Genomic DNA, 71,893 nt, shown 5'->3' with positions numbered 1-71,893 from the left:
TTTTATGCTTAAATATCCAGATGGTACAAATTGCTAAAAACTTTCCATACCATCGCTAAGATGAAGTTCACAAAACTTGAAAAGGGAATTTAAATTTTCCAAGCTCTAGGAAGAATCACGATCTGTAACAACATGAAAGTCACCAGGCAGAGGCTTGCACTACTTCTGTGGAGACAAGTAATCCTGGAGATGCACTTGATTATAAACGCTGCGCTGTCTTCTATACCACAACTGCAGTTCTCTTGAAGTTAAAGAAATTATTCCAGGAAGAAAGACTATGGTAACGCTTATGGGCTTGCTGCTTATCCTTCAAAAATGGAAGGAAGTGATTATGACTATTTTCAACATAAATGTAATCCGATTCCTAAATTTTCTAGGAACAAAACATTCAGAACTGCTCACAGTGTGCACCCTTACGAGCATCACTTTGGTTGTAGTACTCCCTTCATTCTGGAAGTCTCTTGCCATGGCTATGTGGATCCCATTTGGGAATTTCCTGGTTCACATACAAGGGGGGAGCCTTCTGAGGCTGAACATATTTCTTGTCAGCACAGGGTCTCATACAGCTAATTGTGCCACAGTTGATGTGGTTGTCCACAAAAAAAAAAAGGGGGCTGACTGATGCAGTCTAGTTTGATTTCATCTGTCAAACCGTTCGGTTGGTGGTTAACTAAGTCATGGCAACCAGAAGCAAACAATTGTGCAACAGACTGCTGGTCCATGATTTTTGTGCTCTTACAACAGGACACTCCCAGGGAAATGTGACTGGAGAAGGAGAAAGATACTTTGGCAAATTTAAAAAATAAATAAGTAAATAAAAGTGGGGACAGGTTTCTGATGATGAGAAAACAAAGGATGTAGTCTTGTTGCTAAAGATGCAGCGGTGGAATAGTAAACCTTCCTCAGCCATCGATCTGAAAGCGAAAAGACTGCAACTCAGGAGCAAAAAGAGGCTGGAAATGATTGTTTGATGCCAGACACTTTCAACGCAGTTTAAAAAAAAAAAAAAGGTTCATGTCTTAAACACCAACCCCCATCTGACTCTAACCTTTGCTATTTCTTGTGATGCTGCATAGTTCTCTTAAATCTGTGCTCAGAAAATGCTCTTGATGTGTGTAGAAGCTTGCCACAAGGGGCATCAGGGTTTGCTCCATTTTATGTGTGTTTTTATAAACGCTCCACTTGGTTTGTGATTGCTGGATATAATGGATGATCTAGAACTGCATAACCTGAGTTTCAAAAACCAAATAAACAAAAAAAACCAGAGGTGAACAGAGGGGGATAGTGAGGGGGGGGTCCTTGCACATCTCTTCAAGGAGAGACATTTACAAAGGAATTAGAGGCAGCCTTCTGTCCCCTATAATGTGGGAATCACCTGCCTCATATGCAGTCATACATGAAGAAGGCATGCTTACCTTCTGAAGTTCACCATTTAATGACTTTTTTTCCTCAGTATTTAAGTAAAGTTGCCATTTTGGAGCCGGGGGAATAGGAGGAAGTGAGTGAGGAAATAGAAAAGACGAGGTTCTTCACTATTTTTTCCCTTCCACATAAAGTTTTGGCCCTTCTCCTCCATAGATTTGATGCTGCATCACCTACAAATGAAGCTTTTATATCACTGGCTAGAACAACAGGTGGTCCCTGGGTGTGCTCATGAGCTCCTTAAAAAAGGAGTAAGTGGGTTTATGATTGAAATTGCAGTGACCTTCTGTTGTAGTAAATGAGTAGGAAGAAAAAATAAACACTTCTGGCTTAAATCTGGCAACATCTGTACCAAACTTCTTAGCTGTGTTCACGTCGCTGTTTGGACTGTCTTTATGATAGTCTTGACTAGCTGGCTCTGGCAGAAAAGATGTTCAACATTTTGGCTCAATGGATATTTAGAAGTGAGGTGGGTTTTAGTCTGTCTGGGAAGACTAATGGTTGGTGCCCTGCCAATTGGCACAATCTCAGAAGGTTTTAGGAGTGAGGCGGGTGCAGACTGGATCCACTCTGTTAAGACCCTGGCACATCTGAGCTCGTGCACGAAAACTGACTGCCAAGGGAGTTTCTGTGGGGAAGATGCATGTGGGCCTTGTTTCACTTCAGATGTGTACAGTTCAGATGTCTTGAAGCTGCCTTTATGGATCATGGAGCGAAAGAAGCACTTCTAGGAGATAACTCCTTTTCAATGACTGTAGATCCCTACTTTAGAAGATGCCTTGTGCTCTGAAAGTGGAGTAGAAGCCCCTTTATCTATCCTTTCTCTTCAGTCCTTGACTTTTCTAGGCCAAGCACAATGTTTATCAGCTCTGTGCTTTCACTCTGTCAGGATGATAGATACAATGTACATTGGAAGGGCTTCCTTTCATGACAATGAAGTGTTACATATTTCTATCACATTTTCCTGCCTCTTATCATGCCATGAGGTTAAAGCAATAAAAGCCATATAGCAGATTCTGGCTCTCCTCTAACGATATTTAATTTCTCAAAATGTTTTGGCAGTTCTTAGCCTATGTTAACTGCTAACCTATACTTATGGGGCAGCAGCCATGAGCAAGTTATAATTGATAGATGAGGCAAAAGCTAAAAAGGGAAATTTTTCTGACATCACAAGGGATTAAAAAAAATCATGCGCATCTGTGCTGGGAACTTGGCTTCCACGTTGGCCCTACGTGGCCTGTTGCTGCAGTATGAAGACCTGTCGTAACAATAAACAGAAGATTCAGACAAACAGGTTTCAGTTCTGTCCCTGCTGTCCCATTTTCTACAATAAAACACACCTGAAAAATGGAAAGAAGCACAGTCCAGCTAGATGTGTTTGTCTTTCTGTGAAGAGCAAAGTCATTCCAGCAGGTTTAGCAGTTTCTCATTTGTACATCCACAGCTTAAGGCTGCTTCTCCGTCACAGCATCTGCCTCCGGTCTGCATACCCTCCTTGCAGGACAGCCCAGCTCTGTCAAAGAACAATGCTAGTTGATGGTGCTGATACCTGAAGAAGCATGTCAAAAATACAGCCTCTTCTGCAGTTCCAGTGGCAGATAGGACAGGGCTGGACAGATGGGTCATAGACTTCCATATGTTATTGGGCCAGTTCCGGATAAACGGCCTTTGTCCAGAGACATTCACCATCATGCTTCACATGCATGTAAATGGAAGATGCCATTCTGGGTATTGTAGTGCCAGCTCAAAGCATTGACAAATCATAACTTAGCAAGCAAAGAAATGTATGAAATTGGCTTAAAAACTGGGGGGGAGGGGGGGCAGTAATGAAGTACATTTCAGGTTTGTCTGCTAGCAATTTTTTCTTGATACAAACATCAGGGTGAGAAAAACATCTTCCTGCTAACTGGTGCTCTGTAAAAATGTAGCATGCAGGCATTTCAAGGCCTGCAGAAGCCTATGGCTGCTTACAACTTGCTAGTTATGCTAACATTTTGCCTTGTCTGACCTATCTCCTCAGGGCAGCAATAAAAATAACCAGTTTTAGTCCACTACTTGGCTGCTAATTGTCCTCTTGCAGAGCTTGGTCCCAGCTGGGCCTGCTTCTGCCCAAAGGCAGTTGTGTTCAGTAAGTGGCTGTTCGCATTTGCAAACAGCTTCACAATAGAAGCAGGTGGCTGCCATTTTTCATGCAAGGTAGAAGGAAAGGGGGCAAATGGAAAAAAAAAACAATGCAAAGCATCTATGAGGAGAGCCTCTGTGCTGCTCAGGGTAAAATGGATAGAGACCAAAAACCTGCATAAATTAAAAGATAAGAGAGGAGCTTTCTCAAGAAGCTAGAAGAAGAAATGCTGTCATTTCTCTGCTAACCACAATTTTCAGGACTGTCCACTCTGTTTTCAAAAGTATGCAACACTGAAGTATTTTCCAGGGGAGATGCAGACGCCTGTACTTTAAGCCTCCTGATTAGGATTTACATCTGTGTGTTATCTTGTCTTGACGGTTTACAAGTAGTATGCATTTTCCCTGGGGTGCTGCAGACCATTGGTAGAAACTTGTAGCTAAGCCAAAGAAAGAAAATGGCAAATCACTTCACTGTTGCAAGCTTCAGAACTCTTTCTTCTTGAGTAGTGGAAAAAGGAAACTTCTAAACTGCCTGTCACATCCTCTCACTGGTAACAGCCATCATCTAGAAAGGGGTCAGCACAGAGACTGTCTCTGGAAAGAAATAATAGAGGAAAAGAGCCACAGAATGTGCTTGTTCAACACCACTGCTTAGCAGAAGCCAGATTTCTTGTATCAAAAGAAGTTCTGCTATTTTTAAATTGTTTTTCATTCAGAAATGTTGAAAATGAAACCTTTGAAATATCTTGTCTTGGGACAACTTGTGTGGCGGGGAAACCTCAGCCTCTCCAAGGACTTAATTTTGCTCTATCAGAACACTGTATTCCAATATTTATTCAGCTCTACTATCCAGTAGCTACTCCAGTATTTATCTCATCTATATACTTATGGTATGTATACACATGAGTAGAATGGAGAGGATGTTTAGGAACTGACTGCTCACTCTTTTCCACTACAAGAATTGAGAGGCATCAAATAAAACTGATCAGAGCCATTTGGAAACACAGAGGAGGCAGGTGACCTGCCAGTCTCCCTGCACAGGGACATTGCGGATGGTAGAAATTCACACGGGTTCCAGGGGAAGCTGGTCAGTTAATGAAAGACACTTCCACTGAGGGCTATTAAAGACACAAATTGCATCTCCCTCACACAGTCACCTGAGCAGAAAACTTCTGGAGGCTGAGGCAGTATTAGAGAGGAGGTAACTTGCAGTGCTGCTCTGTCCTTACATTCTTTCCTTTCGCTTGTGGCTGCTGTTAGAAGTAAGCTACTAGCACTCATGGATGGTGGTCTGACTCAGTATGATGCCCTCTTAAACTTTAACATTTTATAGCTTCTTATAAATTGTATGACATATAGTTTTCTTTGACTGTAAACTATATATATATATATATATATATATACACACACATATATATATACACATACGGAAAGTAAAAGATGAATTCTTGCAATATGCTTAAACTGACATGTTTCAGCATCACCAACGACTTCTTTATTCAACCCTTTGGAATAAAATGTTCTCAGTTTTGTATGCCAATGTTCCATACTGTGGCAAGACGTTTTACTTTTGGGCATGCATCATTTCTGAAACACAGTCAATATTAGGTCAGGATTTTCCTAACAAAATGTTTAACCTCAACACCTTAACAACAAAACATGGCTCAGGTGTCAGCTTACCTGAAGAACTGTCCTAGATTAACATAAGGTATGAATGAGTTGTATTTGCTAGTTCTCTGTGTGTGGATGGTCTTGTTCTAAAACAACTCCAAGAAGTGTGCTTTTCAGGGTGGCCTAGGCTTCAGGACTCTGTGTGCTCAGGCTTTTGCAGAGTTTTTTTTTAGTTACAACTACCTTATGAGTCTGGTACCCTGAAGGTGTGGAGACTTCCCCCCCTTTAAAGAGTGGAAACCAAATCTGCTAGTCTTGGATAGTGCCACAGTGGGTTTGATAACTGGACAGATTACCTCAGCTTGTTCATCACTTTTGGGCAGAATGTGTTTAATGCCCCTGTCTCCAGTGCTCACACAACATGCAGCTGCACTCTGTTGCTTGTTTTTTATCAGGCATTGGCTGTGGTAACACTGAAGGCTATCATTTACAGACTTTGATGCATGCTGAGCAAACAACGATCTCTTTACGGAAAATCTCCAATAATTCTGTTTCTATGAGAACGTTCAAAAACTATGAATGTGTAACACACCTTATGAGGAGTCTGACGCTTTATGGAGAAGTCAGAAAGTAGCTGGAGAACAGTCAAAGCAGCGGGAAAAAAGACTGAAAATTTCTGGGATCTGATCACTTTCTAAGTCACAGATGACAACTTCATAATTACTTGTGGAGACGTATCTGTGGATAACCAAATAGTGATTTCTTCTTTACCATTCTGATTGGGATATAGTTTTTTTTTTCTCTTTGCTTGAACTTGATGAAGAGCACAGAGATTAGAGAGCAGCTAGGCTATTGGTTTAGGCCAGAACCTAATGAGTAGCCTCTTTTCTTCTAAGCAGCAATCTCCTGCCTGGGCTGGACTGAGCTGTGGCTGGGGGGCGTGCAGTTGGGGTTATGAAGCTCTGAGCTGTGGCTGGGGGGATGCAGTTGGGGTTATGAAGCCCTGAGCTGTGGCTGGGGGGATGCAGTTGGGGGTTATGAAGCCCTGAGCTGTGGCTGGGGGGATGCAGTTGGGGTTATAAAGCTCTAAGCTGTGGCTGGGAGTTGCAGTTGGGGGTTATGAAGTGCTGAGCTGTATCTGGGAGGATGCAGTTGGGGTTACAGCTGGGCCTGTTCAGCCTGGAGAAGAGAAGACTGAGAGGGGATCTCATCAACGTGTACAAGTATCTGAAGGGGGAGTGTCAAGAGGATGAGGCCAATCTCTTCTCCGTGGTGCCCAGCGACAGGACAAGAGGCAATGGGCAGAAACTGAACCACAGGAAGTTCCATCTGAACCTGAGGAAAAACTTCTTGACTGTGAGGGTGACTGAGATTGGAACAGGTTGCCCAGAGAGGTGGTGGAGTCTCCTTCGCTGGAGATATTCAAAAGCCGTCTGGATGTGATCCTGGGAAATATGCTCTAGGTGACCCTGCTTGAACAGGGAGGTTGGACTAGATGATCTCCAGAGGTCCCATCCAACCTAAATGATTCTGTGATTCTGTGATTCTGTGATTATGAAGCTCTGAGCTGTGGCTGGGGGGATGCAGTTGAGGTTTTGAAACTGAGCTGTGGCTATGGGGATGCACTTGGTGTATGAAGCTCTGCAGCAACACAGTTTTACTGTGCACGCACCCAGAGCATGAGGAAGCAATGAAAAAAGGAACTACGGTCCCTTCAGACCTTCTCAGTAAATCTAGATCTGCTTGAGATATGAAAAATTCAAATGGCACAGTGAGCAGTCAAGAACAAATCCCGTATTTTGAGAGCCACGACTGAAGTGTTTCTGGAAAAGCCTGATGAAAGCAATGCTGGACTTCACCCCTGCCAGTCTGGCCATGCCCAGTTGCTGTTTGCTTACCCAGAGAGGAAAGAAATGGTTTCTTGACTCATTAGGTTTTTCTCTCTCTCTCTCTCTCTTCTTTTTTTTCCCCCAACCCAGATCTCTTGAAGGCAATGACAAGTCTCCCTCCTTCGACACATTCACTATAACTTGAAAACTAGGAGACTCAGGGATCAACACTAATTGTATTATTATTTGCTCAGCAGATTAGCTCTGAAGAGCTGGTAATTGATGGGCTCTTTGTTCACTGTAGTTTAGCTCCCATGAATTCCTTCTCTGGAAGTGGCTTGCTGCAGTACTTCTGTCTTTTGAGGTCAAGCTGATGAGCTGTGTGGGTGTTTTTAGACATGAATCACATGCAAGAGGACTGTTTCTTTTTCTTTCTTCCTGACTTACTATACAGCTTCTGAAAAACAACCTTCGAAATTCCCAGACTTCATTCTTCAGTTGAAAAACAACACAGTTTCATAATCATTAATTGTTCTCTCTCATCTATGGCAGACTTATCTGGGCTTTTACTCACAATGATAATCACAGTTTATGCAGACATGTCCCAGGGTTAAGGCAGCATGACTACAGTAATGCAGGGTCTACCAGGTAGATACTTCAACAACCGCATTTTGAAATCCATGCTGCTGCAATTACTTGAAATCAACCGAGTTTAGGAATAGCCAAAAAAACTGAAGTCAGACCACTGCTCTATACTTCAGTGGTAACCTGTATGCGAACTTTTTCCTGGAGATCAGTTTTGTGACATTGGCAGTGTTGCTCAGTTTCCCTGTATTTTTGCTTGGGCACGCATGAGCTGCTCTCAAGGTCCGTCGTGTGTCTGTCCCAGACTGATGAAGGCATGGTACTCTCTCATCCTAGCAAGAATGGTCTCATTACTCTGGCTCTAAACACGCCTTTTTTGGAGATACATGAGGCACAGAATCTCTCCAAATTTGTAGCTCCTGGCAACTCCACCCTGCTTGTCGTTCACAAAATTCTTATATGTCACCTGTGCCTTGACCACCTTGCAGGCGGGGGTGCCCTACAGAGGGACAGGTCAATGCTTTAAATGTGTGTGTTTTCCTGGAGAAGGGCCCTGTTAGGACAGGGATGGCCTGTGGGGGTAGAGAGCTCCTTTCCTTGGGTAGCCTGCCCACAGCTACCCACCTCACAGCTGCCTGCCCCATGGCCAGCAGTGCTGACCTGGGTCTGCTGCTGACTCCTCAGTTGCTGCAAGTCATGACGCAGCCTCTGTTTTATAGTAGCATCACTCAAGTGGAAATCTGTGTGTTTCTTCATTAGCTACACTGGGTTTGCGCTGTGTGGTCTCAGAGACATGCAATTCTTCAGGAAAGGGAAGGTCTTTGGGTTACCTCACCCCTGCCAGCCCTGGTGACTTAGGCAGAGAAGTGGGCCAGCCTCGCAGAGTCTCTGTTGACTTGCCCTCCTTGGTAGATTGCATCAGCACAGTCTGCTGTGTTGACACTGTAATGAGTTCGTTTCAGAGCCAACCTGGAAATTTTTTCACTTTTTATGTACTATTTGCATTTTGATTATTTAAAGTTTGGTTCCTCTGACTTAAATTTAGACCTGTTTCCAGAAGTAAAGTGCCCCCCCCCCCGCCATGAAAGCTAGTCCTGAAAGCTACCTGCATCTGGGGGAGAAAGAAATGTAGTGCTTGTTGAAGTGAAACTAGTGCTAGCTGAACATAAACCCGTCCTACCTTTTACTGCTGTTCTGCCTTGGGCACAAACTGCCTCTTGCTCTTAGTTGTGAATTTCTTCATATCTTCATTGTTGGTCTAGCAAGACTTTCCTGTGTGCAAATGAATGTGTGTTAGCAGCTGGGAGGAGAATAACTCCTTGTGACATAAGGAATGAGTCTCCAGAGGAAGGAGGTGAGGGCTGTGATGTTATGTGAATCTCATTTCTGCTAATTTGCAACCCACTTTTTAAAATAGTTAACAGGTGCCTTGTCCACTTTCAGAGTACTGAAGTGTCTATGCACTGCGACTACGCATTATTAAAAAAAATAATAATAATCCCAGTTAGGAACTATCTGATCTGGACCTACCTGACCCTGACTTGAACCTACCTGAGTGATTAATCGGACTCAGGGCCAATAACTAAGGAATGAGCTGCTGAGCACAGTGGAGAGACAGTTGCCAGCCAGCCACAGTCCCACTGCTGCAGATAAACACTCATGCATCTCGGAATGATCAGGTCAGTGCTCATCAGGTGAGACACTCATTTACTGTGCATATGTTCAAGGTGTCAAGTAAACTGCCTTTGCTTCAACCCCTCCAGCCTGGTGCGCTTTGTTTTGCAGTGGCAGCAACCTTCGAGCACGTGGTCAGCTCTTATGTCTCTGCTGACAAGCGATCAGTCACTCAGTCACTTCATAGCGTGTGAAGATGTGAATCTGTCCTCCTAGAATAGTGTTTCAGGGTAAAAGGAATAGCTACTGGAAACGAGGCAAGAGTTCCCACGAAAAAACAAAACTGCAGTCTTCTGATATCTGCACTTCTCTTTCAGCTTCCTGCGCTACTGCGCAGCTCTCCACAGGGAGCCACAGGAAAGGAAAGAAGAAGAAAACCATGGAGGAGGAGGACAGCAACAAAGAACTCATGGAAAAGAAAGTTTGTCAGGGTTTCAAACATACTTGATTTGTACTTTGGGCGCTGAGCTGAATAAGTCCAGACCACAACTGACTTTGCTTTTTCATTCTGCTTGTATTTGCACCCTTTCACAGGGAAGGAGCTGCTGGCAACGCTCTGAAAAAGCCCTTGCTTTTTGGGTGCTCTCTGCCCGCCTTGTCTGGGTGATGTACAATGAGTACTGTGCACGTGCGTTTGGAGCACAGGTCCTTGTTCGCCTAGCAGGCACTTGGGAGTCTCTGGAGGGGTTGGTAAGGACCACTTCCTTTTCCCAGGACTCAAATTGCTCAGCTGAGTGGCTGTTAAGAAAGCAGCTGAGGGACTTCCTTTCATATCTGACATATTTGACTTCAGTGCAGATACCCATCTGTTATGCGAGGCTTTGGGAACAGGACATGTTCAGTCGTGCAAAGGGAGCTATGTATTCTGGAAAGAGTAGATTTGTTTTTCTATTTCTAGCATCCTCTTTAACGATATGTTGTTTGATCTGAAGCATTTCAATGCCTGGTGTCCCTTTCCTATTGACAAGCTGCCGATCAGACTCTTGGAGCAGTGCTTGGATAAACTTCTAGGTCATATCAGCCTTTTTTATAGCTGCTAACCTTAGGGGCACATCCAAAATTCACTTCATAAAGCATAATCCATTCAGCAGAAGGCATCAAATGTGCTGTTGCAGGGCAAGGGGTGCTCTTCACTGTAACAATAGAGGCAACTGTTAAGAAGCAAAGCAGTCACTGACATCAGCTGGGCCAGGTGGAAGGTGGAGAAAGTTCGATAGTGCACATATCTGCATAGTTTCCCGTTAGAGACAGTGGGCATTTGTGGAAAGAAGGGCCATACAGCAGAGAGGAACGCACATGTTGCAGGATGCACGTCATCTTGAATGATGACACTGAGGGGATTGTCACCTTCTGCCCTCCTACATGGACATGGACCCAGCCCACTCCAGTTTGCTTTAGCTGAGCCTGTGACACTAATCCCTCTGGCTTTGAGCAGCTGAATTGCAACCTGCTTTGTGGCGTGTTGTGGGTTTGTCACTGGGAAACCTGGACTGAATCCGTGGCTGTGCTCTGTGTCTTTGAGCAAGTCACAGGAGGAGATTATATGTGTGTCTGACTTTGAGAGGAATTACTGAATGCTGCTGGCTCCACAAGGATCCTGGCGGCCCACTGCCTCTGGGTCTCTGCTATCTGAACTTAAGCATGAACGTTCAGAGGCTTTCAGTTTAATACAAGTTAATATAGCCTTCGGGAATTTACAGTGAGTAAAATGACAATTGTAGCAATGAAAAACATTGATACTTGAAAAAGATAAATCATCAGGTATCAAACTCTCATCTGAAAGGTATAAATCTCTAAGCAAATAATGTTTTTTTTTAAAGGAACATCATCAAGTGTCATCCTAATGCTACGTTTTGCTATATTTTTAGCCTTTAAATTAACAGTTCTGAGATCTTCATTTGCTGAGTAGTCTAGCATCTTGTCTGTAGCACAGTGGTAATAAGTGCTCCGCCTGTGAAGAGCTTGAGGATCAGTTGGACTGATGTCTGTGTAATGCTGGGGAGAGACTGGAGTTGCAGTGCCCTTGGAGTTAAAGGTTTAGCTGCTTTTAAGCTAAGTCATAGTGCGCAACCTCTTTTCTGTCCTTCACTTTCTGGAGTGGAGAAGTTATGAAGAAGCTTTTAGTGCTTGTACATGTAAAAACTTAAATGTTTAAGCATAGAGACTTACGGTTCTTTGTGCAATTAGTGTTTCTTCTCCTCTGATTCAGGAGAGAGAGGCTATTAGAACTGGTATGCTCATTCTACTAAGAAACGTCCAAGAGGTGAGATGAGGGGAATAGGTATGTGTCAGACAGACATCAGCTTTTATGCCTTGCAACTGTGGCTTTTATGCCTTGCAATTGTGGCTGTTGGCCAGGGTAATATGTTTGTTCGGATGCAGCTCTACCTTGCTTACTCCTTTCAGGCCTGTGTATATAGCCACTGTGCAGTGAGTGGTGGCAGAGGGGTATTAATAAGGTGAAAGCCTCTTGGAACAAGGGTATCACTAGCCAGTTGTGAATCATTGTTCAAGTGTTGAGATGTGCTGCCCCATCTCCTGAATGTAAATCTCAGCAGGGCAACTTCTTGAGAAAAAGAATTAAAATAGGCACTTCTTTCTGAACCTGTTGGGGGGGGAGGGGGGGATGTAAAAAACTCCCTGTGGGTCCAGGGCACATCCTAGGCTCACAGCTCTATCCCACAGGGAATGAGAGCTGCACCATCAGGCTGCACATGGTGTATCACTGGATGAATTAAAGGGGGCCTGGGATACGTCAGAGCCGTTTCAGCTGGAGCATAGTCACTATTTTCTCCTTCTGACAGACAAGGTATCAGTGTGGAGAAAACTGAAGAGGAAACTTTTGGACACCTTCCAACACATGGATGAAGAATTTCTAAAGCTAGCATCCAGCCAGTAAGTATAAATGCTTCCCAGACGCTTGTATCTTTTAGCCTACCTCTTGCAGGCTTCACTTCTGAGTGGGGCACAGGAAATGTGAGTTTCTCTGTGGGGAGCACATACCAGTCCTACTGTTTAGCACTGCTCTGTCTTCACACACAGGGAGAAGATGGACTGCTCTGTTAGTTCCTGCAGGACTACCTCCCTGGAAGCCTGTTCAGCGAATACTGTTCAGTTTTGGATAGAAGATGGGCACTCTCAGCCCAGCCTCTCATCTCTTTTCACTTTCATGCACAAGCAGGACTACTTGGACTGGGAGACAGCCAGGCCTGTCTTTTATAGCATGCAAAATTGCCTTCTGAGTAGAGAAGATCTCGGATTATAGGAAAGGTGTGGGGAGCTGCATGTGTGGGGCAGGACTGAGTGAGTTAGAGCAGCTTAACAAACAAAAAGTGCTTCCTGGGAAGATTTGTAACTAACATTTTACAGGGCTTGTTGCTCTAATTAGCACGACTGAAAAAGTCACAGGGTCAGGAGACAAACTGACTTAGATTTCTCAGTAGCTGACCTAGTCTTAAGTCAATTAGTATTGGTGTTGTGACAGGTAAAACACAGAACAAAATCCTACCTCATTCCTGGTGTTGCTTGTTGTCACTCTGTGCTTCTTGACATGCACTTTACTTAATGGCCTGCTTAAAAAAAAAAAAAAAATCCCATATATTTGCTTAGTCTAGCTTCCGCATCCAGGAGTTCAGCTCTTGTCCATGTAAATCTTGCACTCCTGACTAACCTGTTACAGTAATTAAGTTTGGGCAAGGCAATGGAAAACAGCCTTCGGGTCTCCTAAAGTTACTTCTTCCCCCCATTCCTCATCTCTGCATTTCTTTGTGTGCAGTATTGGGTAATTCATGATGAAAGTAATAGATATACAGCAGCAAAACAATGCTTTTGGGGAGCTTTGTCAAGATTTGCACAGGGCATCTGAAATCAGTATAGGGGAGAGCCCCTGTCTGGCAGTAAAGGGAGGAGGTGTGCACACAGTGGAAGGAGTGCTCCTTATCCTTTGTGTAGGAATGGAAGAGTCCTAGGAGAGCTGGGGAGTGTCTGTGCCATCAAGGATGGCAGATACCAACAGTGCGGCATCACTACCGTGCCAGATATCAGAGAACGCCAGCTTCCATACAATGCCAGGTAAAGCAAGCTCAAGCAAGAAGTAGGTGCTGTGTCCTAGCTGTTTTCACCAGTTGACCCAATACTTCTTCCTGGGGTTACCTGACAGTTTCTGCCCCTCTCTGTTGCCTCAGTTCAAAAAGCCGCTGCTACTTAGCTGCCGTGAGCAACTGGAGTCTTTTCTCCCAAAGGAGGCAATGGCTGCGGCATAACTTTCCTTGCTGGACCACTGTTAACTAGCATGCTCAGGCCAAGATGTGGAATCCCTTTGCTCCAAAATGCCAAATGCTTCTGCTTACTTCCTCTGTTGGGAACAATTGACACAGCCTTTTCTCGTCCCACTAGGACAAGAACATCCACTTGAGAGAAGGAAAATGAAGCAGACACCAGACGCAGAGCTGCCTGTAACAGGCTAGCCAACAAAGCAGCGCAGCATGAGTCAGTGGACAACTACACACTCACGGTGGGCCAGATCAAATGCTGAGGAATCAAGTGCAGCAGCAGATCCCAAGCCCCTTGTGTTGGAGTTCAGGGAGGGAGAGTTCAGGGAATGTATGCACATACATGGGAAGGGGAGTCTTCTCAGTGTCCTTCACTGTAAAGAAAAGCTTTTTCTCATAGCACTTGTTCACTTGGCCATCAGTGTTTTACCAATGGTAAGGGGTGATGCTTTGGGTCAAGCCATCTGGAAATCTCTTCTTCTGCCTCCCTCTGAAGGCTATCAGATTGGTCAAGCATGATTTCCCTTTGGTGAATCCATGCTGACTACTCCTGATCACCTTCTTGTCCTCCATACGCTTAGTGATGACCTCCAGGATGAGCTGTTCCATCACCTTTCCAGGGATGGAGGTGAGGCTGACAGGCCTGTACTTTCCTGGCTCCTCCTTCTTGCCCTTTTGGAAGACTGGAGTGACATTGGCTTTCTTCCAGCCCTCAGGCACCTCTCCTGTTCTCCATGTCCTTTCAAAGATGATGGGGAGTGGCCTAGCAATAACATCCACCAGCTCCCTCAGCACTCGTGGTGCATCCCATCAGGGCCCACGGATTTGTGGATGTCAAGTTTGCACAAAAGATCTCTAACCTGATCCTCCTCAACCAAGGGAGAGTCTTCCTTTCTCCAGCCTTCCTCTCTTGTCTCCAAGGCCTGGAATTCCTGAGGACTGGCCTTAGCAGTGAAGACGGAAGCAAAGAAGGCATTCAGCAACTCTGCCTTCTCTGTATCCTTCGTTACCAGGGCACCCACCCCATTCAACAGCAGGCCCACATTTTCCCTAGTCTTCCTTTTGCTATTGACGTATTTGAAGAACCCCTTCTTGTTGTTCTTGACATCCTTTGCCAGATTTAATTCCAAATGGGCCTTAGCCTTCCTTGTCGCATCCCTGCATACTCTGACAATGTCCCTATGTTCCTCTCAAGTGGCCTGTCCCCTTTTCCACATTCTGTACACTTCCTTCTTCTGTTTGAGTTTTGTCAGGAGTTCCTTGCTCATCCATGCAGGTCTCCTGCCTGCTTTGCTGGACTTCTTACTCAGAGTGCCCACTTTGCTGGACTTCTTACTCAGAGGGATGCACTGCTCTTGAGCCTGGAGGAAGTGATGCTTGAATATTAACCAGCTCTCCTGGACCCCCCCTTCCTTCTAGGGCCCTACCCCATGAGATTCCCCTAAGTAGGTCCCTGAAGACGCCAAAGTTAGCTCTCCTGAAGTCCAGGGTTGTGATCCTACTTATTGCCCTGCTTCCTCCTCGTAGGATCCTGAACTCTTCCATCTCATGGTCACTGCAGCCAAGGCTGCCCCCAACCTTCACCTCTCCAACTAGACCTTCTTTGTTCGTTAGTACAAGGTCTAGCATTGCATCTCTCCTCGTTGGCGTCTCCACCACCTGAGTCAAGAAATTATCATCAATGCTTTGCAGGAACCTCTTTGACTGTTTGTGCCTAGCTGTGCTCTCTTCCCAGCAGATGTCAGGGTGGTTGAAGTCCTCCATGAGAACCAGGGCCTGTGATCGTGAGGCTACTTCCAGCTGTCTGTAGAAAGCCTCATCGACTTCCTCTTCTTGATCAGGTGGCCTGTAGTAAACCCCCACAACAGTGTCACCCATGTTAGCCTGCCCTTTAATCTCTAACCACAGGCTCTCAACTTGCTCTTGATCCACCCTTAGGCAGAGCTCCACACATTCTAGTTGCTCCTTCACATAAAGAGCAACTCCACCACCTCGCCTTCCTGGCCTGCCTTTCCTAAAAAGCACATAGCCATCCATGACAGCATTCCAGTCATGTGAGCTATCCCACCATGTCTCTGTAACTGCAATGAGATCATGGCCCTGCCACCGCACACAGATCTCTAACTCTTCCTGCTTATTCCCCATGCTGCGTGCATTGGTGTACAGGCATTTCAGAGAGTCAATCAAACATATAAGCTTCTCAGGAGAGGTTCAAGAGGATCCTCCATAGCAATGTCCTATGCTGTCTCCCCTGGCTGCATGCACCCGCTGGAGGCATCCTGACTTGAGTGGTGTTGTACTGAGTACCGTGTCACTATACCATTCCCCTTCCCCCGTCTTTCCTAGTTTAAAGCCTTCCTTACCAGGCTGGCCAACCTGTTGCCAAAGACACACGTGCCCCACTTTGTGAGGTGGATCCCATCTCTCTCCATCAGCTGTTGATCTTCAAACAGGGTTCCATGGTCATAGAAACCAAAACCCTGCTGCCAACACGAGCAGCATAGCCAGTTGTTAACTTGGAAAACTCGTCTACTCCTCCTCCTGTCCTTCCCTCTCACAGGCAAGATTGAGGAGAAAACGACCTGGGCTCCCAGACCCTTGACCACCATTCCCAGAGCTCTGAAGTCCTCTTTGATGGTATCCAATTTGCCTTTTGTGTCATTAGTGCCCACATGGAAGAGCAGCAGAGGGTAATAGTCTGATGCATGGTCTCTTATTTGAGCCCCTGGCAGGCAGCAAACCTCTCTAGACAAGAGGTCAGGTCAGCAGATAGGTGCCTCGGCCCCCCGCAGCATGGAGTCACTCACAACAATCACTCATCGCTTTGCTTGACTGCCTGCACTGTGCATGGAGTGAAAGCACCTGGAGCATACAGTCCTGCTATGTTGCTAGGCACACCTGGGCAAAGTATTTCAGAAAGACCCACAAGGGTCTGCCAGCCACCCAGGGGAGAAAAGGCCAGGCTCTAGATCTGTCCTGAGTTGCAGTCTCTGCACTACCCGAAAAACAGGCATTTGGACTTCTGAGTGTTTGTTGCTGTTGAAGACTGGCTATCTCACCTCTTGCCCATGTTTTGACCAGCTGTTTGGAGGCATCTGGGGGCTGCGCCAGCCAGTGTAGCAAGGAGAAGGCAGGAGCCTGCATACCCCTCACTGTGGAGTGGTCCCTCCAGGAAACAGAATGAAGCACGCATTAGCAATGATGTGCTGCACTATTCTGCTCCTGGGAACATGATTCGAAGACAGCCACAACTAAGACAATATACCACTTGGTGTATGTAGTTCATGGCAGAAATAATCCGCAGCTCTCAGTACACAAAAGGACAACTAACATCCCGCCTCATACCCTGTTTCTTGGGGAAAGCACATTACTGCGCTGCTAGAGCTGAGAGGTGGTAGTTGACATTCATTTCCCAGCTTCATCACTTCTCTCCTTTCAGTATATCTCAGCTGGGGAGGGAGGGTCCTCTCTCCATTTCCTCCTCTCCCTCCCCTTTTACTAATCCTTTTCTTGTACCACATTGCTCTTTCCTTCTTTTACAAAGGTGCTGAAAGTACAACTCCAGCAACTTATGTTAATATGTTCCATTTATAATGCCGTAAAACACTGCTGCCATAAATTGCTATTAATATCATTGTTTTAATATAAACAAATATTGGAAACTGAAGACCCTATATGCTTATGTTTTCTTGCAAGGGTGGGGGCAAAAGCAACTATTGCTCCAGAGACCCAGGCATGTGACGCAGTCTCCTACATTCCACCTTAGGGACTTCTCGAGCTTGAAAACAGAACCCCACCATGGGGGGGTCTGAGTGCCTCCCTGCAGTTCCCTCTCCCTAAAATTGCCAACTTGTGGCTCCCTTCTGGTCCCACAAATGGATGATGTAGCCTCCCAGTCTGGCCCTCAAAACAGCCAAGTAGTATGAAATGGACTGAGCCCTTCGTGTGCTGGCTGTGGAGAAAAGTGGAGTACAGGGCAGCTTTGCTCCCTAAATGAATTATGCTGTGCTTTTAGTGCATCTATCTGGGAAGTGTAATCAGGGAGCTCTCTTTTCCTATAGGAGAACCAGGTACCTTTTACCTGTGCTGGGATTCAGCTGTCTACTAAGTCAGGTATGTGTTCACTCATATCCACCCATTCTCCTGTACCACTACTGTGCCTGCCTGCCCCCCACCCCAACCCCGGAAACCTAAAACTGAAGCTTCCTTCTAAAACTTGCCAAAGGACTGTGGCAACTGGTGCTTCACCCTCGTCCTCAGGGACAGGTACCGTTTGAATGCCAGGAATGCAGGCAGGCGGAGCTGAAAAGCTTTTATCACTCGCAACAGCAGTGCCCTCCCCACACCTTATCTTGTTCACCTTTGATCTTGCTTAGATCCCTGGAGCAAGAGGATACTTCAGGCTCAAACTTAGTTTCTAACACAGCTCCCACTGCAACTTCCCACGCTTCTGGATAGGCTGCACCCACGCCCAAAGCCAGCATGCATCTCCACTGCCCATGATCTGGGCCCTGAACCGCCACCAAACAGGGGTGGCTGGCTGAGGAACACAAGGCCTCAGAAAAAAACGACTGCATTTTTTTTTTTTAATTGCACATGCTGCATTAGCAGGATGGTGGTCTGCTTGGAAAAGAGGAACTTCCAGAGACAGTGGCTTCTGCCAAGCAGCCTGCACTCCTGGCCAGCTGCACAAAAACTGAAGAGACACAAGTTGTTTAGCTTCAACTACTGGGAAACAGTCAGGAGAGCTGCTCAGAGCTAAGATGGAGCCTAGGGGCTTCCACCTGCTTGCTTTGCCCTGAATACACATATCTGCTTTTCTGGGAACATATTCCTGAAGGCACGCTTACCCAGGTTGTGCAAGGCAGCAGTACCATAGCAAAAGTTGCAGATCAGCTTCCAACTCTTGCCTGCAGATAATAACCTCAAGGGATTAGTTTTCATGAGTCTTTTGTTGTAGTTGTTGTTATTCCTTTACCAGTTGTGTCCTGGCATGTGACATTGGAAGCTGCAGTACAAGTATGATCCACCAGGCAACTCCTGCCCTACCTGAACAGCCTCCTGGAGCCTGGTTGGGAGGAGACAAGGCTGTTTTTGGCAGAAGGTGCGCTACGGGGTAAATGACTTAAGCTACCTTCCACCTTCAGCAATGCAGAGCTGACATCAGAACTGCACTAAAAGAGGTATTCTGATGAACCAGAATGGCAAGAGGAGAGGGTTTAATAAGGATGAGAATAGTTTGGCCACTGCCTCCTGCTCCTAGAACTGTCCTTGGGCTTGGCACTTCTCAGAACAGCAAAGGAAAAAAGCTTCACCCCAAAACTGGGGGTAGGACAGGGCTGGAAGGGAGAGGTGGTGTCCTCATCCAATTTCAGGAAAAAAAAAACAGCATTGCCTATCAACTGCTGCCTGTGGCTAGGCAGATGGTAGGAGGGAATCCCAGCCACAGTATGTAGCCCTATGTTCAGGACTGTGTACATGAAAGCAGTCCCCTGCCACCTGGATCTAACATTGTCCCTTCTCCCAGCCTGCCCGCACTGTGCTCCTCCATCTCGGGCTAGCACCTTCATCGCACACACAGCCACAAACAACCACCAGCACAAGGAGAGATTGGGCAAATCGGGAACACAAAGCCGTGAAGAAGGAACGCCAGCTTTTCCCAGACTCAGGCAGTTGGAGACTCGACTGCACGAGGCCAGCCGGTCTAAGTAGACCTGCTTTGGGCAGGCCACTGCACTCGGTGGCCTCCAGGTGGCCCTTCCAACCTCTACTACTCCAGGGCTCGATGCCTTCCAGCACAACCTTTGTGCGCAGCTCTGCTCCAGCAGCTCCGCACACTCTTCCTTGGGGCAGCCAGGCCTCACACAAGCTGCTCCCCAGACAACACTGCTACTGACGCTGCGTTGCAACCCGAGGGCAACTGAGAGACTCAGGGTATCTGCTTGTGACACAAAGCAGCCGAAAAGCCCAAGCCCTGCGCTCACAGTCTGCAAGAACACCTCTCTGCCCTCAAGCATCTCACCTCATGCGAGCAGCAACTCCACAAGCAACAAACCAACTGCTGACCGTGTCTTCACTAGACACCGCCTCCACACCAGCGCTCCAAGTGCTCAGACCAACAAGACCTCCTTCCAGCCATCGCAACATGAAAAATAACCCACCACCGCCCACCACCAGGCAGCACACATCCCAGGAGGAGGCCATAAATGCATCTACACCCACTTCCTGCACCCCAAATGTCACCACGCCCACAAAATTGTGCCTTACCCACATCCCAGTTCAGTTGCACCCTGCTCCAGAGACAAGGTGCTCACCCTTCAGCCCTCCCCTGGACGCACCACGGCAGAAGCAGCATCCGCCTGTGTCCCCAGGCACAGCTCTGGAGCTGCTCCTTTCTCTCCTGCTGTGCCACAGCCATTTCTCTTGAGGCACAGCAAGCACTGTCTGTGCGCGCAGCACTGTTCCTCAAAAGCCCGCGTGACTGCCAACAGCACACGCACAGGCGCAAGACAGGGACGCGATGGTGGAAAGGGCCCCACTGGACTCCCCTGACGTGCAAAGACTTCCTACCAGTAAAGGTGCCCCCCGACATAGCTCTCACTTACACTCCCCTTAGCAATCTGTGCTGAGAGCGCAGCAGCCCGCACAGCCAAGCGGCCTTTTCACCCTGGCGGAAGGCATGCTGGGACACGCTCGAGCCCCACAGGCTACAATTCCCTCTGGAGACGCTCCCCTTCGCTTCCCACCCCTGCCAGAGACGCGGCCCTGAATGCAGCTGTGCACTCCCCGGGGAGTCAGCAGGGGACAGGCTCCCCCACAGGCTCCCTCACAGCCCAGGAAGCTCCAGGCGGACTTGTTTTGCTGCCTCCTCTGTGCGGGCAGGGGCCGGGCTCGGCCGGGGGGTCACTGCCTTGCCGGGGCAGCGTGGCCGCTCGAGAAGGAAGGAACGGGAGGGTCACCGCGGCCTCCGTTTCTTTGGGGAAAGGGAAGCGTTTGCCTGGCACGGGGGAAAAAGGAGAGGTACCCACTCACACGCTCCCTTACAGGGCTATTCTTTGACTGCGGTTCTTGTTTTACTGCCGTGAAACGCACCGAGCCCAATGGCCTTCTAGCCTCGCTCTCTGCACCCGCCCCAGTCTTAGGCAGGCCCTGCGCAGGCTCATCTGCCCAGCCTGCCTGGCTCCGTGAAAGACCATCTCTCCACGAAGTAGCACTAAGGACAAGCGCAGAGGAGAAGAGCGAGCGGGCGGCACCGACAGCGCAGTTGTTCACTGCCAGGTGCAAGGAGCCAGCAGGCCGCGCGCACGCTCAGCTGCCCGTTGTGAGGATCTCATGACACCTTCAGAAGGTCTCTCCGCCCATCTGTGATGTCACAGCACTGCGAGGGCAACCCAGGGCCCCCCTTGCCCGGCGCGCCTCATTTGCGCACCCGGCTTTGGCAGTACCAGCAGACATGGCTCGCTGCTCTGCCTTGGTGTGCCTCTGGCTTTGTGCTTTCGCACGAGCCTTCCCCATCCCGGAGGAAAGAGAGGCTTCAGCGTCGTCTGAAGGTACGCGCTCCAACGTAAAACCTCCTCTCCCCCAACTAACATTCGCTAAGGAGGAATTTCCAGGGGGAAGCCAGCGCTTCCGCTGGCGCCTAGGAGCACCTGCCGGCACCGCGAGAACAGACGCGTCCCTTTCACAGCCGAGCACGCTTTAGAAGGAGCTCTCGGGCACAGACGCGGCTTTCCAAAGCCGCCTGCGCCGCCCTCCCATGCTGCCCTCCCTGGGGACACAAAAGCACCTGCCAACCCTCCTCCCGGCACTTCTCCGTCTTGCTGATGACAACAAGCTCCTCCTTCCCCCTTCTTCCCACTGCAGCAAGGACACGCCAGGACAGCAGGAGCAACTCCACCACAAGGAACAGAGGGGAGAGGAGAAGGACGGCACTCTTTCCCCAGTGCTCCGGCCCTCAACTCCTACACCGCACGGCATCCTGCCCGTGCTGGGAAATCATGTCCCCACAACAGAAAAGCACGTGCCGCTCTGCTGGGGCTCTTCTTTCTTCAGCCTCCCCCTCCTCCTCCTCTCTCTGACCTACCACAGCACGCACCTTTCATATAAACTCTCCTGTCTGCCCGTTATTTTGCAGTAACCTTCCTCAGCGGCTTTGAAGAGGATGACCCGGGCGTTCTAAATCACACCGCCATCATCATCGTCGCAAACACTCTGACGCTCATCGCTGCTGTGGTCGTCTTCACGTGCTGCGTTTGGCTTGCCTGCCGACTCAAGACCGGCAAAGAAAAGTAACTTTGAAAAGTCACCTCCCTTCCCAAGGGATAGGTAGCAAAGCAGCTCCCCACGTGGGCAGGTCCCTAGCTTTAGCCACTCGCAGCATGAGTCAGGCTCCACCCAGGGCAACTCCCTGGGAGCGCTGAACCTCCTGCTCCACACCTGGCGGACAGCACAAACATGGGCACAAAGCCACAGCCAAGGGCTCACCTCCGTCCAGGTCTCGGCCACCCCTCGGAGCGGCCGGGAAGCCTACAGCTGCCCTCAACAGGCCCCCAAATACAGATGCTGAAGGACTTCCAGGCATGACTCTTAAACGCGTTAAATCCAACTAGCTAGCGCCCTTCGCTGGCGTCCTCTCTTGCCCTGCCGCTCTCGTGGCCAGGCAGAAGGAACAGCACAACTGCAAAGCGGCTTTTACGCAGCTGCACAAAGTGCTCCCCTTCAGCCTCCCTGTACTGTCAAGGCTTCCCAGAAAGCTCCCACGCTGGCACTTTCACCCCTTCTACAGGCGCCATACCTGACCAAAGACTCCCAGCCCTGCTAGTCTCGGAGACGCTCTCCTTGGCAAACGGGACAAAGGACGCGTTCCCCACTAGGACGCGCAAAGGGCTTGGCTTTAGCCTACGGAAAGGCAACGTGCTGCTAGTCTTCCGCTCCAAAGGACAAGTAACACCTCTCTCTGCCGTTCCTAGGTCTCCAGAGAACGACGTCGAGGCATCCGCTCTGCAGACCCTTGGCCACTGCCAGCAGGTGAGTTCTCTTCTGCCTCCGGCACAAAACGCTCCAGCCGAGCGAGTCCCTCCCAACCTTCCCCTCGTCAAACTCGGACCCACATAACGCTCCTCCCCTGACGCGTCGTCATTATTCACAGCTTCCCACGAGCCTGCAGTGTGCCTGCTCCAGGTGTGCTTCCCCGAGCACAGCAAGCATAGAGCTCTGCAGCACCTGGGACGATGACGAGGACTGTCCATACGGTGGCCTTTTTCTTCTCTCCCCGCCTCCTACGCCGGACTCGGACGACTTCAGCAGAAGCTCTTCTCTGGACAGGTACGCACCACCGCAAAAGCACAAGACACGTTTGGCAGATTATCCTGCACCCCTTTCAAGGGCACGCGGGCTTTGGCGGCCTCTTTGTGGGCTTACAGACCTAGTCTCCCGCTCCCTTTCCTTTGCGGCTGGGCAATATTCCCTTCAGAAAGCTACTGCACGCAACCACTGCTTCCCTTTCAGCGCCACAGAGCGGGACGAGCACAACACGAGCGCGGGCGCGCCTGGCTCAGACGGACCCGAACCACCCACCAGCGACGAGGCCTGAGCGGGCGGCAGGCCGGGCGGCTGGGCACGCTGACGCCGACTTTGGGGCCCTTCTCTGGCAAACGGGCATCAGAGCCGCTGAGGCACAACGAGAGCAACGCTGGCCCTCCAAAACACGTCAGCCTGAGCCCAGCAGAGCCCCGGCGAAGCACCGGCCCCTTTGCCCACAAACTCACCGGCTCGCACACCCACGACTCCGCCGGACAACACGCAAAGAGCCTGCTGCCGCTGCCCAGCCCCAGCGCCTGCTCCAGCGCGTGCCCGCAAAGCAAGAGCCTGCCCCGACACCAGGCCACCGCACCGGCCCTCCTCCCCGCCTGCCCGCACCGCGCTCCTCCGTCTCGGGCCGGCGCCTTCCTCGCACACAGCCACCAGCACGGGGAGGCAACGGGGGCAATAAAGGTCAAGAGGAGGCAGAGCTCACGCCGTGTGAGGGTGGTGTTTCCTCTCAATGAGCTGCTCTCACCCACGCCCAGGCCTTGGGGCACACATCTCACTCACTCACACACGCTCCAGCACAGCTGGGCCCAAGCCTGGCTTTGGCCAGGATCACGCCACGGCGACAGGGAGGGCAGGGGATGCCCGTCACAGCCCCACACCGTGGCAGCCCGGCGCTTTCTCCCTGGGCTTTCGCACTGGCTCCCAGGCACGCTGCACTCGGTGCCCACCTGCCATTGCGGGGAAGCACCGTGACCCTGCCAACAGCTGGCTGCCTTTCCGTGCTCCGCACCTCCCGCGGCCGTGCGAGCAGCACTCGCCTCCCAGGGCTTTCTAGCGCGGGGCTGGAGAGCGTCCCGGCAGCCAAGCCTCAGGGCCCCTCGGCAGCAGCCGCGCGGGGCATGGCCAGAGCCCCGCCATGGCTCTGGGGCCGAAGGCAGCGGGTGCTCTGGCCCGCGGCCTGGGCAGCAAAGCCCACCGCACTGCCACAGCCACCGCCTGCGCCCCGGTGGCGCGCAGCTCTCGGGCAGGCTGACAGCCCTCCTCTGCCGCTCACCGTGCCCTCCCCCACGCACACGGCTGCCAAAGGGGCCCCAGCTCCGCCAAGCCAAGCCCAGGGTCCCTTCCCAGCACTCCGCCACCGTGCCCGCGGGGCCAGTGCTGCAAAGCCCCTTTCCCTGACAGCAGGCTGTGCCAAGGCCCAAACCTCACGGCCAGCCCTTGCGAGATCCCCCGGGACGTGCTGGGCTGGTCCTGCTCGGAGAATCGCGCTCTCATCCCCAACTGCAGAAACCTCGGCCCACGGCCTTTTCTCAGCCACACGGTGGCAGAATAACCAAAGACCCCTGCACAGGGCTTCGAAAATAGCTGCTGAACCCACACAGCGCCCCTGCTCCTGCATCTCCTGGCAAAAAGGGTCACATTTCTTACGTGACTCGCACAGATGCTTTGGGAGCCCGGCCCCTTGGAGAAAAGGAGGACCAAGCCGCAGAGCTTGTCCGCGCCACCGGGGCCTCTCCACAAGGAGGTCGCGGCTTCGTTGCTCCCTGAACCAACTCGCACATCACACCATCAAAGAGCCGAAAGCGCACGCTCCACCTCTGTTAGTCTCCACGCGGTCCAGCGACTGCAATGCCGTGAAGAAGGAACGCCAGCTTTTCCCAGACTCAGGCAGTTGGAGACTCGACTGCACGAGGCCAGCCGGTCTAAGTAGACCTGCTTTGGGCAGGCCACTGCACTCGGTGGCCTCCAGGTGGCCCTTCCAACCTCTACTACTCCAGGGCTCGATGCCTTCCAGCACAACCTTTGTGCGCAGCTCTGCTCCAGCAGCTCCGCACACTCTTCCTTGGGGCAGCCAGGCCTCACACAAGCTGCTCCCCAGACAACACTGCTACTGACGCTGCGTTGCAACCCGAGGGCAACTGAGAGACTCAGGGTATCTGCTTGTGACACAAAGCAGCCGAAAAGCCCAAGCCCTGCGCTCACAGTCTGCAAGAACACCTCTCTGCCCTCAAGCATCTCACCTCATGCGAGCAGCAACTCCACAAGCAACAAACCAACTGCTGACCGTGTCTTCACTAGACACCGCCTCCACACCAGCGCTCCAAGTGCTCAGACCAACAAGACCTCCTTCCAGCCATCGCAACATGAAAAATAACCCACCACCGCCCACCACCAGGCAGCACACATCCCAGGAGGAGGCCATAAATGCATCTACACCCACTTCCTGCACCCCAAATGTCACCACGCCCACAAAATTGTGCCTTACCCACATCCCAGTTCAGTTGCACCCTGCTCCAGAGACAAGGTGCTCACCCTTCAGCCCTCCCCTGGACGCACCACGGCACAAGCAGCATCCGCCTGTGTCCCCAGGCACAGCTCTGGAGCTGCTCCTTTCTCTCCTGCTGTGCCACAGCCATTTCTCTTGAGGCACAGCAAGCACTGTCTGTGCGCGCAGCACTGTTCCTCAAAAGCCCGCGTGACTGCCAACAGCACACGCACAGGCGCAAGACAGGGACGCGATGGTGGAAAGGGCCCCACTGGACTCCCCTGACGTGCAAAGACTTCCTACCAGTAAAGGTGCCCCCTGACATAGCTCTCACTTACACTCCCCTTAGCAATCTGTGCTGAGAGCGCAGCAGCCCGCACAGCCAAACGGCCTTTTCACCCTGGCGGAAGGCATGCTGGGACACGCTCGAGCCCCACAGGCTACAATTCCCTCTGGAGACGCTCCCCTTCGCTTCCCACCCCTGCCAGAGACGCGGCCCTGAATGCAGCTGTGCACTCCCCGGGGAGTCAGCAGGGGACAGGCTCCCCCACAGGCTCCCTCACAGCCCAGGAAGCTCCAGGCGGACTTGTTTTGCTGCCTCCTCTGTGCGGGCAGGGGCCGGGCTCGGCCGGGGGGTCACTGCCTTGCCGGGGCAGCGTGGCCGCTCGAGAAGGAAGGAACGGGAGGGTCACCGCGGCCTCCGTTTCTTTGGGGAAAGGGAAGCGTTTGCCTGGCACGGGGGAAAAAGGAGAGGTACCCACTCACACGCTCCCTTACAGGGCTATTCTTTGACTGCGGTTCTTGTTTTACTGCCGTGAAACGCACCGAGCCCAATGGCCTTCTAGCCTCGCTCTCTGCACCCGCCCCAGTCTTAGGCAGGCCCTGCGCAGGCTCATCTGCCCAGCCTGCCTGGCTCCGTGAAAGACCATCTCTCCACGAAGTAGCACTAAGGACAAGCGCAGAGGAGAAGAGCGAGCGGGCGGCACCGACAGCGCAGTTGTTCACTGCCAGGTGCAAGGAGCCAGCAGGCCGCGCGCACGCTCAGCTGCCCGTTGTGAGGATCTCATGACACCTTCAGAAGGTCTCTCCGCCCATCTGTGATGTCACAGCACTGCGAGGGCAACCCAGGGCCCCCCTTGCCCGGCGCGCCTCATTTGCGCACCCGGCTTTGGCAGTACCAGCAGACATGGCTCGCTGCTCTGCCTTGGTGTGCCTCTGGCTTTGTGCTTTCGCACGAGCCTTCCCCATCCCGGAGGAAAGAGAGGCTTCAGCGTCGTCTGAAGGTACGCGCTCCAACGTAAAACCTCCTCTCCCCCAACTAACATTCGCTAAGGAGGAATTTCCAGGGGGAAGCCAGCGCTTCCGCTGGCGCCTAGGAGCACCTGCCGGCACCGCGAGAACAGACGCGTCCCTTTCACAGCCGAGCACGCTTTAGAAGGAGCTCTCGGGCACAGACGCGGCTTTCCAAAGCCGCCTGCGCCGCCCTCCCATGCTGCCCTCCCTGGGGACACAAAAGCACCTGCCAACCCTCCTCCCGGCACTTCTCCGTCTTGCTGATGACAACAGGCTCCTCCTTCCCCCTTCTTCCCACTGCAGCAAGGACACGCCAGGACAGCAGGAGCAACTCCACCACAAGGAACAGAGGGGAGAGGAGAAGGACGGCACTCTTTCCCCAGTGCTCCGGCCCTCAACTCCTACACCGCACGGCATCCTGCCCGTGCTGGGAAATCATGTCCCCACAACAGAAAAGCACGTGCCGCTCTGCTGGGGCTCTTCTTTCTTCAGCCTCCCCCTCCTCCTCCACCTCTCTCTGACCTACCACAGCACGCACCTTTCATATAAACTCTCCTGTCTGCCCGTTATTTTGCAGTAACCTTCCTCAGCGGCTTTGAAGAGGATGACCCGGGCGTTCTAAATCACACCGCCATCATCATCGTCGCAAACACTCTGACGCTCATCGCTGCTGTGGTCGTCTTCACGTGCTGCGTTTGGCTTGCCTGCCGACTCAAGACCGGCAAAGAAAAGTAACTTTGAAAAGTCACCTCCCTTCCCAAGGGATAGGTAGCAAAGCAGCTCCCCACGTGGGCAGGTCCCTAGCTTTAGCCACTCGCAGCATGAGTCAGGCTCCACCCAGGGCAACTCCCTGGGAGCGCTGAACCTCCTGCTCCACACCTGGCGGACAGCACAAACATGGGCACAAAGCCACAGCCAAGGGCTCACCTCCGTCCAGGTCTCGGCCACCCCTCGGAGCGGCCGGGAAGCCTACAGCTGCCCTCAACAGGCCCCCAAATACAGATGCTGAAGGACTTCCAGGCATGACTCTTAAACGCGTTAAATCCAACTAGCTAGCGCCCTTCGCTGGCGTCCTCTCTTGCCCTGCCGCTCTCGTGGCCAGGCAGAAGGAACAGCACAACTGCAAAGCGGCTTTTACGCAGCTGCACAAAGTGCTCCCCTTCAGCCTCCCTGTACTGTCAAGGCTTCCCAGAAAGCTCCCACGCTGGCACTTTCACCCCTTCTACAGGCGCCATACCTGACCAAAGACTCCCAGCCCTGCTAGTCTCGGAGGCGCTCTCCTTGGCAAACGGGACAAAGGACGCGTTCCCCACTAGGACGCGCAAAGGGCTTGGCTTTAGCCTACGGAAAGGCAACGCGCTGCTAGTCTTCCGCTCCAAAGGACAAGTAACACCTCTCTCTGCCGTTCCTAGGTCTCCAGAGAACGACGTCGAGGCATCCGCTCTGCAGACCCTTGGCCACTGCCAGCAGGTGAGTTCTCTTCTGCCTCCGGCACAAAACGCTCCAGCCGAGCGAGTCTCTCCCAACCTTCCCCTCGTCAAACTCGGACCCACATAACGCTCCTCCCCTGACGCGTCGTCATTATTCACAGCTTCCCACGAGCCTGCAGTGTGCCTGCTCCAGGTGTGCTTCCCCGAGCACAGCAAGCATAGAGCTCTGCAGCACCTGGGACGATGACGAGGACTGTCCATACGGTGGCCTTTTTCTTCTCTCCCCGCCTCCTACGCCGGACTCGGACGACTTCAGCAGAAGCTCTTCTCTGGACAGGTACGCACCACCGCAAAAGCACAAGACACGTTTGGCAGATTATCCTGCACCCCTTTCAAGGGCACGCGGGCTTTGGCGGCCTCTTTGTGGGCTTACAGACCTAGTCTCCCGCTCCCTTTCCTTTGCGGCTGGGCAATATTCCCTTCAGAAAGCTACTGCACGCAACCACTGCTTCCCTTTCAGCGCCACAGAGCGGGACGAGCACAACACGAGCGCGGGCGCGCCTGGCTCAGACGGACCCGAACCACCCACCAGCGACGAGGCCTGAGCGGGCGGCAGGCCGGGCGGCTGGGCACGCTGACGCCGACTTTGGGGCCCTTCTCTGGCAAACGGGCATCAGAGCCGCTGAGGCACAACGAGAGCAACGCTGGCCCTCCAAAACACGTCAGCCAGAGCCCAGCAGAGCCCCGGCGAAGCACCGGCCCCTTTGCCCACAAACTCACCGGCTCGCACACCCACGACTCCGCCGGACAACACGCAAAGAGCCTGCTGCCGCTGCCCAGCCCCAGCGCCTGCTCCAGCGCGTGCCCACAAAGCAAGAGCCTGCCCCGACACCAGGCCACCGCACCGGCCCTCCTCCCCGCCTGCCCGCACCGCGCTCCTCCGTCTCGGGCCGGCGCCTTCCTCGCACACAGCCACCAGCACGGGGAGGCAACGGGGGCAATAAAGGTCAAGAGGAGGCAGAGCTCACGCCGTGTGAGGGTGGTGTTTCCTCTCAATGAGCTGCTCTCACCCACGCCCAGGCCTTGGGGCACACATCTCACTCACTCACACACGCTCCAGCACCAGCACAGCTGGGCCCAAGCCTGGCTTTGGCCAGGATCACGCCACGGCGACAGGGAGGGCAGGGGACGCCAGCTACCAGAGCGTGTCAGAGCCCTGCAGGGCAGCACAGGCCTTTTTCCTTGCAGAAACAAGGACCTGTCTGTTTTAGACAGGTCTTTTGTAGCCCTTTGGAGTTCTCCCCATTTGGCCACACTGTAGCCAACTGTCTCTTCTGCCTGCTTTGCAAGTTAGTCTTTGCATGGCTGTCTGGAGTCTGTTTTCAGCGTAGGCAAGCAGGAAACTGAACGGCCAACTGTGATATGCTGCAAACTGGAAGCCATCTTCCTCTTGTGAGCATGGACGGTCTTCTGCTGCCAAGATGTTTCTGTTGTGGTGTTTTTGCTGTCCATTCTGAAATTTTGAGCTGCCTTTCACCATGGCTGAGTCATGATCTTTGGGAGAATTACTCTGAGCTTTCTGGGAAAAAAACTTTCAATGCTTAAAATGCAATAACTAGATTTCAAAAAATTAGGTGAGTAGTGAAATTTAGGTAGTGCTGCCCTTCCTGTTTCCACATGATTTTCAGCAAGGGATAATTTTCAAAAGACATGCCAGTTCTGTGACCGCTTGTAGTAACGTCACCCTGGGAACAGACGGAGGACAGCGCAATCAGGGAAGTGGGCATTAGGGCCCTTGAGGCATGAGTACAAGGAAATTCACTCTGAAAAGCACCTTAGGGCACTCTTACTTTGATGGGTACACCTAAGCATCTCAGAGAGTTGAGGGGATTCCCCTGCAGGAAGGCTGTGAGGGGTGCTGTGACTGTAGAAAAGAAATGGGCACTAAACATAGTACAGTATGAAGGAATTTACAGATCCACCAGGCTATTTATCACACTGCAGACAGGCCCGCAGACCTCTGGCAGGCATTCAAGGGTGCCGCTGCTGGGTGGCTCACCCAGCAGGAGAGGGATCGGGAAGAGAGTGGAGCACACACACAGCCCTGTGCAGCCTGCCCACAGGCAGTTTTTGGGGGAGCATGAGCACTTGCAAGGCAAGTGTTCAAACTCTCCAGGACAAGCCTGTTGCTTAGAAGGGCATCCCAGCAGGCCTGTGATAGTCTGGAGGCTAGTGGAGCGACTTAGAGAAAAAATTGCTGTCAAGGTTCCTCAGGCAGATTTACTGGACATTTGACATGGCCTTAGGATGGGTCTTTAGCACATGTGCTATCGTGCGTCTCACTGATGGGTGATAAAGGACTGCAGAAGGGTGCTTCAGGCTGCATTACGGCCCACAGCTGTTATATCAAAATACTGTTGTTTCAGATGCTCGCAGCAAACCCCTACCATGCATTTAGCTCTTTGCTACGAAGAACAACAATGGTGTTTTCACGAGCTACAAGAGCAAAATTCTCTCCTTCAAAGACATCCAAAGAGAAACTACAGTTCACTGCTGAGGCACGGTAGCCCATTCTACGGTCTGGTTTCTTGCAGCCTATTACTTCATGTGAGGTATCTGCACACTTTCCTTGCATTCCTAGCATGACAGATGTGGTTTTGCCAGTGATATGCAGAGGTGCTGGGTTGTACATAAGTCCCATTTCTGTGGAAGTCTAATGAGTTTTATTTTTCACAAGTGTGGTGTAAAGACACTATTTCTCAATTTTCAGCATTGTCAGGACAAAAGGAACATGAGTAGAAAGTCACTATTGTTTATGCCACTTTTAGGAGAGGCACACCTTCCTTAACACAAATAGTGATATCGCAGAATCGTTTAGGTTGGAAGGGACCTCTGGAGATCATCTAGTCCAATGTCCCTGCTCAAGCAGGGACCTCTAGAGCATATTTCCCAGGATCACATCCAGACGGCTTTTGAATATCTCCAGCGAAGGAGACTCCACCACCTCTCTGGGCAACCTGTTCCAGTGCTCTGTCACCCTCACAGTCAAGAAGTTTTTCCTCAGGTTCAGATGGAACTTCCTGTGGTTTGGTTTCTGCCCATTGCCTCTTGTCCTGTTGCTGGGCACCACGGAGAAGAGGCTGGCCTCATCCTCTTGACACTCCCCCTTCAGATACTTATACACATTGATCAGATCGCCTCTCAGTCTTCTCTTCTCCAGGCTGAACAGGCCCAGCTCTTGCAGTCTTTCTTCCTAGGAGAGATGCTCCAGCCCTCTAATCATCTTTGCAGCCCTCCGCTGGACTCTCTCCAGGAGTGCCATGTCTCTCTTGTCCTGGGGAGCCCAGAACTGGACACAGTACTCCAGGTGAGGCCTCACCAGGGCTGAGCAGAGGGGCAGGATCCACCTCCCTCCACCTGCTGGCAACACTCTGCCTAATGCACCCGAGGAGACCATTGGCCTTCTTGGCCACAAGGGCACACTGCTGGCTCATGTTTAACTTGTTGTCCACCAGCACTCCCAGGTCCTTCTCGGCAGAGCTAGTTTCCAGCAGGTCAACCCCCAGCCTGTACTGGTGCATGGGATTATTCCTGCCTAGGTGCAGGACCTTGCACTTGCCTTTGTTGAACTTCAGGAGGTTCCTCTCCGCCCACCTCTCCAGCCTGTCCAGGTCCCTCTGAATGGCAGGACAGTCTTCTGGTGTGTTAGTCTTTCCTCCCAGTTTAGTATCATCAGCATTCAGCTATTTTGGGATATCATTCAGATGATGCTTCTTTTCTGAATAGCATAAGTTTTCCCTTTACTTTGACACAATTTCCAGTGTTTTTTTGCTGAGGAATCAAAGCAAGGCAATGTGAATTTGGGTTGACATTCTTCACCTATGTATAATTTCCATGAGATTTTTAGAAGAATGTTTGACTGGTAATTTATATGCTAGATGCAATGCAGCCAGGCTTCTGAACTACTTTTCCCCTTCTCAGCAAATAACTCTTCCAACCTGAAATTAGAGTAGACTGCTATAATGCTAACTACGGCCAAGCAGTACAGTAGTTGTAAATACGTTGTCCACTAGTTTTCCAAATGCTTCTTGTCTCCAGATAACGTGTTAAAAACTTTCATAGTGTCACACTGACTACTTAAGAGATTTCATTGTGAACTCCTTGCTTACACTGAGCTTTGTAATTGTTCACTTTCTCACATCACTTCTGTTCTGAAGCAATGTGGTTGATCCAGCAAGTCTCCCCTTCTCATTGCAAGTGACACAGCTCTGTTATTTCTGAAATGCACCCTAACCTGCAGGCTTTGCTCAGCAGTGAGGACAACCCAAGGCTGCTGGTTTCTTACTACAGCAGTGACTAAATTGCACCTCAGAAATACAATATCTTCTTTATGATTGAGAAGAATACTACAGAAGACTGAACAGGCATTAGTTTCTATATTAAAACTACATCATGTCATCCTGCTCTCTACTGAGATTCAGTAGCACATAACAGCCATAAACTGGTACCTATTAGTTTATCCACCAGGTCATTGTCAGGGCCAGCTGCTCCCTCTGGGCTGGGGAGCTGAAGGCAGCACTGGCAGGGCCAGGGCCTTGCCAGCCAGCCTGACCTGCAGTAGCCAGGCCAGGGAGCAGGGCCAGCCCATGGGCAGCAGCCAGGTTTAGCTGAGGTACCAGGTCACCAGGTGAATTCATGGTGATGAGGTGGGTCTGAGGTCAAGCTGGGAAGCTGATCCACAGGGCAGGGCCTCGACAAGGCTGACTGAGGGTAACCAGGTTCAGATCCAGCCCAGCCATCACGTGGCAGGTCCACAAGGACAGGACAGGACTGAGGTCAGTCCACATATCAGGGCCATGGATCAGGGGGCTGTGGCTAAACAAGAGACCAGTACCCCTACAACATAGCTCAGGGAGGGACTACTGGCTGAGCTTAAATAGAGCTCCAGAGCCTGAGCAGAGCCTGGAGGAGGCCTCAGGTGAAGCTGGTCAAGGCTGTTAAGACTTAGTAATGCCCTCCGCACCCTGACAGTTGTTGATCACATTGGTCTGCAAGATTAGATACTTTTGAGAGGTCTCTGACTCTGAGACAAGACATTTTTGACAGAGAGTTCTTGCCATTCACCTTTTAAAACAGAAAATTCGTATCAGCAGTTGGCATAAGTCATGATTTTGTTCCGGTTTGTAGTGGAGATAAATTGCTCTCTAGCTGCTTGAAACAATTGACTAAAGGTTTTGGATACAAAACACCTGAACTGTATCTGCGGTACTCATTTTAGATCATGCTATTGTGAACAATGTCAGTATTATAGACATCTAAAAAGTTTCAGTCTCCTTGTAAAGTTTAATTGAGTTTGTACAGTAAAGAAAGCATTGAGAATTTTACTTTGGGGCTGTTTGACTTTCTCTGGCTTTAACTGTTACCTATGGCATAAATAGAGGTCTGCCTAATCTTAAAAAAAACCATAAACCTGTCTTCTTATATGAAAAATTCAAGCAGAAGAGGGCTTATGCCTAGTGAATTCCTTTTCCTGGACAGGCTGTATTAACCCTGCCAGCTAAGGACTGCCTGCTCCAGGCATTAGACCTCCATCTGTGCTATCAGGGCTACAGAAAAAGCCCACGGCACAGTTAATGCAAACTGCAGGCTCTGATCCTTGGCAGCTGTGGGGTTTAGAAGCACTCAGGGATAGCAATTGCAAGAAGCAACAGAGAGCACAAGAGGGAGCTGGTTCCTAGCCTTGCGGGAGCAAGTGCGTTCCTACCTAGGCATAATGAGAAAAGACCCAATTTCACAGCAACAGAAATCAAGGCCACAGCTTAGACTATCGAAACACATTGGTTTTAGATGCCTGTCTGTCTGTGAGGATTTGGCGTCACTCCAACCCTTTGCAGCATGCACCAGCAGGTGAGCGAGCCAGGATCATTCAAAATGCTAATCCCAGAGTGTTCACTCAGACCTTGCCCTGATTTATGCTAGTTCCCTCAGTCCACTGCTGGGACTGGTTTTGAGGGAAAACCATGTTTTGCAGCTGCTGTGCACTTTGTGACCATTATTCAATGTTTCTTCCCCTGTGGCAACACGGACATCAGCGACAGCTAAGGAGGTCATTAACAGGGCTCTAGCTTTGAGTTGAGCAGCTCAAAAAATATGAAAGGGAGGTTAATTTAAAATGTTAGGGGAAAGTTCCTGCCTTCCCCAGAAGCATCTTGTTCAGTTTCCTACCTGCGGCAGATGGCGCTCCCCTTCTACAAATATAAGAAACCTGGTCACTGTGTACATACATCACTGTAGACAAGAAACCAGTCAAATGTTCCCTTTCCTGACCAGATACAGCGGGCAGCCTTAAACTGGATCCAACTCTCAGCCGAGAGAAATAAAGGCTGTGCTGCCTTCCATAAACTGGAATGCCCTCTGAATTATTCCGGAAAGAAAAAGAAAAGAATGCACTAGAGAATAAATAAAAAATGGAGCTAAACATGGGATCACTGTCTTGCCATTACCAATGACGTTGGTGACGTTATCATCACTAACATTGCTGCAATCATTCAGCATCAGAAAGAGGTGATCTGTGATAACACTAAATCCTTATGCTGACCTCCTCAGGTCTGGGCTGGAGTAATTTCTTAATATGAAGCACATCAAATATTGCAACCAAAAAATGTAGGAGAACCCAGGGTTTGTGTCATGAGGGACATACAATTCATCTGAGAAACTTGTCCAGAAAAATCACACCTAGCTAATTTTCTAGCACTTTCCCAAGCTTCATAGAAATTTGGATTCTGAAAGCTATGATGTAAAACATTATGGTCATCTAGTCTAACCTCCTCCACAAACAGGCCACAAGATTTTTCTCAGAAATTGAGTAAAATATATCTTGGAGATGGATTCGCAACAATGATACTCTGTCAGCTCACCTAAGCAAGTTCTTGCAATGTACGATCATCTTGTTGCTCAGAAACGGCACCTTCACTAAAGGTAGCAAATTTCTGCTTCTAGCCACTAAATCTTTTTAAATCTTTTGTCAACATAAATAGAAAGCCCTCCTTTACAAAACTCTTATTTTTTAAGTAAGTAAATAGTTAGACTACATCTTTACTATTTTTTCTAATAAACTGAACAGAGAGTTCCTCAAATTTTATACTAACTTTTTTTTTTTTTTAATGTTTCTGAATCAAGTTCCTTTGAACTCTTTTGTGTTCCGCTTCCTCCTAGAAATCTGTACACCAGAACTGGACCCCCACTCGTATATCCAAGACCCAACTCTCTCCCTTTACTTTGAATTTTCTTTTAATTTTTCATTTCTTTTAACTAAAATATTACAGCTTTGACATAGCACTCTTCTGATAGCCCATGTGCAGGCATTTCTGTATGACAAGCCCAGGCACTTTTGCCCATGAGCAGCCTTCCACCCTTTGACAACACTGCTGCTGGGCTGCCAGCTGTGCTGGTACATGCCAGAATATATCAATAATCCTTGAACAACACCTCTGCACAAAGAAACAAAGCAAATGAAAAGTAAAACCAAAACAAAAAGTAGAAACTTCTTTAAATGTATTTACTCTGTTCAAACAGCTAATTAAGCATCTTTTAGACTCCCAGGGACTTCAACAGAGGGCAGATCAGGCCCTACATGTTACTCAAATGGCATCTACACATGACAATGCTCCATTGATTACAAACTTAAAACAGCTAATGCACTAACAGCACTGTCAGCTCTTTTTTTTGCACATGTCTTTGCATACCTTCTGCAATGGATACCACAAAATTCATAGGAGGTCAGTAGAGTTAAGAAGCACAGCAAAGCCAAACCAGGCTCAAATTCATATGCCCCCATTTGCTGTAGTGAAATGTCTGCTTGACCTGAAGCAATAATATACTTCAAGCAACTACCAAATGCATTTTGTTGTATTTGTGTTCCCCCTTCTCTAGGAACTGGCATTTTGGGAAACAAAATTCCTCTCTTTGGCATCGGTGGCTATTAAGCTTTGCTAAACTTCATGTTTCAAGCAAGGAAATACAACCATCTGAAGTCTATACCTTGCTTTGGCCACACTTCCTTTTCTGGATGGAGTCACCCCTATCTGAGAGGCACTGCTTTTTGTTCACTGCACAGCTACCGCTGTTGACTCACTTTCCTTGGATATTGTGGGAGATGGAGAGAATTTCTACTCAGGGCTAATAATAAGTAATTTTCAATAGGGATAACAAACACTGGAAAGATGAAGAAGGTGACTTCTCTTTTCAGACCTGACAACAGGAGCCACATTGCACGTCCCAAGCTGCTGCCTGTGTCTTTGTTTTGCTCATACCATGTTTGTTCCTCAGCTCACATAGATTTCCAGGATGCAGGTCTTCTACATCCTAAAGAAAAAGACATTCAAGCCAAAGTCATAAGTGGAAATGGACCTCATTTGTTGGCACACAGGCAGACAGGGGAGAAGAGATGGTATCAAAATGGTAGAAATGGTAGAAAGGTGAACTTACTCTACTGCTACTTCCAACTGTGAATAACATTTTTTGTGTTACTGGCACATTTCGTGTTCATACATCCGATGCTTAGCCATTCGTGGGATCTCATTGCTATGAATTAAGAACAAGGAGTAACAAATTGCACTGTCAGTCAGACACATCTGGAAAAATCCCAACATATGCTTACATATTTATGCTTACATAAAAGCAGGTGATCTGCGCGCAGCCAGAAAATGAAACTGAAGCTAGGAACCCTCTACATTTGAAAACAGTTAAATTGCAAACATTGGGCCAAACTTACCATTGTGGCAAGCACCACAGTTCTCCTAAAATGGAAGTGCTTCTGTCAGACTCAGTATTGGTCCTATCCACTGTTTATAATTTAAAATGTTCAGGAGACCAACAGTGCAGTACCTAAAATGTGTCCTTTTCAAGGGTGCATTTTTAATTAAGTAACTTTTTCATAGACAAAGAACTTTTCACAGTAAGATGAGAGAATCTGCCTGATGAAATATTGACTCTCCCACTTCATATTAGATTCTCAAGCATCATTCAACAGCTCTGAATTGACTAATGGCCATCACAGCAAATGGATTTCCACCTTAATCTTTAGTTCTTGTCTGAATGATATTAATACACATTGTTGATCACTAATGAGCTCTAGAATGTGATGTTAACAGAAGCAATTAAGGCCCAGCATAACTGTCTGCAACACTGCTGCAACTGAATATATGGCTAATGAATCACTTCCATAGTTCAATTCCATTTTCCTTACTGCCAACTGTATTTTGGATGAGTTAAGCTCATGTTAACTTCCAGGCTGCTGTCTTTTTACTTTTAACCATAAGTATTTCTATCAAATCACTTGTGTGCTTTAAGGAGTTTGCGTACATAAGAGAAGCAGATAGCTTCTTTGAAGAGCTATCCTAGCTTTATTTTTTTGTTGTTCAATGATAGCAACCACCTTCAATGAGAGGAATCATGGTCAAACTACCTCTTCCTGTGCCTAACAGATTTAAACTTCTCCTAAACTGTTTGAATTCAGGAGAACATGATTCAGACCACTGTTCAGCCAGGGGTGCCAGATCATGACTTCATGCACAGGTAATCAGGTCAAGCACATGCGATTACTTTCAGATTGCCCAGCTGAGAGCCTGCTCAAGTCACAAGCATGATTCTCTCAAAACTTGGGTGAAATGCTGACTTCAGGGAAACATCTCCTGTAAGTTCCATTAATATCACATGTAGGCATGTGAATTTCAAAGCTAAGACTAAGGGCAAGAAGGAAAGCAAAGCACAATGCTGCCCACATAATTTTTGTTTTGCGCTATTGCCCTGTCCCAGTAACGGCTGGGCCCTGTCCTAAATGAAGTATATTAAACACTGACTCTTCGAGATACTTTAGAACTGACTTGGCCCTGAGAAGGAAACAAAACCTGCTAATTGACAGCAGCATTCCCAAAAGAGAAGGCGGGACTTTCAGTAAGACTTCAGTTTAATGACTTGATCCTACGCTTGAAATTAGAAAATTTTTACTATTGACATCAGTGGGAACCTGTTGTAGAAAAAAAGCTCTGCTTGAGATAGCTGAGCTTTTATATGGTCTGATATACTGAATAATCTGTTCATTTTATCTAGTCATGAAGGAAAGTAAGGAAAACCAGAAGTATCAGACAACATGATTGTTTGATCACATGCTGTGAGGAAATGCTGATTTAAGATAATGCCACTTTGAACTTGCTTTTGTCATATATTTTGTTAGGAGGCTCAAAATCTGTCTGCAGACACTTTGTCAGCCCAAACCGAGAGAAAATTAGCAACAGTGAACCTCTGTTTCTGTTCAGACACTCAACTTCTTGCTTCACTGCAACAGAGTCAGCATCCTACATCTGTGATTTTTCTTTAAATTAGCTCAGAATAAACAGTTCTGCCAAACAGGGTTACCTGGCTGGGTTGGACAGTGCTGCAATGGTGTTTCTGTGAGTCCCAACTCCTGGTGGTGTTTTTAAAACATCCATCTGAAACGAAAGTTGCTCTTTGTAGCAAAGTGGAACATGCTTAGCTGCCTTTGAAGAACTGGACATTTTTTACCTGTCTTCACCTAGAGATGTTATCATCACATCTACAAGCATGCTCTGCGCTTTGGCATTTCTGATCTCCAACTAATGCTTAGTATCAAATTAGTCAGCAATTCCTTTTTTTTTTTTTTTCCCCTAGGAGTTATCTATCTAAGGAGCAAGATCAAAGCACCAAAAGCATCATTTCATTATGCTGACTTGAATTGCCATGTCACTTTAATTTGCAGTCGCTGAAGCAAAACCCTCACCAAAAGCAAAGAAAATACTCTAGCAATTAGTCTGCACTCGACTCAATGCTGCAGGAGCTCTGCTGCCAGCAGCACCCATGCTATGGAGCCCTGGGATGTCATCAGTGTCTGGCAGAGCCTTCAGGGTAGGATGCACATGCAAAACAACATAGCTGTGTCACTTGCAACAAGCACAGGAGACTTGCTGGAACAAACAGTGTCATTTCAGAACTAAAGTGACCTGGAAAGAAACTTTGAGAAGTCAAGCTTGTGCTGTTTTATTTGTTTGCCTGCTTGTTTTTGATATCTTATGCTATATAAAGGGGAGTGGAAAGAAGTGTATTTCATGTAAATTTTAGCTTTAGAAAAGGCCAGGTTATTAAGTGTTGTCTTTAGGGCCTAGAAGGCTCCTCGGTTTACCCAACAGCAAGCTATGCGCTTTCACTGAAAGAGATCAGGATAGATCTGTGCAGCAAGTGTTGGAGAAAACAAGCATTAATAGCCAGTTACTCACCACTACTAATGGCATGTGAATGGATGAGCTCCCTCTTCTCCACTTTCAGTTTCCTTGTGTACTTTCCTGACACCTTAAGTTCTTTGGTCATCCTCGGGATTTTCTAGACCAACTCAATACTGCAAATCTAACAGAAAAAGAGAAACAATCAAACAAACAAATTCCAGATTTTCAGACATGAAAAGCAGGACAAGAGGAAACATTGCCATTTTTGTCACTTTGTGTTAGCATGATGTATGTAGCATGTCATGTGAGTCTTCATCATCATCTATATTACCATTACCACTTACTGGTATTACAGCAGAAATGTCCTGTTGTGAGGGTCATTGCACAATCACACAGAAATAACCCTGTATCCCCAAACTTAAAGTGTCTATCAGTAAGGAGATGAAAGGATAGAGAAGAAAAACCTCACTCCATTTTACAGAGAGGAAACTGAGACATCAAGTGGTTAAGCAATTTACTGAAGGTCAGCAGAAAACCTGGGACATAAATATAGTTCAGATCTTTGCCAGTCAAAGCCTAGTATTAAATGGGCAGTCAAACCACCAATAACATGGCCCTCCAGAACTGTCCTTCAGTGCCTGGACAGCTGGGACTCTATGCCCCTCCACACCACTGTGCAAAACAGTAGCAGAGAATTTTGGACAGAGATGTCCCCGGGGCTTGTTTGCCCATTACAACAACGGGAAGAGAGTTTAAAGCTCTTCAGAGATGCACGGTGGCAGGCTGGAGCAACTGCCTCCTCTGTTCTTACTGATACTTTAAAAAGCCCCATCGTTCAGTGCTGCCCTCTAATCACAGCGCTGGGGCCATATTTTCAAGATGATAGGAACCAAGATGCCACCAAACCCCACGCCAGCCTGGCCCCAGCAGCAGAGCAGGTTGGCAGAGGGGCGAGATGCTGCTCGAAGCCGAAACACACAGCAAAAAGTGAAAAAACATACACAGTCGCTTAAAAAAACCCACCTTCGCCAGTGGCACCCTGCCCATGTGACCATGGGCCACCGCGCGCCACCTCGCTTCCCCGGCCCCTTTGTGCGGGTGCGGGCACACGGGGGGGGCGGCAGCCTTGGGTGCTGCCGTGGCACCTGCGGCTCAGACAATGGGCTGTGGGTGCTCGGGGAGAGACAGATTGATGCATTGTGTGCGGGGGAGGAGGCTGTCACTTGAATCCATGTGAACCCAGGCTTTCGGGGCAAGGAAGATTGACAGCTTTTGTAGGTTGCAGTTCCCTTTCAAAGCTCTGCTTTATAGACAGTAGGTTAGGGGGCCCGGGCTTTCACTGCCATAATTCGAACAGGGCAATCACGAGCATTGAGAATTTCTTCTCTCCCTCTCTCTCTTTTTTTCACCCCCCTTGTTATGCATTAAATGATTTCAGTGGAGGAATGTGCAGCATTAATTAGAATTAGTTAGCAGATACCAAGGGGAAAAGTTTCTTCACAACAACTATAGGAGGTGTCACTGCTACAAAGACCTTTTTGTTTTCTCTGTCCCCTGCATTATCAGTGCAATATGTAAGGTAGCGATTCTTTTCATTTAAATTAAGTGGAAAGCTACTAAATCTTGTTTTATTCTCCAAAAAGAAAAAGGTCCTTAACACTTATCTTTTAACTTCTTTTATTTTGTAAGGTTAGTGTTTACTTTTGCTTTCAGTCCTCCCCATTAATCGGCCTGCAAAGATGTGTATCCAGTTTTGTGTATCATTTAGCTCTTACAATTATGGGCAAGTACAACTAATATATAAGGATTGTCTCCTGATTAAAGCAACAACGTTACCGTTTAAAATCAAAGGCACTCATCTAGAATAATGCATTGAAATTCAGAACTGTGGCTGGCTGCTCTCTGCAGGGATTTCACTTTTTTTTTCAACTTTGTAAATAGAAGTTAACCTAAAAGATGGGCATGAGCATACAGCGTAAGAGCTTAGAAGAAACACATTAATATGTCCATGTATATTCTTTCTTTCATGGCTCCAAAACTTTCCTATCGACAACATGCAAATATTAGTCCTGATTGATAGTTTTAAAATGTTTTCCTCCCATCAAATGCACTTAACCAGTTCATACTAAATAAAAAAATTTAAATTGTCAAGAACAAAAACTCTAAAGTGAGGTTTGACATGTAACAATAGGCACAATCCCATGTGCTACACCATAAGGTAATATCACAGTCTTTTTTTCTTTCCTCTTAAAGGTTTGAAAATTACCAAATTGTTACTACCGTGAAATATCATCTCGTAAGACCTGTAAAGGAAACTGCTGTTTCTCGGAGTAAATTGCTAAGGCTGCGTGCCCCGCAGATCCTCTTGTGACAAAGACGTCAGCCAGAAATGTGAAGCTATTTACACTTTGCCCAGTATCAGTCAGCAAATGTCCCTACTATTCTCCGTACCAGAAAAAGTATAATTCTTGCTCGTTTCCCCATGTGTGAGTGCTAGAAAGCGCAGCTGCACGCAGAGCGGCCGGGGCAGGACAGCCCCAGGTATTCCTAGGGAGGCACCAGCTCTTCTGCAGGGCATGCACCAGTGCCTCAGTTTTTGTCTGACCCATATGCAGATAATCTGGCATATGTATTATACAGTTAAAGCCACAGCTTAAAAAACAAAATTTGTTATTCAGTATCTAGCTTATAATGAGCTTGATTATAATTTAATCTTGCTGGTTGAAATCAGGAGTTGCTAGTGGGCGGCAATACCAGAGCTTTATTTAATATAGCTCAACATTGGCCCAACAACTTCAAGAGCTGAGTAACAAAGCCTGTGTAAAGAAAGTGAGGAGCAGTTTCTACTGTTCGTGGGATGCAGTTCTCCAAGTGAATATTTAACTTGGTAAAAAGCCAACTAAAATATTTCACCTTCTGGCTGGACACTTTCTCCACCATGAAGAGGAGAAGTAAAACTATTACACCTGACATTATCTCGTAAGGAAAAGGCCCAACAAGACTTATTTTCTGCAGCACAGGGAAAGAGAGAAACAGGGTGTCTTCCCTCTTTCCTCCCTAAAATGGCCAGCTCAGCCTAAGTGGGCCTGTATTTAAACCCTGGAGGCTGCACAGTAGCACTAAATTCTCTATCAGCACTAACTAATTAATTAACCAGCTGCCAAAATCCAGTGAGCAGAGGATCCCAGGCAGTTGAGCTGTTCGCCACCTCAGCCCTTCTCTGGGGAGCTGAGATGATCTGCAAAGATTGGTTCAAAAGCGAACGATGGCCCCGGGGTGAGGCCAGGCAGCCCAGCGCGCTCTGAGCGGCAGATAAACCCACCCGCACAGCCGGGCCGCGCAGACCACCGTGAGCCGGGCAGGGCCCTGGCTGCGCCTTGCTGCTTGCCCAGCCGACCTGGGCTCTGGAGGCACGATGCAGTCCCGCGGGCTGCTCTCTCCGAGCTTCCCTGCGCCTCTAGCACCCTGGCTCAAGGGCCATCTCTGTTGGTTTTCGGGCCGCAGTACCTCTCTCAGAATTAATGCGTCCCTCATGCATGTAAATGAGAGGGGTCCAATTACACGCGAGGGAGAAAGGGCTTAATGAATCGTGAAAAAGCAAGGGTTGCATAGAAAAAGCTCAGTCCCTGTGCCCCCTCATCCCCTCACTTAGAAACGTGCATTTCTCATTTTTGAGAGTGACGAGAGCATGCAGAGGAGTGAACAGGAGAGAAAAGGGTGAATGAATACGTTTGTTTGCATTTATTACAGCCTGCGCTTGAAGTTTGATACGCACGTTTAAGGAAAAATAGTGAAGCACAGAAGTTATGTTCCTCTAAACAGCATAAACAAATACAATATATGGCTGTATTCAATCCTTTCTACACTAAAGTTCTCCTGTCTGGAGTGCATCTCCTGTCCGGAGTCCTTTTCTTACTCTCTCTTCCTCTGTGTGTTTATATAAGGACTTAGATGAACTCAAAGCACAAAGAATATGTATAAGCTGGTTGTTATTTATGATTTTCTGTAACACAGAGTCACAGGTTACGCAGTCTAAATTGTATGACTAACTTCCACACCCAGCTAACCCTGAAATCAGTTGTTAATCACAGGCGAATCTAGGTGAATGTGAATGAGACAGCATGGGATATGATGAGCATTTTAAGGCAAATTACGTTAAAACAATATTATTAACATCAAGTCTGATTTTATACAACTAGATTTAAAACAGACATTATAGCAAATAGATTTGTAAATATTTTGGCATTCTTCTGGGCTTTTCCCCTCTTCTGTTTTCTTTCCTTAGCAGGGATTAGTCTTTAGTCACTGACTGTTGCTAAAATGATTTTAGTATCTCACTTGGTACGGAAAGTTCCCAGTGCCCTCAATGGGAATTATGCATCAGTGTGGTCCTGAGGTATGAAAAGAAACAGATATGAACACTTGCACATGAAGATGGTTTCCCTTTTTTCATATCAATGAGGAGATTCACTGGTACTGAGCAAGTATATCTCCAGCTGAAATCTAGCAGAGCTAAATATATTCAGTACCTTTAAATATCAGCCTCAAAGTTTCCTTCTGTATTCGATCATGGAAATATCTGTGAAATTCCACATGGAATTTCATTAAGGTGCGACTATAAAGAACAATGGTTTCTACAATAATAGCAATAGGGTAACTCTGTGTGCGCACACATTTACACAGGACTGTGAATAATTTGTGGGGTTACTCCAAGCATGCTCCAAATTTTTACTAATTTAATTTAGTATTCCGGAGAGAGTATGGCCAAAGGCCTAAGAAGCCAGTGCACAGCTTTTAGCAGTTAGAAGTGAGTATTTCCCATTGGAAGCATGTGGAATAAAAATAAAGATCTACTGCTTTGCTGTTGTACATACTTGGTTATTCCTGCACAGGTAGAAGAGCCCTGAATGCTGTTCTCATTACTTTATCTATTGCTATGTGTAGCTGAGCTAAACTCCACCACCTTAAAAGGAAGCTGCCAATATCCCAGTTGTTCTCTCGTCTTTTGAGGGGTAGAAGTGGTCCGAGTGAACAGACACCCCCCTCCCCGCCCTTGATAGTGAAGAGAAAACGGATGTGGTGCACAAGAGATGCTGCCTTTGTGACATCCACTAATTTTCCTGATCTTTCAGTGCTGCCTATATTGGAATTTCCAGTTGGCAGGGCTCTTTGATGTGTTGTCAGTGGGGATGATATTTTGGTCAGTAACCTTTGAGTGCTGGATGCAAGTGCTTGCATCTATGCTACTTGAGTCAGGAGGGGTAGGTGCCAACACAGACAGTAACTGGAGCAGTGCAGCTCCCTTAGGAAAGGAAACTAGGAGACAAAACATGGAGACAAAACACTGTAGGATAGTAAGGGTTTGCCTGTCCCCATATCCACAAAATCCATGAGCTTACACTCTGGGCGCTTCCCCAGAAATGTCCTTGCTAAGTCTTGAGAGGATTATCTTGTACCACTGTTTCAGGCTATTTTTATCATGGCATACTCACAGGAGGTGCTCCAAAATCCTGAATCACTGGCCAGATTCACATAGACGAGTGACATTCCCTGACGTGACTGAAAATGGATGAAATATTACAAGTCAGGTAGAGTAACAAAATGGCTCCTTCCACACTTAAAAAAGAAAAATATTTCAATCTATTCATTGAATTTCAGCCAAAGATGGTACAGGAGGTATCACAATGAGCAGACATGGTGTAGACCAAATCATCACATAAATCATTTATCCTTAGACTTTGTCTAACCCATAGAATGTCACTGTCAGACAAATAAAACCTTGCTCTGAAAGTAACATTTACAGAAGCAGAGAGGGAAGAAATTCCATGTGAGATCCATAACTTTCAGAGATGTATGAGGGCCTCTGCAAACCCACACGGGCACCATTCTGGATTGACCTCTGCAGGCTCAGGTTGCTCTCTGCCCTGCTCCCCTTTGCTGTGAGCTCGCTATCATGAATTCAGTGCTTCAATGGATCTTGTTGCTGTAGCATTTGTGAGTACCTTTCTGCAATTTTTTGCCTGGCTAGCTGTCTGAACCAGTTTCCTGTTTTCAGATGAGTGCCAGTGGCAGTGCAAGGGAATCAGCAAGACTATGACCCTTTTGGCAGCAGCTAGCTCTTAGTTTGGCTCAGCCGTGTCACCAAACCACAACTGTACTGCTTGTGGGCAGCTCCACAGACTTACTCCTCCAAAGCTGTCCCCTACTTCATGTGATTCTGGCTGTGGCACAAGAGCCTGGTTAAAGTGCAAAGTTTAGGTTCATACTTTAGAATTCCTTCTTATGAATAATTCCCATATGCATATCAGACTGCCTTCCCTTTGAACTGATAATATTTATATCCGCTATCAGACAATAACATCAGATATAATTGTGGTAAGGAAAAGATGCTCTCTGGAGCTCATAATTGTGATACTGTCCCTCATATTTCATCACAGAAGGTGGGTAAAACACAGAAAGGTTTCAGAGTTACCAGCTTTACCAGCAGGCAGTTAAAATGCTATTACCATGTTCTTGTGAAAGACTAAACACCACTTGGGAGTGAAGGACGTTTCTTTACATTTGGATTTTCTCATGGGCATTTGATTTTAAAATATTTAATGTCAATGCCTTCTTAATGCATTTTGGGGATATTTTCTATCTTCTTTTTTACAAAGGAGTGCAGAAGAACAGTTCTTTAAAAAAAAATACATTACAAATACAGTAGGAAAAAAAGTCAGTAATCAATACCAGCTTATTCATGAGATATCATTTTTTGTATATAAACTTACCGAAGCAAGAAAAGTGAAAAATACAGAACCAAAGAAACACTCCATTCCTCTGTCAATAAGCCACCCAACTACCAGAAGTAACACATTCTACACTCCATAACACAGCTTCAGCCTTCTGATCCTTTCACTTTTCTACATAATGGCTGTTTCTCTTGTGCTTTTATCACATTACTATTTCTCTCCTACCCAGCAGAGACAGATGCTTGGGGTGGTGGCCGGCTGGGTTGGGGGAGGGCAGCTTTCACAGATTTGTGTGAAGAAGGGTGGTAAAAGTAACATTCTCAAGGTCATCAGTTTGACCGCCACCTCCTGAGGAGGTGGTGGTACCTTTCTAACTTCTCCCCTCAGCAATGGGGTGGGAGGAGACCCAATGGGCTAATTTCTTGCCACTGAAGTGCACACAACCCTGTGCATGCTCCCAGGCTGTGTAACACAACACACTTTGCCCGGGGTTACTGGCTAACTCACTGATAAGAAGATAGCACTTTTCCTTGGTCATCAAGCCTCTTGTTCATTTCTACAGGTGATTGTTACCGAGAAGAGCGCAGGCAGATGAGTGAGAGGGGAATGGAATAATGTACAGACAGCAACAATGGAAATGGCGAAGATCTCCCTCAGTTTTGGTCCACCAGCTTTTAAGATTTAACTGCATGTGAGTTACATTTATACTAGTCAATTCTGTTTTTTACAAGCCAGCCTTTGCTGGGTTGTTGCACAGAAGCATTTGCTTTTCTCTCAACAGAAAACATATTAAAATAAACTTTAAAGTTGTTGGGGATTTTTTAATGGGGAAACATTAATTAAGGATTAAGGAAATCATGAACCATGCTATGTGGAGGCCTCCTGACAAATACAACTTTGGTGGCCATGACCCTGGCCAGAGGAAGAAGGCTGTGATGTCACCTCATCCCCAAGTCCCAGTTTCACGGATAGTATCTCTGAAAGGAATTGTCTAAAGGAGATTGTTCCTTATGAAAAGTTCACATGATGAAGTCTGAAGGGCTTGTTTCACTTGAAGCCCAGCAGGACAGAGCTGTTTGGAAAGAAGCATTCAGTGTGTTCTGTTTTGCTGAAAGCTGTCACAGTGAACAAGTGCTTAGCAAACAGCATGAACAAGGATTTGAACTAGAAAACTAGCAGGGCCCTGACAACATTGTAATAGTGGGCTTGTCTGTTCAGAGCCTGTACAATGATGCATGGGGGCATGAGAAGAACTAGATTTTTGTATTTTTAATTCTTTAAAAATGACAGTTTACCATTGCTCTGCTCTCGTTTGTATTACAGTGGTCACCTTCTGGATCAGTTGGAGAGGAAAGCATCCTGGAGACAACAGGAGCACGGCAGAGGCGCAGGGCATGGCCCAAAAGGCAAACTGACTGATTAACTAAAAAGCAGTCATTTTTTTTCCTATTGTCCTTTTTAATAATGTTATTATTTCTGTTATGATGGGCTGACTACTTAAGCTGTCTCTCTTTACCTCTCTAACCCATATTTAACAGGGCACAAAAGCAGCCTGAATTCCATTCTAGAATTGAAAGAGAACCAGCCACTCTACACCTTTGAAAACAAGCCCCTTTCCTGCAAGCAGCTAGCTTCTGATCACTCAGGGATAGGAGGCTAGCACCCACTGAAGGTTCTCCCTCCTCTTCCCCTGTCATACAAGTGACCAGTGAGTACAAGATGAGATTAGGAGACATCGAATGAGCAGGAAATCAGAACAGGATAATTCCTTTTTTAGTTTTGCACACACACAGCAACCGCCTCCATATCTCTAAAGAAAATCTCAGAAACACTATCCATGCATTTTCACTGGGATTATAACTACAATTGTCTCTTTTATGACAAATGGAGTTTTAAAAGCTAAGATAAATAACCTCTTAACACTTTAAAATGTCATGCTTTTTCCCAGACAAGAAAAGACAAGAAAACTGATGTTCTTCCCTTCCACAAAGGGCTAAGAGTCCCTTCTTCAGGTTGTCTTCTACTAGGCCGTTTACACCAAAAACATCTTTCCCTCTTTCCCTTTACAAGGAGAAAAGGCATGCAAACTGTTTGAGTGCATAGTCCAGCATGGCATCCACCTCTTTCCTTGAAAATCTCAATAAGCTCAGGATACACAGCACCTTTCTGGTCTATAGGGAAACTTGTTGATTTTATTAGGTCCTGGGATGCATTCCTCAGCCTGTCATTTATTCTTTTTATACTCCCTGCCATGGCGAAAAAATCCTATTAATTGTTTGTGTAAAGAATGCAGGTAGGGAAAAACAGGATGAAGAATCAAATGTTCCTTCCTAAGCTTAATCCTAGGAAAAGGGCATTACTCACCCAGCTTGCTCTTGAAGGATTTGATTCTAGAAATGCATGCATTCATGAAATGGACTGGAGATACTACTTTGATCCCGTCTCTCTCTACATACACGTGCTTTTCTCAGTTCAGCCCCAGTAATAGTATTATTTCTCTCTGTTAATTGCGATCTTAATTTATAAGGCCAATGAACATCACTTGAAAGTGATTATAATGATTATTTTGTGTTGCTTCCTGTGTCAATGCAGGAAGTATGCTGCTTATAGCAGATCCCGGTCTCTGAGGAATATCTGCCTCTAATCTAAGCCCTCCAAACCCTTAGCATTAAGGACTCTTCAGACCTGCAATGACACAAAATGCTTTAGCAGTTCACATGGCTCCTGGGTAATTTCTCCTCTAAACCCCTAAGTGGTACTGCTAAATGGTTAGTTGTAGGGTGAGTCATGTCCTGGAGAATCCAGGAATGTGACCACCAAAGTGACAAGTCTGTGCTGATTTTGTCCAGATCTGAGGATCACTTTTTATCACTTTTATGATGCTACCATGTATTATTCCTCTAATAAAAATGTAAATTGGATATCAAATGTTTCCTTAGGCTCAGAAGTAACTTGTGGAACTGAAACTAATCCAATGATATTCAAAGTTAACATCTCCTTCTGTTGTCTCCCCTCCACTGACTTTCTCAGCTGTTCCCTGAGCCAGGTAGCATGTTCTCACGTTCAAAAAAGAAGTGACTTTTCCTTCTTTTCCTTTGCTTTTCAAACCTACATCTCTTCTCATTTCAGGTATAATACTACAGCACAGAAGTTTGAAGGAAAAGGACTAGACTTTTTCAAAAGTGTCAGCATAATTTAAGGACTTGTAAAACTCCTAGCCCATGTGCCTACTCGGAATACTTTTGCATGGAAACAGAACAGCTACCATTTATCCAGCTATGCAGTACTCACCAGCTCACATGCAGCTCTCTCAGGTGGCAGTGTACTGCAGACATATTTCTGTCTGTGAGAGACGACAGTTCTTCAAAATCAAGCTCTTTATAAAGAGGCCATGCTAATTTGGGTAGGACGTGAAATTCTAGTCATTAATAACATTATCTGGAAATTTAACCCATACTTATGCTGCTTTAAAGCAGCTACCACCCCTTGTCCTTTTGGTAGTCCCTGAAGGTACAAACAGATGCTCACTCTGCAAGTAGCTGTTATTACAGTCCGGAAGTTACCATTGTCCAGCTGTTTGCTACCATCCTCTGCTAGAGGTTACCACCCTGTTGCCTAATTTGCAGGATGGCTTGTCTGAGTGCCCTCAAATTGCTCCACACAAAACTAGCTGCGTTAATTTAAAGATTTTTAACAAAAACGCTTGTGTTAGCCTAGGAGATTTTGTCTGAAGTGAGAGGGAGCTCACGCTATGTCCTGCCAAATCACTGAGAGTAAACTCACGGCGGCGGTGACCACTAGGTAGAAATGGTGATATGTTCAGCTATAGAAGATGCTATCTCTGCACATTGGATTCGGGAGAGCTGCATCACTGCAGATGGGCAGGATGCAACCATACCCCCTACCTCTGCTCCGCTTCTTAAAATAGCTACTGTCATTCTTATGATTAGTCTCCCTGGTTTTGGTCCCTCAGCCTGCAAAATTACTTTGCCCTAAAAAGCATGTTTCACCTGCACTGTTCCTTAGAGCATTTGTAGCACTACGAACAGGATGGCAGATACAGACCTGCTGATAAAACTGTTACCATTCCACGTACCTGCCCTGAAAATAAAACCCAGCAGCAGGATTTTACACCCTTGCATGTAACGGGGGGGGGAAAAAAAAATTCTCCCATTTTCCCCCAATACATAAGCCATATTACTCATCTTTATGTTGTTGTTGGTTTTTTTTTTTTTTCTTCCCAGGCTAGCCTATTTTTAACCCATGCACTCTTTGCAACTCTAAAATACAGAGCCCCTTTCATGCAGGAAGGGATGTGTTCCTGCCAGGTCCCAGTGTTCTAGGGAATTTGCCAGATCCCTGAATAATCTAATCCTCTGCCTTTTGGCTCCAATGTTCAGAGTTGGCTCTTTGGTTTGAGTTTTCCCAAAACAGGATCTCCGTCCCCTCCCTTATCATGCTTTCCCTACTGCCTAGTAACCATGCATAAAGTCCACCCCCCTCCGCAGCAGAGCAGCCCATGGAAGCAGCAGGAGCACTAACTCCCTCCACCCTCCAAAGACAACAAGGATATGCAAGAATGAAAGATTTCTATTTGCAGGGTCCTGTTTAACTCTTCTGGTGCTTCGAGTACTGCAGCAAATGCACTGGGCCTTATTTCCACAGCATGGAGTACCCTTCATAGGGCTGCAGAAAGCCAGCAGAAGAGCCCTATACCAGGAACAAGGGGAGGGAGACGTCATGTAAAAGACGTCCCAGGCAGAGACTGGGAGGCAACCAGGTACATCAGAGCTCTGCTATACTCTGTCACCCATTAATGCACCGATTAACCTTTCAGTAGCTGTAGAAGTCGAGTGTCATGCCAGGGCTAGCAGCCAAAGATAAGAGCAAGTTATAAGAATATGTTAACCCCCCTGTCCTCTGGGGCTGCTGCTTGGATAAGAACTAGAATTTGGGCCAATTAATCATGATGGAAAATGCTAAGGAAAAAGACCATGACCGCAAGACTGCAGTAGTGCCAGCCTGGTAGGATTCCCTTCTAAACTTAGGGCTGAGAGAGAAGGGAGGTGACACAACATTCAGCTGTTAAATCATTACATAGACACTTGGGCTGGAGGATATTGCCACTCTAGACAGTTATCTGCCACCTGATGGACTTCCCTCCCAAGCTCTTGTTCCCACTCCTAACCAAAATGAACAGATTTTGCAGAACAGGAATGTAATTTTAAAAGTCCCAGGTCAATCAAATGCTTTAAAAACACAGTGCCTGTGATACAATGGGTCAACTTTGTCCTGTATGTCAGCCCATTCACTCCAACAAGCTAGTACGAGATGAATTTGCTCTGCTGCCTTTGTCAACAAAATTCTAGATTAAAAAGGACCCTGTACAGAGCTGGTCCCAGAGGTAATTGCTAGTTAATCAGCCAATTAACTGACCCAACGAGTAGGAAAGAGGAAGGAGGAGGAAGGGGGGAAAACAAATCAGTCAAGGTATGGTAGAACGTAATTCTTTAGGAGTTAACGTTAGAAACCTTTTCAAAAGGATTACAGCCTACCTTGACCCATTCCCCCTTCTTCTTTCCTTTCTCTCTACTTCCCAATTTGTAATTGTTGGTTCCCCTAATTGGTTGATTAACTACTTATTACAGACAGACCTGGAGGTATGTAGGATCCCTTTAGCCATGGAACTTGATTTCATCTAGTTAAGCAAGGCTGAATGCAGCAGAGCCTCTGTATGGCCCATTTTTCTCTTGCCCAGTCTGATTCCTTAGAATCAAGCAGCATTTAATTCAAGAAGATTCTGTCTTAAAGTAGCTTCTATTTTATTTATTTAATGCTCAAAGAAAGGGAAGGATTTTTGTAATGGTTTGTTATGCAAACAGAATGATTTCTAGAAATAGAGTTCCTACCCCTCAAACAAGCCTATTTACTATTCACTGATACACTATCAACACTGTCAGGGTATTCTAATGAATGAGCTGTTACAGCTGCTTGATGCTATGATAATAAGTAATGACAATAGAATTAACCTCTATTTGCCTTTAATAGCATTACCAGGCTGCTTTCTATCAGCAGCGATCCTGGTAGATGAGTCCCAATGGTAAAAAGGGCAAGCTGAGAAAGTTACCGTAAGTTCTTCTCCTTGGAGTTCTGTGAGGAAAAAGAACAGTGCTCACCCTTGCAGCTGGTGGCTTCAAGGAAGATTTATTCTAGGTGACAGGGGAGGTACCAGTCTATTCTGATACACTCTGAAACCACATAACCGAATAGAAATGCAAAGTTGTCCTCTGAAGCTTCAAAGAAGATTTTTGTTACTCGACCTACTTAAGGCAAATCTTATAGCATCTTATTAATGAATCCTTTCCACCATCACAGAGCCAGAGATAAAGCTGCTACCCTTAAAACAATGACGTCATAGCTAGTCAGGGCACTTAGTTTCACCTCTCTAAAATGATGCCTATGAGCGCACATCGCTGCATACATGCAGGTTATTTTCTAAACTTGGTGGGTTGTTTTGGTCTCTCACCCTCCCATAACTTTTCAGTAAATAGTAAATAATTCTCCTTTTCTCCCCTCATTGCTTCCTGTTTGTGCAGCATGACACCGTGCAAAGCTACAACTCTTCCAAGTGGGATTTTCCAGAGAGATGGGCACAGAACTGAGTTCTGCTGAAGTAGCTACTGTTGCATTAACCTCTCCTCCTAATTCCACTTCTCTCCTTTAGCTTCAGAAAAGAATTTGGGATTTTAGTTCTATTTAATGTTTGTGATGATTTATTCCTCCTACCCCTCTTTTCTCCTTTAGCAAAAGAGCAGGCTGAGCCTGGGCAGCCCATCCTCAACTGCATGTAAATCACAATCTGATTAGGAAGTGATATATTCATCTCTAGCTCCTGCATAAAAGTTATTCAAGTATTTTGACAAAATAAGTGCTGTTTACTTTATACGTTTTCTGCTAATTCTAAAGATTTCTGCAAACCTAAAGGATCTCATGGAATTTACAGGCTTGTGGCTTTGCTATTGAAAGTATAAAGGCATGCTAAATTAAGTTGATTTGCCTGTGAAAGAAACACGTCCATTATTCATGTCAGGGCCCTGTCACATCAAATTGAGGGAGTGAAGAAAACCCTTTTTTATCAACGTTTAGAAGCAAGTAAAAAACCAACCATTGAGGGACTGAATTTCAATTGGGAGAAAGTCAGTCTGAAAGCAGGGTTAAAAAAAAAAAAGGTGGGACATGTCTAATGTTGGAAATCAGCAGAGTGGATTGATTTAACTTTGGCTGGAATCTTTCAAACAGGAAGCCAGAAGAAAACTTAAAGTAGCAAGGAGAACACACAGTCTTGATGTCTCTCGTGTAAACTTGTCAAAGGTAGTTAACCTAATTCAGATTTAAGTCTTTTCAGATCCCCTTTTTCTTGGACACTTCTAAATATTGATAAAAATTGTTAAACAATTAGACCATTGCATTTTTGTACTATTAATATTTTTATCCACTGGTTACTATGTGATTTAAATCTCATTTGCAGACAACGTACTGGGATTTTTTTTAGTATGACTAGGGGAGAGAAAAATTGTAAAAAAAAGTTTCAGATACGGCTGCTAAATGGCTGTACACATCTGTGACAGGGAGGGATTGACAAGATCAGAAATACTCAAGATTGTTTCTTGTCTGCTTTAAGACATATTTTATTCCATGCAGCCAGAAACTCTTGGCCGATTTTTTTAATGATATAGTGCGGTAGGTACATTCAAAATAGATCCCATATGTATATGCCTTTTTTTTTTTTAACATATAAAACTAACTGGCAGAGTTACTAAACTATTTTGATATACAGAGTTAATTGAGAAACTGTAATGGGAATTGTTTTAGACACTGAAATTCTTCTCGATATCTGATTATAGTTTCTAGTGTGGCTCACATTTGACAAAACAGAAAGCTTACGGCTCCTTCTCACTGCAGTTGGTTGTTATAAGCTTAAAAACAGCACGTTAAGTGGCATTTCACAGTCTTCTGCTTAAAGCCTAATTGGTTTAGACTGGACACCTTAGAGATGTCATTTAAAAGAAGTCCTGGTTTTTTTATGTCTCTGACATTATTATACTGTACAAAGACTAACTCAGCAACTTGTTTGCCGTAAACCATGTTTCTGGATACTAGGCCAACACATTATTTCAGTATGAGATTTGTTTTCCTGCCTTTTGTTTTTCCCTAACCTCAGAGCCCTTGGGTTAACATGTTTTCTGCTTTAAAGCTCTTATTTGAAAGACACTTTTACCACTTCATCCAAGCACTCTCTCATGCTTCCCAACTTCAAAGTTTCAAGCTGGGAAAGCAAATCTAAGTCCCAAATGCTGGACTCCGTGGATTCTATAGGACCCTCTGCTAAAGTTAAGTTCCTGTGTTTAATTGAAAATTGCAGCCAGCGTAAATAGGAGTTAGTTTGTGGCAATCCTGCCACAAAAGGAATTACCTCTTGGAGTGGCTGCACTGGGGTAAATAGTAGGGATAAAAAAAGAAAGAAAGAAAGAAAGAAAGAAAGAAAGAAAAAGAAAAAAAAAAAGCCAGGGGTGAAAGAGAGAGGCATTGTACTGTGGAGGTAGCATCAAGACAAGGATTAATGGCTAGAGGAATTGTACTTTGTGTGCTTTCGGCAACATTACAATCTCCCAAAAGTAAGTGTTACTAATAAGTGGACCAGCAAAGAAAGGTTAGCGTAAGAAGGGAAATGGAAAAATTAGGCTCTATAAATAACAGATTTTTGTTCTGTAAAGACCAAGCTAAGTGCAGCTGATTTGTTTATTTTTTTACATTTTGATCAATTAATGAAGCTGATTATTTTATAGAGTTTACAAGTGAGGGAAGTGATACCCATGTACGACATAAATAACATTTTCTGCCAATTTAGGCTCTGTTCATTTACCCAAAACTTACTTACTTTACACTAACCAGATGTTAAGGAGAAACCCAGTCTATGTTTCACTGTTGATATATTTATACTGCTGTAATGGTAAAATTCATGCCGCTGCACTGGAACCACACCAGACCTCAACAGACCAGAACAAGAGGGGTAGTGGTTGTGGAAGGGAAGGCAGGTTCCCTTTTCAGTGCTCAGACTTCTGGTGCCCTGGGATTACCGTGCTGATACAGGCTCACACAACGTTATCAGGTCTTTGTAGTAAGTGAAAAAGACACAGCAAGAGAAAGTTAGGAGAAAGAAGTGCTTTTCCTCTTCGCCTTTCTCCCACCGCTAAGAAAGCATGAGTTGGGTTTTTTGTTTGGGGGATTCCCTGAACTGGCTCAATGAATGGTCAAACATACACTAGCACTGGCATAAGGGAGTGGATGGGAGGTAATGAGATCTCCTTTTTTCAGTGGGAGCCATAGTTTTATTAGCTCAGATGCGTTATAAAACGGCTCCCTGAGACTTGCAAGATTTGGGTTCAGTTCTCGGTTCCATTACAGACTCCCTGAGTGAACTTGATTGTGTCACTTGATATCTCAATTCTAGGATTCTCCACCCACAAAATGGGGAGAATAACTCTTCCTTCTCTTCCAAATTCCTGACTTTCATATATGGACACTGTCTTTACAGGAATCCATTCAGCACTTTTGTGACACATTTTTTATTAACATTATTATTATGGTAATTTAAGCAAATATGATAACTTATCTTTTTCTTGAGTAGACCACTTACACTGTGCATCGCATCACTCCACAGCAATGGAAGCAGTTCAGCTATGGAAACTCCGGGTATTCTGAAAATGTAACAGTATGAAATCATCTGTTCCATTGCTACCAGTGCACCCCCTATTGGCTTTGGTGTTGTTAAAAAGTTCATAGTTCATCAGATTCAGCATGTAGTTTGGAATGGAAACTACCGGAACTGGAGTCTAAAAATTCCGTGGAAGTATAATTGAGTCTATTAATACATAATGCAGAATTATAGGAAATTGAATTGCAAACTGTAACTGAATTCACTGTAATATACCCTACAACATTTTTTCATGTTACATAACTTGTTTTTAATAAAAAATAGAATATGTGAATTTAAGAGCACTGCTGATACGAAACAGAATCATACTAACAGGAAACTTCATTTGTTTATACTCAGTCTTCAGTGGCTTAGGAGTTGCATCAATTCAAAACTCTCTCTCTCTATAATCTTTGCAGCATGAATCCATTGTTTGCATCTGTGAGGAACAGAACTGATTAGAAATCCAAAAAATATCTTAACTGTCCAAATAAACTTAATTTAAAATGGTGGTTTTTTCTGAGAGTTGTAAAATCTCTCACTTAACTAAGAATGCACAATGTCTTCCTTTAGTCTTTCCTGTTGGACTTTATTTTTTGTGCACTTTAAACTTAAATTGCATTTTACATTTTTCTTTTACTGTTGTAGAAAATAACTGAATTTTACATGGCATAAGACTCTCTCCATATTTATACAAACACAAATCCTGTGCCTTTTAAACTTGGATCAAAACGAAGTCAGGGAAAGAAAATGCTTAGCTTGAGACACTACCCACTATTATTCCACTTACAGTACATACTTGGGAAGTTTTCACGTTCATAACTCAATGTCTTCTCCACATCCTACTTCTTAAAGATATGCAAGTTCATTTCAGCATTTATCTGCTCTTTTCTCCTCAGGAGTTAGACTGTTCTTCCGCCTGATGGTTAGAATGAATTGAATATTTTGAACTCATCCATCAGATTTGGAAATGATCCCTGAATTGATGAGAGTGTTTAACAGTTAATTGAACATTTCTGTTGTGAACTTTCTTCTTTTCAAAGTGCAAAAATACTGTGCCAAGGAACACGGACAAAGAAAAGAGGATACATGACACACGCTCACACCACAAATATTTTCATCCTCTAGAGAGCAGCAAGCATTTAAATAACGGGCGCATCACTCTGTTCTCACTTTTGGATACTGTAAAGAACCATGATCTGAAAAAGACTCTCACAGGATCTGAGGGCTCATTCTGTCGTAGGAAATCAATTCCTTATTCTTCAAATCCATGGTTTTTTTGCGCTTATCCTACACAGACTGACTTCTCTACACACACAATTCAGCTGGCTCGCTGCTATCCTGGTGGCCATGGGTACATCTATTCATAATATTAGTCCGAAATATTGGTCTGCCTGTGCAATACATACAGAGAAAGAGTTATTTTCTTCTGTTGGTAAATGGCTTAGTATAGGCAGGTACAGATACAACACACACATGCTCTGCAACCAGAGCTGGGCTTTCCAAAGGGGCCTGATGATGCTACATATTTAGTTATTTTTGAATTCTACTGTGATTTATGTACCTTAGGTACCTCACTCTCTTAGGTGACTTTGAGAATTCACACCTCCAGCAAAGGAAACAATATAGGAATCTGGAAGTTTTTTCCCATGAATCTCCTTGAAAGTCAAGAAAAACTTCATCTTCTAGACCTTCTGTTCCATTATAGCATGTCAAAAAAAAAAGATAAATTATTTTTCTTTTTCTAGGGCACCACTAAATTGTTTCATTTCATCTCTCTTCCTCTTTTTCACCTATTACTTTTTCCTTGTCCAGTTCTTTAAGAATGTGACTTGAACCTCTTCCTTCACCTATGATAAGCCCTTATCTCAGTGCTGTCGCTTCCCATCATCTCTGATGCCCACCAGGACATCATGGGTACATCCCACCTCCTTCAGCACCCCTGCTGAACTCCACCACCTCTTAACAAGCACCTCGAGAAAGCAGCTCTCCCCTCTCTCAGACCACAACACTTGAAGCGCTTCACTGACAAGCCTAGTTTCCTAATTCCCCGCAACCAACTCCTTTCATTTAGTATCTTTTTCTTCTCAGCACCAAGATCATTCCTCTGTGCTAGGCTATTAATTAACTCCCCTTGTTAGAAGGTGCCAGGTTTTCTAGGCTCCCATGGCATGAGAGGCCTGGCCAAACCTGCTGGTCCTGCAGCTCCAGCTATAGAGTCAAATCTCCCAGATTTGTGAGGTAGAGATCTGGACTCAATTTCATTTTGAAGATTTCAAAACAAAAATATTTATTTCTAAATAATGTTTCTCTCCCACCATGGGGAGCTGATGAATGTAGAATTAATATTTCTAGGGAGAATAACATTTCAAATCATAAATTCTAATTTCAAACTAACTCTGCTCAGCAACTTGGTAAAAGGCACTTGGCCCACAGCTTGATGTTCGTTTAACCCAGCACTATCAGCTACATCGCCCATTTCATCCTAGGTTTCTAATTTCCCTTCCATGCATGTGCCTATGCCATGACAGCACAAGCATCAACGCCATTGTGTGAGGAACTGAACTGTGGAAATCACGCAGTTGAAAATCTTTTTTTTTTTTTTTTTTTTTTGGGGGGGGGGGGGGCTGCTCTTCAGCCAATTTCAGTTGATTGCAAGCCTCACAAGCACATCAACCAGAGAAGAGGTGGAAATGAGCAGCAGGGACAAGGGGTCACTTTTCTCCAAGAGGCACTGCTGGACCTCTGTAGAGCCACCCTCCACATCCTGAAGGATCAGCTGAAAGCCAGGCATCCTCAGAGGTAATTGCACTTATCATAGCCTACATCTGCTTTCAGATGCTGCAAACACCAGTTACCACAGATACTTCAAGGGACTATTGCTAGCAAATTGAAATTCATACGCATGCAAATCAAACCATACCTGGCCCCTCGAGGTTTTCCTGCTGTTAAAAGCAGCGATCTGGCACTGTTAATTAAAATCCTGGTGAAATGCACACATATACATGCGCAACAGCTCACCATAAGAAATATAACCTTAGGGAAATTAAAATCAGTTCACTACAGCATATTCCTCCTTATGCTCAAACATCCCTTGGACAGTGTCATAATCATTTCCAACACACACTACCAAGGAGAACAGACCTATTAAAATAAGTAGGAATGATTTGGGGGAGGATTAGATTCTGCATTGTGGTAATTTTTGGTAACTTTCAAACACAACTCTTCACTATATTGTGACCAGATCTACGTGGCTAACTGTATTTCCCTCCAAGGTTTATGTACTTTTGAAAGTACATAAAAACTGAATGATTTTCTGAATCTACCTGTTCTTCCATGGCCTTTTTTCTCCCCAGCCTACACCGACAGCCAGCGCTGTCCCACAGGTACTCCCACAGTTCTGGGCTATGCTGAGCTGCCAATTACCTGGACTCCCTCTGCTGTACTTACAGCAGAAAAGCAAGTATGAAAACTAGTTTATATCCTTCATGAGCTGTTGCCTTCCTATACTTCTTTAGGCTGCTTTGCTGGTGCCTTCAGTGCTCTCGCTTACTTATCTCACGTCTGAGTACATATGGTTCTATAAAGAAACATTTGGAGGATATTCAACCAGGTTTTGATAAAATCCCTCAAAGCTCCATATCAAATCAAATGTATACATGCAAGTTCCTGTTTTGAATACCTATAGAAAGAGCATACAGAGCTTTAGCCTAACAGAGATTGTTGGCTAAACATTTAAGCTACCAACAGAGGAAAGGGCTTTTAAAAGTGTTGTTTTAGCTATGCTGCCATGGAAATCTATGGGAATCCATGCCTCTAATTTCAGCAGAGTAAAGAACCCAGGCAAGGTGAACACGTTGGTAAGACTTTACCCAGTGAAGTCTGACTAACAGACTCCCCCCATCTTACCCTTATTTATTGCTTTATGCCCATTCTGGCTTATTAAACTTACTAAATTACTTACTTAACTCCTCAGCACTGCAAATGCCCTCCAGCACTTGGCACATGGGGAGGGGCAGAACCTTGAAAGTGGAGCTGTGCCTTCCATAGCACCAATGGCAAATATAATGAACCTTAAGTAAGGAGCAAAAGCAGAGATTGCAAGTTCATCAGCTGGAAATGACAGAGAAAGAGAAAGAAAGGGTGAAGAAGGAGTTTCTAATCAATCACAGGACAACAAAGGTCTACTGAAGTGATGCAGCTGCAAAAAAAGGCAGAGGTGATCCCAAGTCCCAGCTGGTGAGAGCTGTTTGCTAGCTGTAGGGAGGCACTAAAACCAATACACAGGATAGCATAGCTCTGGTTAAGCGGGATCCAATATAAATCCAGTGCAAAGAAATAAAAAATAGCTTTTATACAAGGAGATTAAAAGAGCTTCTTGTAACTGAACTGGGATAAAAATTGTTCTTTAAAGATATACCAAGGGTAAACATAAGGGAGAGTAAGGACTACTTTAGCGAAAGGACAATCCGGCCAAAAAAATTAAACTGCTTATGAAGAGTCACTGGGCCCAGGGATCACACTGCTTCCTCAGAGAAGTGCCTTCAATAATGTAATAATCTTTGCTTTCTACCTTTATGGCTCCGGGAGTCCTCACTCCCTTCTGCCCTGCAGCATGGCTCCAACAGAAACACTGAAGAACAGCTCCAAACTGAATAGCATATGGGAACTGTAATGTTTGAACTCTGTCAGCATAAGAACAGGCTAAACACAGATATTCCACTTCTGGTAAAGTTTCTGGCCATAGGATATTGCCTATGATGATATGTAATGTCATCACAGCTACTTTTCCCTTGGTTTTAAAACTAGACCCTGCACCAGAGAACCTAAAAATGAGGCATGGTACCGCTCAGCATTGGTGACCATAGGGAAGTGAGAAGTGAAAAACACCACAATGGCAAAGCTTCTGACACAGTGTCACTTCGCTGGGACACAGATATTACCAAAATCAATTTCAAATTTAATCTCAGTTGATAGTGAAAGAAAAGCAAAGAGGAACCTCTCCACTTACGCTTCACAAATAATAAAGGACTGATAAAGATATTGACCAACTTATAGTATTGCCAGTGCTGATATTCACATATTAGGAATCTTGGTATAAGGCTGGCCTAAAATTATTTCTATCAAAATAGTTTTTATAGAAATTATAAAATTTGTATATTTTTTGCATTCTGTTACTTAAAATACCAGTGAGTATTCTAGTCACATGCCCAAGCTCCTCTTTGCAACCATGAACTGCAGAGGCTTGCTTTAAAAAAATCTCAGCATGATAAAAAGATAAGGTTCTTGGGAAATACCCTGACTTCATGAGCCAGTTAACAGTTACTCACCCCCAAAGAAGAGTTAATTCATGACAGTTAACAGTAACTCTTCCCCAAAAGAAAACATGATGCCTTATCCTGTATTGAAACTGGATACAATTTGTGAGCTAGTGATGTTAAAAAACACATAATAAGAAACTCAAGGTAATAATTAAAATGATGAGATTCTGATATCCAGACTCAGTGAGGTTAGATGCTTTTAACATCAGCAGCTTTTCTGCTAACTGGTCTGGAGCAGCCTCTAGAAAGAAAAGAGTGAGATGTTTGGTAAACCTGCAAGGTAAATGCATTCCAGGACATTGAGCCTCCCTGTCACTACTCTTCCTACTAGCTAATGCAAGACAATGATGGATAGTTAGAACACAGTGGAGGTGGGAAGAAAAGGCTTCCACACATATCCACTAACTCCCATAATGCCACAGCTTCAAGCACTGTAAATATTTCTTACTGGTCTGATCCCCAATTAGAGGTATCGATTACATAACAGATTACTTCAGATGCCCTTGAGATTCATTTCATATCATAAGATCTGAGGTTCTGAAGGGAGGAGGGGAAGAGTTTACACAGTGATGCGCTACTCTGTTGGGGGTGAGCATTTTGAAAGATTACACAATATAAAGACCGTAAGTAGCTTTACAGACTGTTCAATAAGAGCATCAAAAGATATTCTGTATCTTTATGCATATACAAATATTTACGTAACTTTTAAAGATCAAGACTGTCGCTATCGGTTTCCGCGCTATATGGCATCATTATCCCCTGTGACCTCAGAAGAGCCGGCATGCTGCAGCAGCAATGCACTGGTATGTTCAGCTCTGCTGGATCTCCATAGTGTGGGCCTGGAATGCACTGCTGAACAATGCCCAGCGCGGCACACAGCGAAGAACGGAGGGCAGCCGAGTTTGATAACCACATTAAAGCACTACCAACATCTGTTCAAGCCAAAGACAACACTATCTCCAGGAATTAACCTTCTGAACCACTTAATCATTAACCTCAGCAGAGAGAAAGTTAGACAACAAGAGCCTATTTGTCAGCAGCCCCTCAGAGAGATGTGGTGAGCAATATTTTACTGAGAACAGCGTGAGAAGGGCTTGCCCAGCTTTATAAATTTTAAACACAGAATATATTTGTGTGGGAAACAAGGAGACAATGGGTGTAAATAAACAGCTGATCCTACCTTGAAGCCTTCATTCATTGACTCTGTTTAAAGTGGCTTGACTGTTTTGCCCTACATTGTGTAATAACATTTCCTCTAAACAATTAGAGATGCTCAGTTCTTATTCAGAAATATTCCCAGTTTTGGAAAGATTTACCAATCTATGGGATGTTACAAATTTAAACTTTAACCCATATCCCCCAAGTTTGCTGATGAAGAGCAAATAGGTGAAGATTGCTTTGCAAAAAGCAGTAGAGCTAGAGAAGCAAGTGATTTTGTTTTACAATTATTTGTCTGTATATACTGCTCGACGTGTGAGGTCATCCAATAAGTTATTCTGATCTGCTATAACCTGACCAAACACCTTCCCCTCATGTGATAACAGTTGTTAAGAGATTTTATTTCTTTACTTAGAGGAGGAAAAATTGTAGTTTCTTTTAAAATAATACCCCAAATTTGTAGCAAAACTACACTGCAGTATGTTGGGGCTGACACTCAATTTCTCTAGATCTCATGTAATCATTTACCAAGGGGGTGTGAAACACTGCCACATAAGAATGACGCTGTTTAACACCCACTTTGCACCAATCTCAGTGGCCACACAAAGTGTAGGACAACGCATAATGAGGCTCCATATGTCCCCTCAGATTTTGCCAGAGACAGAGGGGACAAAAAGAAAAACCTGTTGAGAAGACAACTGACTAAAGGGCTGCAAACAGCAATCTGCTCCAGGTCAGGAGTGGCACGAATCTGGGCTACCCTGGGAATGGCCCGGGGATCCCAACCCGTCAGTGTAGAGAATGGGAAGCAAGCTGCAAGGGAGAAACCCTTGATGAAAGTGTACTGGCCAGGTAACAAACTGGACCTTACTATCTGCATGTCTGGATTTTCTGCCCGACAGAATTATGATGGTTCTGCTGGCTGGAGAAAGGATGGCCTAAACACCAAGGAGGAAGTTCTGAGCCTCTTTCTGTGAAAGTTCCTGACACATCTAGAGTCATTCAGTGCCCTCTGTTGTACATTTGCAGGGATGTTATTTAGTGTTATTTCATCCATCAATTTTTACTCTGATTGGGAATTAACTCATTAAACAACATGGGTTATTTGGAAGGAGATCTACTTAAAGTTGATATGATTAGATCTGGTGCCTGATCTGACTCTTCTGAAGAGCAACGCCAAAGCTCCCTGCCGAATGGCAGTCAGCTGTCGTTAGTAGTCCATGGGCACTTCATGACCACACAGAGATCACCCAGCTACAAGTGAAGTTACATGTTACAACAAGGTGGATCTACCAGCAGTACCGCTGCTCAAAGGGGCAGGTCCTGCTCCCCCGTTTTTTTTTCCCCCCTCCATCTCACCTTCTTTCCTAGTTCTAGTGGTTGTCACAACTTCACTGAGCCAATTTAATCCACTAACCTGACATGAAATTTTCTGCTGTTTTTTCTGGATTATTTTTCTGTTGATCAGCAAATTGAACTCGCCCCATGTGGAGCCTGAGGTAAGTCAGAGCCAGCAAAAGAACGAGATCACACATCCAGGAAGAGATTCGTTCTTTCAGGCAGCAACAAGACATCAGATCAGCTCAAGCCACAATGTAACACTTGACACTTATACATCTGCTTACAAAGCAGACAGGTGACTTCAGTGAAATAATTAATAACACTTCATTTTGCAATAAGTAGTACGCTATTAGCACCCTTGGTAGAAGAGTCACAGGTTGAATAGGCACAGAAACTGAATGACCTACTCTGGTTAGGAGGCAAAAGGAAGAAAGATTATGGACCACAGCTGTTCTGGAGGCTCCAGTCCTTTGTATTTCAACTTACCTGGGCCTGTCCAGATGCAAGATAGAGACAGCAGAGTCCAACAGCAATCTGCAGAATATATTAGGCCTGAATTATGTCCCCCAGCTCACCCAACCTTGATGCTTTCAATACAATTAGTGGTGTGTTGGCAAAAAAGTAAAATAATTATCTATTTTTAAATCAATAAGAGTTAAACAGTGTTGCCTGCTCAAGGACAGTCACATTTACAAGCAAGCTTGGGAGATGCTCCTCTGGCCAAGGCAGCTTAAGGAAGTATCTCTCAGCCAATTCATTTCTCCAGTTGGTTTATTCATCATAGTCTATACTCCTGCAAATTGACTTCTCAGGGCTTATCATGGCAATTGAATCCTTAATGCTGACTGTTGTTGCACTTTGGCGACTGAGCTGCATAACTAGTTTTTAAACCAATGTCCACTGAGAAGATTAAACTGAAGTGGCAGACAAGGCACTCTTCTTTCACTTGGGTAGCTGAGCTCATTAACGTGGATAATTAATTGGAGCTTTGTAGCCCTCCCTTTGTACACTGACAACAAGCAAGTCACAGTAGCTGTACTACCCCCCCCTCACCTGAGCTCCCTTGCACAGACACCTGCTGCTCATAATTAAGATCTATTGCCCAAATTTACATATCCTGATTTGTATCACTCACTCCTAGAAACAAAGGAAAGCATTTACCGCAGGGAAATGACAGCTCAAATTATGCTTCTTGCGTATGGCTTGCCTGGGCAGCTGCTTATGCTAAAGGGCTCTGACATGAAAAACCAGAGTGTTTCCATTTAAAAAGTATATGTTTGGATTGAATTTAAATAAAAGCACATGGTGATTTCCCCCTTAGGGGGACAATAGTCTTCTCATTAGATAACAAGTGTCAAAAGATGCCATAAACTTCACTGAGGGCTTCGTTAATGCACAGGGCTGTGCAGAGCTTAGCAGCGGACTGCAAAGTCCCCTCTTCTCTCTCTGAACTGGCTGTTCAAGTGAGCATTTGATTTAGAAAGAGCAGACCTCTCACAAACCATGTAGTGAAGACCCTACTCTGAGCTCTCCTGTGAAGAGGATGCTAAACCTAGCATCCAGAGTTCAGCAGGGCTAGTATGGTGCAGGAAACAGTGACAACATGAAGTTGGGAATGCCAGAGACTCCTACGCAGAGAGAACGGAGGGTGCAGCTCCGGCCAGTGCTTCAGAAGGAAGCAGCCCTCCACATATGTATTTTTACTGTACAGGTAACATCCGCTCTCACCTGTTCTTCAGCTTTTTGCGTGATGGTAACATTCAGAATGAATCTCCTGGTAATAGCTCAAATTGTTCCTGACTATACCTTTCCTCCAGGTTTATTAGGTTGCTGCAATGCCCCAGGGAAAGATTCCTTTCTCATTTCAAGTCTTTTAGAGTCTTCACTGGGTTTGAATCAGTTCTCCAAATGATTAAATGATCCTATATCTCTGACTTGTCCACTTAACAAAATATAATGATGTTGGGTACCTAGGGCTAACCCAGCACAGCTATGAGGACAAAACTTCTATGTCATTTGGACTAAGATTTACAACTTGCTTAAAGTCGTTTCCAAACCTGGAATCTAGCATTCAAGGATTTTTCAGTTCATATTCAAGAAAAGGAATTGAATTAAAACTATTAATGGGAAACATAGTAGAGAGGATAGAGATAAGCAAAGACAGACCTTGGATAGGACAACTCCAGCTACCTGGTTCCAGGGACAGGATTCCACGAGGACTTCTTGCTCTCACAAATCTAGGATGGGTTTGCAATTCCAGCACTGCTTTTTGCTAAATTCACTATGCTGACTTACAAAAAGGATAGCGTAGAAGCAAAACAGATGTCTTGCAAGAAAAATTCAAAAACTTTCAACTATTTGTTGTCTTTGTTGTTAAAGACAGAGGGTCACAGGGTAGCCTCAGGAGTCCAGGGGATAGTGATGAAAAATCAGATGAACAGAGAGCATAATCTGCACCATTGTCATGATGCTCTGTCCCTCGTTTTATCCTTAGCCAAGGATCAAGAAGAAAATTTGATCTTCATTCCCACTACACTATCTGTTCTGTGTTTTATTTAGATTTGCAAATGAGTTATTCTCATGGTGGTGGCTTTGTTTTTTAAACAAAGCAATGGCTTTGTTTTTTAAAAACATTGTTTTCAGATTCTCCTTGTTCAGCTCAGAAAGATAAGTGAGATGGCATTTGAGTCAGAGGACTCTCATTTGAGAGTCTTACAGGGCGTCTCTGAGATTCTGTCCCGCTCCCCTTTTGGGAGTATTTTTCTTTCACTTTTTCCGTAATCAAAAATGCAGCTACAGTGAAGATGCATTACTCTGTTTCTTGAACTTCGAAGCATACAGCGCTTGCCATTATTGGAGCTAAGATGATAAGCTAGATAAACCTGCAGTCCGATCCAGCTTGGCAGTTACTCTGTTCAAGGATGGAAAATTTCAAAGGAAACATTCACTTCAGGCCATCAGAAGGGCAAAATTCCACACCAATTCTGAGTTTTCTTCTTTATGGGACTGTAAAAAAATCTAACATTAAAGTTGCTCAAAATCATGACTGCTCCTGAAAATAATAAAGCCATGGATATTTGATTGCTCGCATTTACGAAAAACAAAAAGGAAATTAATTTCTAATGGAATTAACAGCTACAAAACTTCATTAAAAAATTAAGACACGTCAGAGCTAGAAAAAAAACGGTACATTATTCCTTATCTGTGACATAACTTCAGAATATATCCACAGGAATACCTGTTCAGCAGCCTGTGGCAAATGAAAAAGACAAAGAAAAACATAGCACTGGGAGTCATTAATTGAATTAATTAACCTAGTGACATTGTCATAAGAAGAATTTATCTGGCAACCAGCAGGAGCAGATCTCCAATCACTTCACCATGGTTTCTTCCACAGATTAACAGTCACACAAGCCCATGGCAGCTGGCTGTTAACACTGCAAATTATCAGAAATTAATTAGCCAAACGCTGTGCACCCATGTGGATATTTTTGTTTTTTAAATAAGACTATAAAGCCAATAGCTCATCAGATGATATATTGGGAGAAAACATCATTGTTTAAACAAATAGGTTGCAGTATGGCTTTCTAATGGGAGTAAAGCAAAGGGGAAAAAAAACTTACAGCAAACCATAGTAACAAAAGGCAAATACTTGTAAACAGGAATTAAACAATACACCCTGAAAAAAGGGACATTCACAAATTAATTCAGAAAAGTCTATTATTTTTGGAGAATAAAAATAATTTCATTTGCATACTTTTCAGAGTAATTAAGGTTGCTGCTTTAATCTGTTAGGCTGGGATTCAACAATCAGTAGCACCTCTGCAAGACAGCTTTATTCATCCAGAGAGTAACTGCTATATCACATGTGAAAAACAGAATTTTAAGGAAGCTGAAAAAAGCAACATGAAGTTTAGCCTCACTATTTTCTATATCCTCTGGTCAGATTAACAGGCAACGTAACTATAGCAGTTTGGAAAAACTCCTTTTAGTACTACAGTGCTTCTTAGGGAGTATTCAAGGACTTGCCCAAAATGAGGTCTTAATCTCCATGATTTAAACAAAAGCAAAACAGATTCATTCTTACCACTGGGTTACAACCGCCCACTTCAAAATCTCTTTCATTTCCACCTGACAGTGCCTTATTTCCATGTTTTCTGTTTGAATAGATTTTATAAAACTCCAGAAAGGAAAACATACAAAACTGACATTTCTACAAACACCTAGGGAATGTAATGCAATCATACTTAATAACCTACAAGAATTCACATATTTCTGGAGGAGTAGGGGGTTATAAATGTAAACAACAAAAAATTTAGAATGCAGGGGTTCATCTGGACACCGAGAGCTCCTGTGGGGGTGAAAGAGGGGCAAGGGGAAAGGGAAAAAAGGAGAAAAGAAAGAGTGGAAACTTAAGTTTCTCTGAGGATGTATGGAGACACACAGGGTCGGAAGGGATGTTGCTGACACTCAATACCGAGGCTCTGAGAAGACGATCGCAGGTTTGAAATAATATCTTGTAAGACATCCCAAGGAAAACACGACTGGCCAGGTTATCATTCCAGGCTACCGTGATATTCTTCCCGCTGGGAGCCATAGGGTTGTAATCTCAGGTTTCCAGTCCCTGGGGGAAGATGAGGCTGATGAGGGTCTTTCGAAGGACACGGCAACCCTGAGAGCATTAAAGGTAGCCCCGCAGCAGGTATGAACGTGGAGCTGTCCAAATGCACTGGGGCCACCACACAGCAGGGCAGCACAAAGCAAAACAGGTGATGCTCTCCTCTCTCACGATGAAAGCAAAATATCATAAAACTAAGGAGCACTGGCCCTACCTGGGGCAAGCTATCCCTCAGCCTCCTAGCCACAGATAGGGCATGTCACAGACTCAAACCACTCAAGTACACTTGGCTGGAAATAGGAACTATTTTATGGGAAACTGGAGGTTTCTAGTGTTCCATTCTACCTGGGAACAAACTCCATATAACAAAAATTCCTCTCAGTCAGGAACGCAGCTAGGAAACGTGCCTACCTATGTGCAGGCAGCTGGAAAGTCCTGCCTGCAAAACAGACAACCTCTAGAAACCTCAAGCATGTTTCTATTAAAAGTTCTGCTAGATCAACATGTTCCAGTGCTATTAAAGCAGCTACAAGTATCAGAATCACCCATCGAAACAGGTAAGAAACTTATAAAAGGAAGTAGAACAGTATTAAGCTAAACCATCCACATTAGAGAAAATAAGTGTAAAATAAGATTTCCCTCTAGAGTAACATTAAGAGGGGACTAAACCAGACACACGGAGCACAGAAAAAGCTGTACATTTTCATTTCTGCGGAGAATTACGTGGCATAATTATATCTCTTTTTTCATCTGCTGTGTTTCATTCTCGTTAGGTCCAGTCTTAAAAGCATCAGTTATTTTCTACTATATTCCCATGCTCTTGCTAGTGGATGTACAGTCACTTGTTAACATGTGAACTGTTCTAAACAGCTGCTGCTCTTCCTAGGCTTGACAGCAGGCTTACTGGATAAATACTGCAGAAGCAAAATAAAAGCCAGCTTCTTGAAAGCTGATACCTCAACTAGGCTCAGTTTCCTGCTTCTTGAGAAGCTGTTTTATCAAAGAATGAATCTTATTGATGCGTGGCTCAAACTGTCAACTCAGGGACCTACAATTAGCCCCTAAATCTGTATTTATGCAACAAAAACCGAGTAACTTTATTTTTTAAATGATAATTTCTCCCTGTCTGGCTGTAAGACCCTGAACTTTTTACCTTTATTCCTATACTTCACACCTTTATAACTTCAAACCTATAAGCTGTTGCTTGCTTAACTCCATTAAGAATCAATGAGGTGTTGGGAAAAGGGGCTACAGGGAATAAGATGGCTAAATACAGATGCTAGGACCTGAGCATTTACTTCTGGGATAATTTTCTTAAGACTAGAAAATTTCTAGTGCAAGGCCCTCCAAATTTTTATTATTGGCTATCATAAGCGTTAAAAATGAAGAGCCAAGCTGCCCAAACACTTCAAATATTATTACTATCATCATTATCCTCCTCCTCCTCCTCTGGCTGTTGAACTCTTATGGACCCCTTTAAAGCATTTACCTTACAGGACTGTCATAATGTCAAAATCAAGTAACTCCTGAGAAATCAGTTTTAAAGAAAAGATACCAGTTATCATAAAAACAGAGAATAGCACTGCTAAGACAGGCAGTAGTTGGATGCTTCTTAGCATAAACTCGTTAGGTATTTCAAATTATGCAGCAATTTGGGAGAACTGAAAAGGCCACTTAGTATAAGGATGTGTACAAGCATTTACAATGTTTGTTGTGCAGTAGTCTGTGTACATAAATATTTAGGCAAAGAAGCAGATGGAGAGGGCTGCACTTCATCCCAAGAATAATTTTAGAAGCCATTTGACAATTTAGTTTATAGTGTCTTGAGCATGGTACTGAATTGGACTAAAGAGAACAACTCTCATATAAGGCAAGCCTTTTTCCTTAGTTCTATGAAACTTGTAGATTTCTGTTTTTTAGCATTCCACTGTCAAAACCATTTTGTGTGAGTACTTGCAAGTAGAAGAAATCTTCAGCATATGTATGATGTGATGCCACATAAAATAACATAGGTGTCTAGTTTCTTTTCTGGATCTTGTCAAAAGCACTTGTGTGTACATATGCATGTGTGTTTGTCGCTTCGCTAGAAAAGCCTCCTTACAAGTCTTGTGCCTCTTCATCTTATCATATCCACAGAGAAACAATGTTCCCAAAGGCTTCCACTGTGAAAAGACTTCAAGAACACTTTCTGTATAAGTTTTACCACGCCAGGATGACAATAGCTTTTTTATTTCTAGATCAGAAAATCTTTTCATGTGTTTTTCCCTCCCCCATCCATTATAAAGCATATGCTTCTCGGTGCAATGTAAAACAAAACATGGGAAAAAACAGCAGCTTTAACCAGAATTTTCAGAAAAACATGTTTTTTGTTTTCTTGCACTTTCCTGGGTGACTTGTCATGTCAAATAGTGTCAGTCACATCTGATTAGGTGACTTTATGACTCCAAGACATAAAGCTACATGACTGATGCACCTCGATGCAATGCACTGCAAGATGACTCACCCTCTGGGAAACTTAAAACAACGCACTTTTCAAAAAGCTTAACCCTTAATGCTCGGAGTCAAATTCCACTAGCATGCTCCTATTATGGTGATATGATAGAGGGTGACCATTGACTTGAAGGTGCAGAGAAGTGTGGCTTTCCAGAAAGTGAACTGATTTAGTAAAAGGTCTGAAGAATAAACTGGTGAGTTTTTGATTTGACATTAATGTACCAGACAGTGGCTCAATAATCCTTATGATAACTGTTTTCAGTAAAATATCTAATTTTTGATAAATCCAGTATATTTTGCTCAAGGTTCACATGGAATAAGTAAGAGATTATTTCTTTGTTTCAGTTATCCCACCCTTTAGTTTGCAAAATCATGCATACTTACAGGTCATGCATCTCATCTCTTAGGTTGAATAACTCTCAGCAACGGTCTTATGCATCTACAAATAATGAGCTACAATAATCAAAACAATAGCAGACAGTTCACAGAAAGAACAATTTCCAAGTCGTTATGGTCTTATCATAGCATGTTTCGGTGTCTATGAGATGTTTTAGCAGAATTTTAATTGGATGGTGAAGAAATGGGGGTGCGGGGGTCACATTACCTCACCACTTACAGTTATTTCTCCCTCTTATTTAAACTGAGTGGTGAGAAAGGGATGCTCTAGGATATGTTTTTTTCAGGAGTAACATTTTTCCTGAGATTTTGGAAGTAATTTGCTATTTACTTTAAGCAGGAAAAGAGACACATAAAGCAATACACACGTCAGTATTATTCATCACAGATTATTTGTGCCTTTTTAACAAAAGCAAATTCAGATATCTACTTAGAAATAATCTAACAACACTGAAATAATTGTGCTGCATCAAAGCAATATAGGTGTTTTACCTGTAGGCAGTAACACATTTCAGCATTAGCTATTATCTTATCACACAATAATATTATGTTCTTGCCATATATGATGATTAGAGCTCAAAAAATATCACACTGTTTATGGAATAGGTTATAATGATATTCTTTGGACAATTTCATTAGCTATGTACTGAAATAATGATCCATGTGGTATCCAAACAAGCAAGTAAGGAATACGGCAGCAGCCATGAAGAAGCTGCACTTTGCCTTAGATCTCAGGGTGACCACCCGTCTCCCACTTACGACCTTTCTGTGGACTCTAAGAGGCTGAAGCTCTCGTTTGCTAAGAGCC

The 71,893-nt window shown here is 45.5% G+C and overlaps 1 protein-coding gene and 1 long non-coding RNA gene across 2 annotated transcripts; one reads left to right on the top strand and one right to left on the bottom strand.

The window, feature by feature from the left end:
• The first annotated feature begins 26,746 nt into the window (after positions 1 to 26,746).
• Positions 26,747 to 29,062, top strand: LOC138068782 (uncharacterized). The gene is made up of 5 exons (XM_068957396.1): positions 26,747 to 27,062; positions 27,184 to 27,337; positions 28,019 to 28,076; positions 28,198 to 28,373; positions 28,557 to 29,062. The coding sequence occupies exons 1-5, from the start codon at positions 26,870 to 26,872 to the stop codon at positions 28,639 to 28,641; spliced, it is 666 nt and encodes a 221-aa protein (XP_068813497.1). The 5' UTR covers positions 26,747 to 26,869; the 3' UTR covers positions 28,642 to 29,062.
• A 6,576-nt stretch (positions 29,063 to 35,638) lies between these two features.
• On the bottom strand, positions 35,639 to 44,833 carry LOC104140914 (uncharacterized). Its single transcript, XR_693427.2, has 5 exons — positions 44,766 to 44,833; positions 39,328 to 39,454; positions 38,453 to 38,526; positions 36,524 to 36,619; positions 35,639 to 36,400 (listed from the first exon to the last, which is right to left on the bottom strand). It is a non-coding gene; the product is annotated as an uncharacterized lncRNA (long non-coding RNA).
• Between the last annotated feature and the right edge of the window lie 27,060 nt (positions 44,834 to 71,893).

The sequence above is a fragment of the Struthio camelus genome, chromosome 11 (assembly GCF_040807025.1).
Source record: "Struthio camelus isolate bStrCam1 chromosome 11, bStrCam1.hap1, whole genome shotgun sequence".
NCBI lineage: Eukaryota > Metazoa > Chordata > Aves > Struthioniformes > Struthionidae > Struthio > Struthio camelus.
This window is presented reverse-complemented; position numbering and strand designations above follow the sequence as displayed.

Coding starts and splice junctions, on each gene's coding strand:
- LOC138068782 (XM_068957396.1), top strand. CDS start 26,870: ATGACAACAGGCTCCTCCTTCCCCCTTCTTCCCACTGCAGCAAGGACA. Junction 28,077..28,197: donor CCCTTGGCCACTGCCAGCAG/GTGAGTTCTCTT, acceptor CATTATTCACAG/CTTCCCACGAGCCTGCAGTG. Junction 28,374..28,556: donor AGAAGCTCTTCTCTGGACAG/GTACGCACCACC, acceptor CTTCCCTTTCAG/CGCCACAGAGCGGGACGAGC.